The sequence below is a fragment of the Sabethes cyaneus genome, chromosome 3 (assembly GCF_943734655.1).
Source record: "Sabethes cyaneus chromosome 3, idSabCyanKW18_F2, whole genome shotgun sequence".
Taxonomy (NCBI): Eukaryota; Metazoa; Arthropoda; class Insecta; order Diptera; family Culicidae; genus Sabethes; species Sabethes cyaneus.
Genome location: NC_071355.1, coordinates 42,182,413 through 42,244,587, shown reverse-complemented (window position 1 = coordinate 42,244,587; position 62,175 = coordinate 42,182,413). Strand labels below are relative to the sequence as shown.

General features: G+C 39.9%; 2 protein-coding genes across 4 annotated transcripts; both read right to left on the bottom strand.

Moving 5' to 3' along the window:
* Positions 1–6,700: 6,700 nt before the first annotated feature.
* Positions 6,701–29,461, bottom strand: LOC128741554 (uncharacterized). 3 transcript variants are annotated; one of them, XM_053837462.1, is made up of 5 exons: positions 29,247–29,461; positions 10,336–10,577; positions 10,120–10,273; positions 8,974–10,060; positions 6,701–7,880 (listed from the first exon to the last, which is right to left on the bottom strand). In XM_053837462.1, the coding sequence occupies exons 2-5, from the start codon at positions 10,455–10,457 to the stop codon at positions 7,324–7,326; spliced, it is 1,920 nt and encodes a 639-aa protein (XP_053693437.1). In that variant the 5' UTR covers positions 10,458–10,577; positions 29,247–29,461; the 3' UTR covers positions 6,701–7,323. The 3 variants fall into 3 exon arrangements, with proteins under 3 accessions (XP_053693437.1, XP_053693438.1, XP_053693436.1); XM_053837463.1 differs by lacking the exon at positions 29,247–29,461 and adding an exon at positions 20,939–21,020; XM_053837461.1 differs by lacking the exon at positions 29,247–29,461 and adding an exon at positions 20,716–20,927.
* A 12,103-nt stretch (positions 29,462–41,564) lies between these two features.
* LOC128740949 (protein RRP5 homolog) lies at positions 41,565–59,432 on the bottom strand. The gene is made up of 5 exons (XM_053836526.1): positions 59,223–59,432; positions 56,852–59,151; positions 56,095–56,789; positions 42,016–43,191; positions 41,565–41,953 (listed from the first exon to the last, which is right to left on the bottom strand). The coding sequence occupies exons 1-5, from the start codon at positions 59,310–59,312 to the stop codon at positions 41,604–41,606; spliced, it is 4,611 nt and encodes a 1,536-aa protein (XP_053692501.1). The 5' UTR covers positions 59,313–59,432; the 3' UTR covers positions 41,565–41,603.
* Between the last annotated feature and the right edge of the window lie 2,743 nt (positions 59,433–62,175).

Below are 62,175 nucleotides of genomic sequence, written 5' to 3'. Positions count from 1 at the left end.
TTTTCATAATTTACACTGCAGAAATTTGATCAAGAAATACGTGTTGTGCAGGATGAGATCATGCATCTATTCTCAACTGTAGGAATGAAAACGACGAAAAAAAAAGTACTTACCTCACATGTACTTACTCGCATCTATAATAGGACTGGAAATAAATCCAAAGAAGTCTAACTAAAGTCCTACGCAGAGATCCTTATGCTAACAATAATGAAATCTCAGAAACCACACGAAAGTTCGGATCCGATCGGTAGTCAATAGCTTCAGGTGGAATGTTTATCATGAGCGTCGATCTTTTTCGGCTCTCTTGGTTGCGAACAATGTGGCGCGGTGGACGTGCCTTGATGTACGGAAATGCGAAAATTGACGGTTGGTCGCGCTACAGTTTATGCGAATTTCGTGAGATACGTTCGCTTCGTTTGCTTCGTTTGTTTGCTCGTTTGCTAGAGCGCCATTTGTCCGTGACATGGCTGAAAGAAAGATTTAATGTTCGGAAGAACAAGAAGATCCCAGTGTTTTATGGTGCCCGTGTGAAAGGTTCGCCGCACAAATTATCACTGTGCCGGCGGTACGTTTAACGGCCGTCATAAGTTGGTGGTGGTGAAAGTGACTGCAAAATCGATTTGTAACACGAAAAGACCCAGCCAAGTTGGCATGTGTAAAGTGATCAGGCCGAAAGGCGTACTTAGCGAACGAGAAAAAGACGTTACTTCGTTAGTGCGCGGCATTCTCGACAAAAACCGGTTTCGTCTAGCGGCAACTTTTGGATCGGTCGTTAGAGGGGCGCGACGGATAGCGTCAGTTTCTACATTCCCAGGAGCGGCAACGATCGGCTATGTCGAATTCCCATCCGAAATACCAGCGATGACTTATCGACTGAGTAGCGAGTAGTGTTCGTGATTATTTCGGACCGCATCACACAACGGGAGTAATTGATCCTGTTTTTGTCCATCAGCACGCGACGGTCCCCGACAATGGCGCAGTTAGACAACCATAGATTCCAGCTGCAGAATTAAAATGCACTTCGTCTGAGAATAAGGTTAGTCATAAAAATTTAGCTTTCATTGGGGCTTTCTCCCGATTAACAACAGCAGCTAAAGTACAAATAACCAATAATTTTAAATAGAAGTGATGGGGACATAACGACCATATTATGGGGTGAGATAGGCCGTTCATTTGAACATGTTATACAATCAATGCACTTATTGATTAAGTGTTTTAAAATTTATTGAAAGTTTTCTTACAAAATACCTACGTGAACCGTATTAGGGCAGCTTGTGCGCGGCCATCGAAGCTATGCAGTGCGGCCTCTGTTTATGGTATCCCTCGAGAGTCGAGAAACGTTCGGGTTGTGTTTCAGCGTGTTTTAGGAGACGCAAGAAAATGAGTTGGCTAGTTATATCCTTTCTATTCTATATTCTATATATATTCTATTCTATATAGTAATTCAATGGACAAAGTAGTCTAAGTCCCTTCTAACAAAAAAAATCCTTTCTATGGAGGAAAGGTTCTATGGTATTAGGGAAGGGAAATCCGGAAGCTAGCGTTCGATCTAGTAAAAAGGAATGGTATCGCTCAACCGTTCAGCAGGCCTAAGCAATTTCGTTGTCGCTTCCGTCATCAGAACCTCAGCTGCACGAGCACAAGGGTTAAAGTGCGTGGCTGTTGACAAACTTTAACGATGTTTATGAAGAAATCCTGTAAAAAATAACATTCTGCCAGGTAAAATATACACACTTAAAAAAAGTGCCGAAGTCAGCAAAATTTTGCCGAGATTTGGACAGCCGAGCGTTCGGTAAATTTTTTTATGATGCCAAACGTTAGTAAAGATCAGTAAACGTCGATTTGCAAAACTGAATTTTTTACCGAACGCTCGGCTGTCCAAATCTCGGCAAATTTTGCTGAGTTTTTTAAGTGTGTATATCGCCCATATTCTCTAGTTACATTTAAAAACGTGAATAATGTTCTCTTGTTCAACAAGTGCAAGCTAAAAAGTCCAGAGTTCTCCAAAGGTCGCCTTTGTTTCTGCTGAGCACTTGCTACAGTACATTTTACCTCCCTTTTTATAATCTTTCCGAGGATCAGGCTGACTGAAAAATTAAAAGGATTCCATTTGGAACATCATTTTCATGAAATCCTAGCGGTTGGATGACAACAGTGGAGTTCTGTCAATAATTCGAGCACGTGAATCCAACAGCAAGTTAATCCGGTGCTTCTAATTCTTGGTGGCCATTGTAGCCAGCATATAAAAAATCTAGAATGGCGAGGAAAAAATAACGTGATTTTGTTGCCGCTCGATGCAAGTTTAATGGCACTATTCAAAACTCACTTTTCACTCCCGGAAGTGGTTACAAATTCTTTTGGGAAAGGCTTGTCTCCATGCTACAACGATGTCAGTAGTGATTAACGGTTTCCGTAAAACTGCAATCGCTTTCAACCGGTTCATCTTTAGCGATGAAGTATTATCGCCTGTAGATGTAACAGATATAGCGCATTGTTGATATATAGCGTTGAGATATAACGCAGGTTGAGGATTCAGCTATCCAGAATCAGAAGATGGGGGCCCATCTTAAACCTTTAGATATCGTCGCCTAAAAATCTCTGCCCCGGATGCCATACCGTACAATCGACCTTTTACAGGCAGAAGCAGCATTAAAGTCCTGTAGTACAACGGACAATTCACAGCCACTACCAAAAATAGCACCAATTCCGCCGGCAACAAATGGTAGCTTCGACGGGTCATCGCTAATTATCTTCTCGTAGAAAAAAAAGAACAATTTAAAAAAAAAGAACTCGAACTAAAAAGGAGGAAAACTTTGTTGCTTTTATTGGGTTCAATTTAGTTTATTCACAGATGGAGATGAATGGAATCAATGTAGGGTTTATTTCTAATTCCCGTCGTAGTAAGGAAAGCCACTCTAATTTTCATCATTTCTTAGGTGGATTTATTGAATTCTTCGAAGCTCTGCTGCTGATTTGACTCAAACACACTTACCTTCCAATCCGTGCCCTTTGAATTCACTAAAAAGCGATTAATAAAGCATTTGATTGAAATTACGCAACTGACTTTATATCTTAAATTCGTCGTATCGTTTTAAAATCCGTCCATCAAAATTTTTCATCGTCAGAACTAAAAATGACAATAATGTTTACGAAGCGCGCATGTATTTATTTGTGTAGGACGGCATGACAAATGTTATTCTGCAAAATTTCTGAAAGTTATGCGAGTTTTCCCCGCTGCAGAAAAACAACAATGCGTTGCGTGAGTTATTTTCATTTTATGAATGACGGAAATTGAAACGATTAGTCGACATTTTCTTCTTCGTCGCGCGAAAAAACGTAGGAAATTTGGCTGCTAGGAATGCTTTAATGAAAAAAAGCATTTAAATAGATTTCAGTTCACTTTGATTGATCGCGTATGAGAGGCAACAAACTAAAATATTAGGGAATAACTAATTTTGCATTGTGTGTCATAAAAATCGCTGATATTTTTAATGATTTGTGTTGGATAGGACGGGAATAGCCAATTACGACGAAGCAGAAACATGCCCTAGTTACAAATCGAATCCGTGTATTTTTTTTAAATTATTTTTCAGTCGGAACACTTTCTAAGAATAAAACAAAAGCCATCACCTTGTATTTCGTGAAAAAACTAAAACAAATCATTCCACGCTATTTTGAAGAATTACTTTTAGCCAGCGACTTACGCCGCTGCGCTTCTGGTCGTCTTGTTCCTGCCGGCTTCGAGGCAAACACCATCTTTGCAGGATAGTTATCTGGTAATTCACTGGCTTTAACGATATTCAACAAGTTCAGAAGGTCATAGCTTTTAGAAAACTATGAAACGAACAACCAAAACGAGGATTTAAGCTCATATGGGTATGTAGAAACACATTTGAGTTATTTGATCAATTAAAAACAGTTGCAAAATGGGATTTCTGTCAACTTTTTTGATTTTCGGACCACTGTGCGTCGGTCGGCCTAAGTTCCGCTGGCCAACAGCTACTTTGTTTTAGACGTATTTACCTTTAACTCGATCTTTTCTGCTCCGCGCTTTAGTCAGGTGTACAGTTCAGCCACCGCCACAAATGTTCTGCCGATAATATCCATATCGTCGGCAAAGTAAACGAATTTACTAGATTTGTTGAGGATCGTGCCTCGCGTGTTGATATCCGCTCGGTTCATAACACCTTTTAACGCTATGTTGAACAGCAGGCATGAAAGGGCCATCACAATGACGAAGTCCTCTGTGTGTTTCAAATGAACTTGACAATCACCCGAACGAGCACAGCACTGTGTACCATTCATCGTGGAATGAATCTGTTTGTTGAGCTTCCTGTAAAAGCTGTTCTCGTCCATGATTTTCCCTAGCTTCTTCCGGTCGATAGTATCATATGCGGCTTTGAAGTCAACGAACAAATGTTGCGTGGAAACTCTATTTACGACCCTTTTGGAGGATCTGCCGCAGTGTAAATATTTGATCCGTTGTAGGCCGACCTTCTACAAAGCCGGATTGATAAGTTCCCACATATCTGTTCGCAATTGGTGATAGTCGGCGGAAAATGATTTGGGACAGCATTTTATAGGTGGTTTTGAGAACAGTGATCGCACGATAGTTCTCAGAATCCAACTTGTCGCCCTTTTTGTAGATCAGGCAGATGACCCCATCTTTTCACTCCTCCGGTAGCTGTTCCGTATCCCAAATTCTACAAAGGCCAGCAGTTCTGGACCCATTTTGATAAGCTCCGCTCCGATGTCACCTTTCCCAGCTGATTTATTGTTCTCTAGCTACATAATGGCCTCCTTAACTTCGCCTATCTTTGGGACTGGCACATCCTCCCCGTTTTCAGCACTGTCGAAATCGCTTTTCTCGCTGCCATGGTTCTCCGCCTGGGCACCATTCAGTTGTTCATCGATGTGCTGCTTCCACCTATCGATCACCTGACGATCGTCCGTCAGAATATTACCATTTTTATCCTGGCACAATTCGGCTCGTGGCACAAACCCTTTGCGAGGTCCGTTCAGTTTCTGGTAGAATTTTCGCGTTTCCTTAGAACGATGCAGCCTCTCCAACTCTGCATATTCTTGCTCTTCCAGGTAGCGCTTTTTCTCCTGGAAGATTTGGCTTCGCTGCATCTTCGTCTGCTTGTGTCTTTCCACGTTCTGACATGTGGCACTGTGCATCTTGGCTCTCGCGCAGCAGTCTCCTCATCCATTATTCCTCCTATATTCATCGTCAAACCAATCGTTCCGCTGATTATGTGCCAGCTCGCCCTCTTCCGGTAGCGCAACTTCGAATGAGTGTGCGTAGTTTGCAGCGACATCTGGCTGCTTCAGCCACGCGAGATCTAACGGAGAGTTTTGGGTGCATCTTAACCATCACTGGGTAGTGGTCCGAGTCAACGTTAGCGCTTCGAAAGGATCGGACGTCGCTAATGTCTGAGAACTATGGTAGATAGTATGCCCATCTCTGAACGTTCCGTTGAGCTTTTCCAGCACACCTCCCGCAGTGCTACGACGTCGAACTTGCGGATCTTCAATACGTCGGAGAGCTCTCGAGTGCTCCCTTGAAAATTGAGAGATCAGCAGTTTCAAGTCCCGAGTTTCCAATCCATCATCCTTTTTCGTCGCGTGGGTCTATTCCGATTGTTTTAGTTTAGTTTAGTTTAGTTTTCTTGTTCTTCGTTCAGTATTTTTCGTGGTGGCGGTTTGCACAGCCTGCAACACCGACCTTCTGTTTCGACGGAGAATCAACGAACCACCTTACCTGTCAGCATACGACCTTACTTTCCACCGGGATTGGTTACCTGATCTCCACCCAGGTTTCTCATAGGTTGGTACAACGAGGAGGTAGGGAAAGGAGTTCCTGAATAAAAGGCTGTAAACCACTGATAGAGTTTATTTTATGCCTACAAGTGCGCAAGGCACCGACGTTACACAATATTCCCTAGCCCATCTTCCACTTTATTATTTGCAAATATTTCTCTTCTGGACGGAGCTGGGTACAATTTGGCTGATTCAGCTCTTTTGGGACCAACTGGACTTCATTGCCGTTGTACCATTGTAGCACGTCCTTGCTGTTATGGCAGCTGGCTAGATATGGCCAAAACGTACATGGACCATCGTGGGCCTTACTTACTTTCTTCTACTAGTACTCTGTACTCGGTCCTGAGCTACTCGTCACCAATTCATCGACCGTCTCGACATACAAAAGACGGCTTCAACCTGGTCGAGCCATCTAGCACGTTGGGTTCGTCTATTTCTGGTGCCGGCGGGGTTCTTGAAGAGAACGGATTTCATTATACAGTCGTCCGGCATCCTTGCAACGTGACCAGCCCACCGTAATCTCCCAACATTTGTGAGGTGTACGATGGAAATCTCTTCAAGTAGTGCCTGCAACACGTGGATGTCGTGAGGCTTGATAAAAGATAAAAGCCCTGCTGTTTTTCTTACCACAGGAACAAATCCTTTGCCAAATAATGAACTTATCCGCGGGAATAAGTTGAAACTTTGCCGCGAGCAGGGTACCTTGTAGAATTTGACTTCCGGGATTTCGTTGAAATCGGCTTCCTAAAGTTACAAACGTTGTAATGATATAGGAGACAGTGTATTGCAGGTGCAGCGAGAGAGATCCACACCACTAACGTGAAATCTTGGCAGTTTTCTTTCTTTTCGAGTTTTGTAAGCGTGTGTAATAGGCATTTCAAAGATTCATCAGATCTATATTTACCGTTTTTGTTAACCATTACAAGATTCTGCAATGTGTTGGAAACATATAAGTTTACGAAAACAAAAATCATGGTATTACTCTTATACATTTAGGTAATTATCTTGTGACAACCGTTTTGAAACAGATGTATCTGAGAGTTCTAATACAATGTTACAACTACGGGTTCGATTCAACATTATCGAATAACCGACTGAGAGGGATTTGGTTTACGTTAACGATCGGTAACATGATTGGTTTGCTGTGTACATATTTGGTATTGACTGTTCAACAGTAAGGTATGTATCACTAGGCTTTCTTCTCTGTTTATCGTCTCTCACTGTTGGTGTCATCTCTACATCACTTCTCGGTATTTGTTGTAGATAGTACAAATCGTCTAATTGACATACACATATAAAAACCTTCTTTTTCGTTTTGGTTTCTTAAAGTTGATTTTATCATAATAACCTAACATAAATATCCTTTGTGCTTAAAGTCACATTGAGATTCACAGGTTTCGACTGAAACTAATAAGGAATTCTGACATTAAAAACTAAAACTGACTCGAAAAGTTGCGCTTATAAGACTATAGTACCAAAGCCTCCTAACATTTATCGCTTTTATTCCTTGCAATAGCAATATTTTCTCACTTCCGGGTCCTTGTCATATATACAGTTGGCTTGCGATCCGTATTTGTTGATACGCGATATGTCGCTCAGCTTCACCCGGTACTGGTTCTTGGCGATGTCGTACAACACGCTACCCTCGTAGATCGCCCCACCTGGCCTGGTTGTTAACTTAACCTGATACATATCGTGCGCGATCTTCGAACTTCCGCTGAAATCACCGATGAATCCGTCGGCGTCTTTATTCTGCTTGTACTTGACCAGACCCTGGTGCGGTGTCAGCTTGGCGGCCCACTTTATTTCGTCCAAGCTAAGGGTGGCACAAATACTGCGGTGCTGTTCGGTGTATTTGTTTATGAAGTCCACAACCGCCATCGCCGAGCGGAAGGCCGGTTCCGACGAGGTATCGTTGATCGTTTCCCAATTGAGACAGGCGCACCAGTGCGGTTCAATGTACGCATCGGCACACGATCGGTCAGCAGGGATTTCCTCAAACAACGAGATGGCACGGGTGCGAGCCGGGTGCTGCTTGGATTTGAGCGTTTGAAGATCTGCAATGAATTTATGAAATGTAGGAAAAGATTACATCTAATACATCTAGATCGATTTTCTAAACGATGCGAAAGGAAAGCACTATTGGTAAGCTGCCGAACCGCCCACTGCTTTTAGAAGTTGTTCGACAAAAGACAACTTCAAAAATAATGTTGGAATGTTTATACTTATCAATATCCATCATGATGAAAAACCGGACGACCACCATAAAAACTGCGTTTTGGGATAGGTGCCATAATGCAAGAAACAATACTTTTTTCAGTTGTCCACTGTTCCCCTTGTTGTCAGCTCCCTCCCATCCCAATTGTTCCCTAGCCACTGGTACACCTGATTTATTATTGGAAATCTTTATAATAAAAGAGTAACGAAGCTTTTCTTCATTTGGTCCTCCTCTTTTATCAATGGCCTCCTCCATTTTGTTTCACAGCCACTTGTACATCTGTTCTCTGTCCTTCTCTTTCGGTTATTATCACGGCGACATCAATGCATTTCATTGAGTTCAATGCAATTGTTGTAACGGTAAGCCAGCTGATAATACTGACCTAGGACTACTAACCACCTTCAGTGATTTACATCACTGTTATTAGCGAAAAAAATAAGATACGAAGAGAATCTTACGTTCTTACTTAGCTAGGACCTTTTGAAATGTTACGCGAGAAATCATTTAATCAAATCATTATCGTCATGTCTAAAGTTCTGGAAACAAGTTAAGAAATAATATTTGTGGCAAAATTTCTCGATGATTTACTCGAATGTATCAATATTGGATCCAACTTAGAACCTTGGATTATGATATCATGACTCAATCAATATGTAATTAGCGCTGTGATAATTAAATTATCTCAGAGCTTGTATGCATAAAAATTGATTCCTTTTGATACAATCGTTCGCATGTTCACTTGAATGAAAAACAGCATTCTCGGAAAGTTTTATTGTATCAACAATCTGGTCATTGCTGCCAGTTCCAAACTGCTTACTGCGGATTTGAAAATGGGTTTGATGGTTTAGCCAGATCAATTTAAAACGGGCTTGTTGCAATTCATTGACAGTAACTTTTAACTTGTAAAAAGACATAACGCCGGTGGTACTTACTCAAAATATCCTGCAACGTCTCGTGAATATCGAACGGCGTTACCAGTCGGTTGAGATTCGTCCGGAAATTGCGATACTGCTCGCGGTACTGCTGCTTGAACCATTCCGGAAAGCTGAAACTGAAGAACGGCAACCGTTCCTCCTGTTTGCCCTGCAGAGTGTTCCGTACGCTAGCAAAGCGATTCCCGTGGTCGGACATCATGATTAGCACCGTATTGTTGAGCAAATCGAGCCGCTTCAGGTCCACCAGCCAATTGGTCAGATCGGTGTCGGCCACTCCGATCAGGTTGATCGAATCGTGCGACAGCTCTCCGTGGAAGCTGAACACGAACCGCGGATTCGCGGGGTAACTTAGCATAAATTGTTTGGTATAGTCTAGCATCACTTTATGGCGAGGTTGTGCTCCCACGCAGAGTCTTTTGTAGTACGTTAGCTGATTTTCGATGGCCAAGTAGTAAGTACGTAGGTAATGATCAGTGGGTTGTGCTTGAAATCCGTTCAATCGATAGGAAAATGTTCCAATGTGCGGCACGTCTTCGTTGAATGCGGTTATGTAACCGTACCGTTCGTACTCGTTCCAAAGAAATGGATACACGTTAACAAATTCTGAATGCGGCATGCGCCGCCGAGTTTCGGGCAGTTCGAGCTCGGTGAATCCCGTTAGCAGTGGTATTAATGCTTGCGGTGTTCCGTCACCAATGATATTCAGGCCTTTCAGAACATCTGCCTTCAAATACTTGGTTAAATATTTATACGATTTCGGTAACTTCCGAATAAACGCGTTTCGGCTGAGCGAATCGAATCCCATCATTAATACGTTGAGAGTATTTTGTTTGCTCCAACTTTGACGTATGTTTAGAGCTGGGTCTTTACGAATACCTATCACCACTCCATTCCAGCGAACGTGACTTTCGGTCCAACACTGGGCTCGGGCAAAATCACTGCTTCGCAGTATATATTTATCGGAGGATCGAACGGCTGTTCCGTAATGGTATTTGTAGTCATCAGTACGAAGTATATCAGAAAAATCACAGGTGATTTTACCCATCTGCTTCACCACTGCAGGCTTGATGGTGCACACCGATTTCTGTGGAAGGATGTAAAATAAGACTACAATATCGGACGTTACATACAAAATTTACTCACGTGACACGACACCCAGTCATCGTTGACATTACCGCATTCGATCGGTAGTTCATCTTTCAAGAAACTTAGCATTTCCGGTGAATCGACCGGAAGATTTGGCATCTTGCAAGCACCTTGATTGCCGATCGACTGGATCGACTCTTCGATTAGACTTCTGCATAAGACAAAACCGATCAAATGTAACTTAGTCTGGTGTCAAACGAAATGCCTACTTACATTTTCTCACGATTGTCCACGTAATCCCGATTATTGATCACGTAGACTACCACTGCGTAGGTAATGATCAGTGCCAGCACTATCAGTATATTTCTGCGGGAGCATTTTCTGAACTGATGCATTGCTGTTACATCTGCGGTGCGAGGTTTCGAGGCTTGTGCGATAGGGTAAACTAGATAGTGCGCTTGATTTTGTAAATTCTAGATTCAGGTAACTGAGGTCATTTCATTACATTGAATGTGCTGAAAATAAAACCAGAAAGTTCGAAACAAAATTAGATTGGTTTAATTGCGATGTAGAGTTGTTATCGGCCAAAACTATGTAAACTTCTTCGGTTAGTTGGTTTTTCTCTAACATCACAAACAGACGTTAAGTGTTAAGTGAAAAGTTAAGTGTTTCATTCCTCGGTGATGGTTGAGATGGAAACCTGCAGAAGGAGGCGGAATAGGAGTTCTTAGAATGCCTTAGAATGTAAGATAGTAGAGTCCCTGTATCAGATCCTCAAGAGGTCAAACGAGAAATTGAGCGGTTGTTCTTGAACAGAGCCGCTGGCAAAGACCAACACTAGCAGCAAAGCTCTACAAACACGGTACTAGGATAGGTAATCTGTAAGATTTGTGAAGAAGAAACGCTTTTGGAAGATTGGATGGAGATAGTTGTTTGTCTCATCTACAAAAAGAGTTAACCGTTAACAGCTGCTACAAGTTGTAGCCTACAACTCAACTACAAAGTACTCTCCCTGCCTCCGCTATTTTTCGCTTTTAGTTTGTACTCTGCCAAATATCGTCCGCAATACTTTTTACTGGATTACGGCAAGGGCGCGTATATCCGCCGTGAGCAGCGTAACGGTTTCAAGTACATGAAGACCGGAAGTTGTCTAATAAGTGTTTTGTACATTACCAGCTTGCGAAGAGCGAAGTAGGCCCGATTTCCCGCTTGAATGCGCCGTTGGATTTCCTTACTAGTGTTGTTGAATTATAACGTGAATAACTGAACTTGTAGAGTGTGTTTTTATAACGCTTGTTTATTACCTTGCTTTCTTTCATTCTTTTCCCTTCTGATGAGAAACTTGTTCCAAAATCCAAATATCAATTGAGCGATTCGATGCGACCAAAGTTAAATATAAAGAAATGGTATGGTACAACCTTCAGTAACTAAAATATCCCTCTGTGGTTATAAAATAAATGATTCGGTAGGATCATTGTTGGTAAAGTACTTGGTTCGGAACAACCATAGATGAACCAAATGGTTCGGTACGGTGATTGTTGATAAAGTCTATGGTTCGGTGCGATCATAGATGAATTAAATGATTCGGTACGATCATCGTTGAATGTTGTATATGGTTCGGCACGACCATAGATGAGCTAAATGATTCGGGACGATCATTGTTGAATGTTGTAGGGTAGAGGATCCATATTTCGCCAGGAGCCATAGTTCGCCAGTTTGATGAATCCAAAGCTTTTTTGCATATTTTTGGTCGACTTGAAAGAAATTATTTGACGAATTGGTAAAATTAAGGGCATGTACTACCAAAAATAATTAATTCCTTTGGCTTGTTATTAACTTATCTTGTATTACTTACAATTTGAAAATACCATCTCATACTAAGTGTATATTTTTTTACAAAATCAAAACGAGAGGCGAAAATATTATAGGAGAAAAATGTGCTCAAACTGTTTTATTATTCGACTATTCTTGACTAATATGATCTTATGTACAATATTTCAACTAATTTTAGACCGATTTCACTTAAAACTTTGGATAATTTTGAAAAATTCATCAAAATTAAAGTGGCGAAATATGGTATTCATTTTTAGTCATGGATCCAAATTTCGCCACTTGATTTTTTTTAAACCGTATTTCGATTAATGGTCTCTAATTATGTCATTTCTTTTATAAAATTTCAGGAATTAGAACAAAGTCAATAAAAAAAAAGTTAGTAAACTAAATATTGATCATTTATCTTGAATATTACAGTTTCCTTAACGGTACAAAGTTTTAAAAGTGGATTAAGAGGTTTATTACTCTATCAGTTGGATTTGGATGTTATTGATTCCACGAAATTCCTTGCTAATTGAATAGCCAAAGGGACGACAAGTGAATTATTGTTGTAGAATCTTTGGCAATACAAAACACGTTTTTAAAATTAAACGAAGTGTTTCGCAGAGAAAATCGTGTTTGAATAAAGTGTAATTAAAGTCGGCGAAGTTTATAACAGAAAATTTAATGACGATTTCGTGTGATTTAAAAGGAAGTGCTATTCGAGATTTTGCAGAGTTTGCCGATCCCCGAAATTTGAAGTATAAATGGAAATAACAAAAAGAAGAAGATGTAATTTTGTCTGTATGCCATTCTTAACCAGAATCACTTGACACATATTATGCTTCCCGCAGCATATAAAATAAAAACAAATTAATATTACCATTTAGTTACCATTTTTTTCGAAGGATAATAGAGCTTGCTAAGCTCAGTGCAAAAGGCTACAAAAACTTATCGTGTTTCACGCAAACGTATGTTTTCTACTGGGATATATTGGGAGAAAAAAACACACACGGGTAAAATCAATGTAAAATCTAACAACAGCAACAACAAACCGCACGTCGATGTGTGCGTGCGGCAAACGTCAGCAAGCTCAAATAGGGAAGTCCTGTATGGCCGGACAGGCCTCTGTGCCCGGACCAGGGCTTCGACCGATCCTTTTTTTCTACCGCAGTCACACCAACGCGCATTCAAGTTCACACCGTCCGTTTAGAGGTGGAATACGAACGCTATGCATAACACAACTGGTAGTTTGCTCAGTCAAACGCCGATGGCACGCAGCAGAACGCCCTTGTTCTAGAGCTTTTTGACATTTTCGTTTCGATCAAGTTGCCTTTACCGTTTGGAGCAGCGAATGACTGCAAAACAGTCAAATGACTGGCAATCACCACGCTAACGAAAAGCAACCGCACAATCGTACAAAAAAACAACCACTACATGTGTATGGAAGAAGTCGGTCGGACTCCGTCCAACACAAACGAATATTTTGCTTGCGTCGGACCGACGTCCGGGTGACAAACTATTACTGTGAGCAGCCGATTTGGAGGCAAAAGAGAAACGAAAAATACGTCACCGTATGCTTCCAGTCAGTTTGCAGTTTATATTCTCAAAGCGCAAAGCAAAACGGGAGATCGACTGTTTGCTTTTGCTGAGATGCCGCATGAATTGTAAGACGGCAGCAGCGCAAGCGGCAGATTGACTGGACTGGAAAAAACAGTCAAATGATCGTTCAAAAAGCGGAGTTTGAATGCGGAAAGTTCGCATTCACGGCAGTCACATTCAACTTGCGATCCCTTTTCAAGCCCTGGCCCGGACACTGACAATTTTTCAAAAAAACAAAAAATGATAAAAATATTTGGAAAGAATTAATCAATTAATTGATTCCTTGTTTTTGAGAACTTGTCCGGGCAAAGTAACTGATATGTTCACAGTCGATGATATGGTTACAAACATCAACAGATTTCAAACAAATTTTAAATATTTACTTTATCTAAACTTTATCTAAAAAAAGCCATGTCACGGCACCCAGGGAACTCCGGAATAACGCCGGGGGTCATAAAACATATGGCTATTATCTATAGATATTATGAAAATTGAAAAGATATTCGGGAAATCCCCCAAATTTAGTGAAAAAATATTGAAAGATAAAAAAGTTATGAGCTTTTTAGTGGATTTTGTGATGCTGTAAATGATGTAGACCTTAGGGGGGTTAATACAGAAGAAAATGTTTTGAATTCTTTTTAATTGCTTGAATAAAATGCCGTCGCTTTGCTTAGAGTTTCCTAAGGCCTGTATGATACAATTGCTATTTGACCGGAATTCCGATTCGCATATATTTACCGGAGACAGAGAAAATTAAGTTAATTTATGAGTGAATTTCAATGTGAAAAAATATTTCTCCTATTTTGGTGCTTTTCATTGGTTTATTTGTGGTTTTAATGGTATTTTTATTGGGTTTCAAAAACGTTTCATAAACAATCACTTGAAAATGAAGCAAGATCTATTTAGCAACAGGATTTATTAAGAATATAGAGAATTCATTTATAAATTTAACATTAAAATCTATTTAAATCGAGTTTTTCTAAAGTGGCGAAATTTGGGTCCAGAGGCTGGCGAAATTTGGTCCCAGAATACACATTTAAATAATCAATACAACGAGAAAAATACACAATTTAGTATGAATATGATGATTGAATCAGTAAAAGATATGTCCGAAGTATAATATTTTCATGTTATCAAATATCTGAACTTATAGAACCTTGATCTGTTTCGTTTCATGTAAATTTTTTGGATAAAGGTGGCGAAATATGGATCCGTCACCCTATATGGTTCGGAATGAACAAAACTAAATGAAAAGATATGGATCGGTAAGTCTATAGTCGAATGAAATTACTTGCAATACGACCATTGATAGAAATTAAATGGTGGATTTATTTGAGTTTTCGGTGGATGAAATGGCTGATCCTATTTAAATAAATTTTTAAACTTGCATAAAGGTTGAAGAGACGTTGATGAAAAGCATGGCAAAACTATTTCAGATTCTAAAAATAGAATTGACAGCATTATACATCACCGGTGATTTAAAAGCGCGGAAAAATCGTCTGTTAATAGCATCAGCTTTAAAAGGGTTTGATCAGCCTGAAACTGTTACTTGGGACACGTTGCGACGCACGGAAGTTCATCATGAACGGGAGTTTCGACAAATCAATTTCGCCATTCAGCACTTTTTCCACGAGTAATACCTGTTGTAGCTTCCGATGCCGGTCAAGCGTGTCGCGTTAGAAAAAGTCGGTAACCATTTCCTACTGTATTTGCTGCGTCATTAAAAAAAATGATGTAAAGGAGAGGGTCAAGTGTGCTACGTTGCGGTACACCCGATTTATTTGTAAATGTAGGTGATCCAGGCTTAACTTGTAAAATTCTATCACACAGAAATGATTTTAGCCATGTAACAAATTGCGGTGAAGTTCCTAAACGTATTTTTTGAAGCAGAATGTGATTATCAATTCGGTCGAGTGCAGCTGTCAGGTCTGTATAAATAACATCAACTTGCGTTTTATGTTCAATATTCCAAATGCAGTTTGACGTAAAATTGAGGGGCTTCGGTGTCACGGAACGACCAGGGACAAATTCGTTCTGATCGGAGGATATGTAGCTCCTCGTGCAACTGAACATAATAGTTATTGACTTGCAATTATTTCGGACAACCTTGATGCAGCTGACAAACTGGTAATGCCATGATGTTAACGGAGACTGTTTTATTGAAAAGATAGACTCAGAAGAGTAGTTTGTTAAGTTAATATGTTAAGTAAAATCACTGACGAACTGACATGACACTTAGAAGAAAATCTTTTAAAAACCATCGTCCTGCACATTTTGCTTGCACACTTGCACCCTCTGTTATGCATGTTGCGGAGTAGCTTGCATTTGCAGGGTTTTATGCTGCAGGGTTTTGTACATTTAAATGGTTTTATACTGAAAACTCAAAGCAACACCCGCGCGCCGCGGTGTGGCCATGTTGCGAAACATGCTTTTTTGAAAAATGAGTGGTTTTTGATTGGACGATGGAATTATCGCGTCTGTTTGTCTGTGCTAGCACCCTCTGTTATGTATGTTGCGGAGTAGCTTGCATTTGCAGGGTTTTATGCTGCAGGGTTTTGTACATTTAAATGGTTTTATACTGAAAACTCAAAGCAACACCCGCGCGCCGCGGTGTGGCCATGTTGCGAAACATGCTTTTTTGAAAAATGAGTGGTTTTTGATTGGACGATGGAATTATCGCGTCTGTTTGTCTGTGCTAGCACCCTCTGTTATGTATGTTGCGGAGTAGCTTGCATTTGCAGGGTTTCATGCTGCAGGGTTTTGTACATTTGTGTGGTTTTATACTAAAAACTCGAAGCAACACCCGCGCGCCGCGGTGTGGCCATGTTGCGAAACATGCTTTTTTGAAAAAGGAGTGGTTTTTGATTAGACGATGGAATTATCGCGAGTGTCTCGTCTGTTTGTCTGTGGTAAAATTAACAAGAATGAGACGAACTTCGAGTGGAATATTCAATAGTATCGTCTCGGCAAAGTCCCCATGAAGAGAAAGCTTTCATATTAAGTAGGGTATGTTGCTACATCGTCGTAATTGCCTATTCCCGTCCTATCCAACACAAATTATTAAAAATATCAGCATTTTTGTGACACACAATGCAAAACTAGTTATTCCCCGATATTTTAGTTAGTTATCTATCATACGCGATCAATCAAAGTGAGCTGAGATCTATTTAAATGCTTATTATCATTAAAGAAGTCCTACCAGCCAAATTTCCTACGTTTTTTTGTGCGACGAAGAAGACAATGTCAAATAATAGTTTTAATTTTTGTCATTCATAAATGAAAACAACTCACGCAAGGCATTGTCGTTATTCTACAGCCAGGAAAACTTGCCTGACCTGCAGAAATTTTGTAGAATAACATTTGTCATGCCGTCCTATACAAATACATGCGCGTTAGCTTCGTAAACATTGTTGTGATTTTTAGTTCGGACGATGAAAAATTTTGATGAACGGATTTCCAAACGGTACGACGAATTTTAGAAATAAAGTCAGTTGTGTAATTTCAATAATATGCTTTAATAGTCGCTTTTCAGTGATTTCAAAGTTCACGGATCGGAAGGTAAGTGTGTTTTAGTCAAATCAGCACAAGATCTTTTGGAGTATTCATTAAATCCATCCAACAAATGATGAAAATAAGAATGGCTTTACTTATTACGACGGGAATTAAAAAAACCCTATTATTTTATCATATTTTGTCTTGTGAGAAGAGGAGAAATGTGGGGCTTGAATGCCCTTGGTAGAGCATATCGCTAATCCCAACATCAGAACAGGCCTCACGCAATATACCATCTCGACAACGACACATTATGCTACCGTCGTGTCAAATGGGAAGAGACTCAGAAGATTAGATGCGTGATCATGTCGGCAATCATCGGTATCGTTTAGATTCCGACCGCGTACAAAAGACCTGACTACTGAGCACAGTCAGACGTTTGCAGCTAAATGGTTAAACAAGTAAGACTTGGGCGCCACTTCCTGGCAGTAATTGAGACTTTCCCAAAAGCCGACACCAATACCGCTTAATAATTAATCAGGCGCCCTCTCACAATTCTAAGCCTTGTTTCACGAAAATAAGGGTGAGATGAAAAAATACTACATATTTTGCTAAAGTCTGACTGAAGGTAAATCTGAACCTGTTCCTCGACATGTCTATCTTGGTCTGCAGAGTTTGACGGTGCCCCCCTTACGATGAACCCTTCGATACTGAACCCTGAATAACAATGGCCGTCGCATTGATTTTCCATGAAGTAATTTCTCGCCCATTGTTTTTGACGTTTCAGATTCAATCACGGAAAGATGCGACGTGCCGGGACGTCGATCTGTGGACACCTCTTGTGCGTCTTGTAGTAGGAACTGGAACCATTTGACATAATTTTGTTAACGTGTCTATAAAGAACAACTGGTTTCGTCACAATGTTCCATCACGTTGCGGAGCAACGGAGCGGAGTTGCACGAATGGAGCTAGAACGACGTAAATAAAAATTTAGTATTATTAGTATTATTGATACATTTTGATTTAGTCGCATCTTCAACTGACTGTGCAGGGTATGATGCAGTTCTGTTAGGAAAAACCCGATTTAATCCACCTAGTGGTGAAAGAACCTTTGTTATACGGTCTTCATCTACGTTAACGTTGCGTAGTGCGTTTGTTTACATAATTTTTTTGAAAAATGAAAAAGTTTACAAAATTTGAAAAAAATAGGAGCACTTATAAATTTTGATAGATCCTTTTTTCATGAAATTGCTGAGAAAGTATAAGTAAGTTGTTACTAATTTGAGTAAGTGCAAGTAAAAGTAAGTTGTAAGAGGAAATATTATTATTTAACATATACATTGCGTGGTAAAGGTCTAGTTTAAAGGTTTTGAATTATGCATAATTTACTGTAATGCCATTCTATTTGATTCAATAAAGTTTTCATCAATTTTTATTAACCTTCGGTTACTCACGCTGTTGTATTTTGTACAACACGTGTAGGTTTTAGAATGCCATATTGTTATAAAGTTACAAATTAATGTTTAACTAACGTATATTTTTCAATAAACTTGTTATGAGCAAAATACCATAATTATTCGATGCATTAATACTTTAAACTGTTGGCAAAATAGATCAGCAAAAACTGACATCACAGAAACGAAGCAATCAGTATGTGAGGTGTACCACAATAGGCCCCAGCGGGAACTTTCTCTCGTTTCTCCATATGGAAAAATGGTGTCTGTATGCAACAAAACTATCAGCAAAAGTAAAATGTTTTAAATGTATCCGTCTGTCGATAGTCGAGTAATTCGGGGTCAAAATTAGGATATTTTTATAATCAAAGTTCTACAGTTCCTAAACAAGCAGTCATAGAGGTATACTATATTCAGCAAAGGTGTATATTTTTACTATTTGTACAACATGAAAAAGTCATACAACAATTACAAAACGAGCTAAAATGGAAAAACTGATTTTACAAATTCATACAAAATAAATAAGATTTTTCTCTCTTCGCTGAAGAGATAGAAGGATACTGTCTTCAGCAAGGTTTCTTGTAATAATATGCTCTTAAATTTTACAGAACACATCAATGTGTTATATTGAAACTGAAGAAAAATATTTTTTTATTTCACTTTTAGGAGGATTAATCAAAATTTAAATTCTACCAGACGATAGAGCTTGCAATTTCAAGAAACTCTTCCAAAGGTGCGATAAACCTAAAACCAGGTTTTCCTAGTCAAAACTCTAATGCGCACATTTTTTTGGTTTTGGGCTATTGTCTCCCGCGAGCAACCGTGTTACAAAAGTTGGCGCGAGTGTTCAAGGGTTAATATCTTTTGACTGGCAAAACCAATTCTTCTGAAATTTTGCAGATATATTTGCAGTAATAAAACCTCTAATTTGATGCCAAAAAAATTTAAACTAGATAAATTATCTAAGATGAAATAGTCGAAAATAATTGTAAATTTTAATGTGTTGTATACGATTGCTCATAACTTTTGAATTAAACGTCCAATCAAAAAACAAATCAATAGTGATCTATTAGGCTATATTACCTTTCAAATGAAAATAATAGCGCATAAATCGGTTCAGCCAACTCTGAGAAACAGGCGATCATTTGTACCTAGTCAAAACAGGTTTTTTAAGGCTAACTTTTAAACTGCTTGTCCGTTTTCAATAAAACTTGGTAAAAAGTTTAGTAATAGCAAGAGCTTTCGTTTGGTACTAAGATCGTTCAAATTGGTTGCGTAGTTCCGGAGAAACGCGTGTCACGTAGTTTTCACATTTTTGCTTATAAGTTTTAAACGAAACGTCGGACAGTAATGCAATTCAATAGTGATATACTAGGCAATAATACCTTTCAAACAAAAGTAAAAGCGGTCAAATCGGTTCAGCCACCTTCGAGAAATAGGCGATAGAAAATGAGCTGCACACACACACATACACACATACACACACACAGACATTGCTCAGTTCGTCGAGCTCTATCGATTGGTATATGTGATTCGGCCCTCCGGGCCTCGGATCAATTTCGTGTTTTTCGACCAATTTCTAAACCTTTGTTATATAGTATAACAAAGGTAAAAAGTTCGTGATTTTATCAGAAGCAGCGAAATACAGTGCAATTCAGTCAGTTATGAGTTTTTTTGCGACACTCCATTTCAGGATGTTCTATGCGTCCAGATTATTTTTTAACCAGGCTATATACAGCAGTATAACTGGTTTATTATTATGGTAACAGTAAATTAATCATGACCAAAATATTTAAGAAATCTCGATATTAGCGATATACGAGTAGCTGCTCCATTTTATTGCGTTGAGTCGATAAAAAAAGATGCAGCGGAAAATATCACTATCATTTAGAATAGATTTTGATTCCGACGGTATAGCTACACCACCTAAGACTGCATTTTACTAAGTAAAACCATAACGGAGAATTGAATTGTTGAATGATATGTTGCTGTCTCTCCGTTTTACACTGGACATCTCCAAATTTTGTGTGCTATATTCTTGAGTTGAGATCAATGAACCAGTCAAACAATGAATAATTAAGAGAATAAATTTGTTGTTTTGTTTGCACATAATCCTCTAAAATATAACATTGCAATCGGTCACAATAAATGATTGTACAAAACCGAAAAACGAAAATTTTCCACCTTATTATGATTTAGAAAAGGTATATATCTCATAAGTACAAGAACGAAGCGTTGAAAGATAAATCTGTTCTACAAAAACAAATAAAAGAATAGGTTGTGGTTTGCTTACATTTACATTACACCTGCTAGACGTAAAAGGCAAATATATTCCACTTGTACGTAATCGTGCACTTGATGGATGCTCACAATTGACTATTAACTTCACGCCTTTTAACTGCTGATGTAAAATCCCAGTTGTAAACCATAATAAATAGGCACATTTGCATCAATTGTTCGGAAATACTGGAAGCACTTTTGTGTAAACAATGGTAGAAGCGATCACGACTACTTACTATACTAGTTAACTGTTAACTACACCGCAACGAAATCCAACGTTCGACTAAATTCAATTTTATTTGCACAATGCGCAAAGTGGACTCGGACCCGGCAAAATTAATATGCAAAACTTACCGGTTCCGTTTTGCTATTCGCTCTGTTACCTGCTACAACAGCTATACTCGCTACTGGCCAGCTTAGCTGGCCTACACAGAATACTCTAGTCCAAATAAATACAGCTGTATTCACTATGTACCGTTCAACCCTTATACGATATAACGCACGAGCACGACCAGCAGCGTGTTATGTGTATAGTATGACCGGCTAAACCGGCATTTCTCCGAGCGTTTATATAAATATAAGCCGGTATATTTACCGAATTCAGGTGAGCAGCCGCAAACGAAGATTATGCGTTGCGCGTAATTGGTAATCAGTTTAGAGTCGGTACATTAACCGGCGGTTGGAAAGCATAGCAAAACGAAATCATAAGAAATAAAAAATAGATTGGACGCGTCCGCATCATAGCTGTCTAATCAATTAGCTTTAATTAATGTGTGTTGAACTTGAAACGAAAAGTGATGTAAGTTCTAAGGTTAATTACATACTGGAAATGTGCAGCATGGGCATCGCTACTGATTACCTACTAGCGATCGCTGCTCATCGTTCACTATCACTCGAACGATATTCCGTGATTTATTAATTACACTTTTAATGAATCTTGTGTTTATTGGTCTTAAGTAAGGGGGCTCAATTATTTTCGAAGAAAAACCTGTGAAATTCAGTCTACAACTAAAAAGAGTGAAAACGAATTTTGAGCTCTGCTAATCATGTTGTTCTAAAAAGCACCAAAATGTTTAAAAATAAATCTCTTATTGTTCCAAAATTAATTAGGACCCTAATCTTTCCTACGGACTGTAATTAGAAGCACAGTGTTTAGCTTGTGAGTACACGTGATGTTTATAACTTGCTAAACGATCGAAATGATCAACTCGGTAATCAAATTGCTCCGACGGACGTGCGCGCAGTAATCAGTATTTACTGATTACTAATCTATGACAAAGGGTGATCTTGTAAGGGATACGTTTATCATTTTGCATTCCAAAAAGTGTATGAAATTTGCATTTAAACTGAAAAATTGGCATCTGCCACTTTCTTTTAAGATAATTCAATGAAAATGCTGCCCCTGACTACGCCTTTGAGAAAGGTTCAATTTTGCTTTTGTACCACTTTTTCAAATATTTCGTCTCAATAGCGGGACTATGGGCATAAGGAGCACACGGGGCGAAATGGATACCGCTCTTTTCTACGCAAGTACGCAATTTGTAATATAAATATGATATGCGATAAACAACTGTAGGTACAGGTACTACACTCTAGTATTTTTTAAAGTGATATCTCCTTTTAAAACGAGGAGATATATTAAAACACTTAACTTAACTTAACACTAACCCGTTTTTACTGTAACTACCGTGAACGTACCATATGCTGCGCAGTTAAGACAGTAGTTTGATGATGCTTCCGCTATTCTAAGTATTCTAGATATAAATTAACAACGTGGATAGCCTCAACGTGTAGTGCTACGGTCTATAATATCTTGTAAAAAATATGGGAATTATAAGTCGACCAACAATTGAGTATATTTATCGTTTTGTAAACTTATCCACGGTGCCTAATTCTGCGCACTTTCTTGCCCATGCTCCTAATTCTGCGCACCCAAAAAGTGAAAATAAATACTCCTGCCATGCTGTTTATGTCTTTATACGCTGAAAACACACCAAAAAATCCGGCATTAGCCATTACCATAATTAAATCCATGATCCGGCCTTCTTGTGCCGTCCGGGTGGCAAAGGAATATTGTTATCATTTTGATTGCCTCATTTTAAATATCTTATTCTCGATAACGTGAAGGGCGAATTGATTCGGGTTTTCTGCATACTGAACATTATACTGTAAACTAATACTTAAAATTGTTTTTTCATGTAGAAATCACTTCCCCACTCTCTGACAGCCCCATTTGGTTGGACATTAAAAAAAAATAGAAGACATGGTGAATTGGCGCTCGTAGGTTCGGACCCCGAGACACAGCACAGGATGCCATTCAATGCAAGTTAAAGATTCTACTTGAATTTTCATGCCTCAGCCATTTGGGTGAGGTTGCGTATTCTTTCGCGATTTCCTCGTAGGATAGATTACTGCGCAGAATTTGGAACATGAATAAAAAATCTGTGCCTAAATCTGCGCATTATTGCATCGCATTTTTCTAAGGAAAGCAATGCATGCAATCACTCTTTTTGTCTAAAACATAACTAAAACTAATTATTCTTTCTAATTATGCTAGGTAATTTGATCATTGCAAAGAATTTAGATCATAAATTTGTTAATTTTCTATCAATCGAACAATCTTAGCGTTGGTGCTAACGACGATGATTTCTGTCATATAAAATACTTTCAGTTTCACGTTAAATTATTTCGCTCTCAAATATTATGGCCCGGTTGTGGATAATGGCGTAATATTCAACAGACATTTATAAAAAATATAACGCAATGATCATAGTTATGTACAATGTTAAAAAATACTTATACAAAGAAAAATGCGCAGAATTAGGAGCGATCACGGTAATTGACTAGGGGCGATGAGCAATTCTATGAGGAGGGAGAATATGGAGCACACTATACCGAATAACCTAATTTCAAATTCATCTCAATGGGTTTGTCAATTTTCTTGTTTATCTCGTCAGTGCTTGTTTATAGTGATAGTGCGTACATATAAAAGGACTTCCGGGAGACAGAATTGGTGAAAAACGGTCATGACCAATGTAAGGCGAGACGAAACGTTTACGAAATAAGCCGCCAAGTACCACGGGATTCCACGGGAGACGCTAGCTCGGCCTGTGAAAAGATAAGAAGCGGTAAAAGAGGTGTTCCAAATCGGTTCTTTTAGGACCGTTTTCACTCCAGCTGAAGGACAAGTGCTGGTGAACCATATTTTGGAAATGGAGGTTCGATGCTACGGTATTACTAGACTACCCGTGAAATCAGAAGCTTCGCATATCAGTCGGCAGAGAGAAATGGAAAAGCTCAGGTCTTCAACACCAAAATAGACCTGAAATTAAATTAAAAACTACAAGGTATACACCCCTAAGGGTTGTACGAAAGGGTGACGTAGGACTATAGCAGATCATTAGATCAAAGACTAATATAATTTGCATTTCTGGCATATGATGTATGTGCCAATTAGTGTGTTCATCATAAAGGTTCAAATAATAATGAATGACCACACCACAGATTATTGTATTTATGATTGCGTAGCTTCTAGCTTAGCATGTTTCAATAATCTTACTTAAACTCGCTTGTGGCATTTAAAAGGGCCATTGGTTACAAATAACAGTGGTTCATAGCCTCTTATTTAGCAACTCCTATTCCTACCTCCTCGTGGTACCAGCCGGGATACGAGCAACTTTGTTGGAGATCGGGTAACCAACCCCGGTGGAAGCTAAGGTCGTATGCTGACAGGAAAGGAGGGCTCTTTCGAGCTTCGCTGGCCCTCCGGCGAAACAGGGGGTTGGTGTAGTAGGCTTTGCAAACTGTCACCACGAAAAATACTAAAGCACGGAACGAAGAACAAATAAATTATTACTGGAAGAATCGGAATAGACCCACGCGACGAAAAAGGACTATGGATTGGAAACTCGGGACGTGGAACTGCCGATCTCTCAACTTCCAAGGGAGCACTCGAGTGCTCTCCGACGTATTGAAGAGCCGCAAGTTCGACGTCGTAGCGCTGCAGGAGGTGTGCTGGAAGAGCTCAACGGTACGTACGTTCAGTGATGGACGTACCATCTACCAGAGCTGAGTACAGCTTTCATAGTGATGGGCGAGATGCGGAAACGGGTAGTTGGGTGGTGGCCAATCAATCCTCGAATGTGCAGGTCGAGAATCAAGGGCCGATTCTTCAATATAAGCATCATCAACGTGCACAGCCCTCACCCCAGAAGTACCGATAACGACAAGGATGAATTCTACGCGCAGTTGGAGAGTGAATACGACCGCTGCCCAAAACATGATATCAAGATCGTCATCGGGGATTTCAATGCTCAGGTCGGCCAGGAGAAGGAATACAAGCCGGTGATTGGAAGGTTCAGTGCACACCAGCGGACCAATGAAATGGGCATAAGACTTATCGACTTTGCCGCCTCCAAGAATATGGCCGTACGTAGTACCTTTTTTCAGCACAGAATCCATCACAAGTACACCTGGAGGTCACTAAATCAGACAGAACCACAGATCGATCACGTTTTGATCGACAATCGGCACTTCTCAAACATTCTCGACGTCAGATCCAGCGAAGCGCTAACGTTGACTCGGAGCACTACCTAGTGATGGTTAAGATGCGCCCAAAACTCTCCGTTGTGAACAACATTCGGTACCGACGCCAGCCTCGGTTAGATCTCGCGTGGCTGAAGCAGCCAGACGTCGCCGCAAACTAAGCGCATTCATTCGAAGCTGCGCTGCCGGAAGAGGACGAGCTGGACGAAGCCCCTCTCGAGGACTGTTGGAACACTATCAAAGCAGTGTAGCGAAGAGCTCCATCGGACATGTGGCCCGGAATCAGCGGAACGGTTTGATGATGAATATAGGAGGGTGATGGATGAGGAGAACGCTGCACGGATGGCCAAGATGCGCAGTGCCACACGTCAGAACGTGGAAAGACACAAACAGAAGAAGATGCAGCGAAACCAAAGCTTTCGGGAGAAAAAGCGCTACCTGGAAGAGCAGGAATATGCAGAGTTGGAGCGGCTGCCTTCTCAGCGAACGCGAAAGTTCTACCAGAAACTGAACGGATCCCGCAAAGGCTTTGTGCCACGAGTCGAAATGTGTCGGGATAAGACTGGCAGTATTCTGACGGATTATCGTGAGGTGACCGATAGGTGGAAGCAGCACTTCGACGAACACCTAAATGGCGCCCAGGCGGAGAACCATGGCGGCAGGGAAAGCGATTTCGACGGTGTAACAAACGGGTAAGAGGTGCCAGCCCCAACGATAGGCGAAGTTAAGGAGGCCATCATGCAGCTAAAGAACAACAAGTCAGCTGGAAAAGATGGCATCGGAGCGGAGTTTATTAAAATGGGACCAGAAAAGCTGGTTTGTCTACACCAACTAATTGTTAGAATTTGGGATACGGAACAGCTCTGCCCGATCTATAAAAAGGGCGACAAGTTGGACTGTGAGAACTATCGAGCGATCACCGTTCTCAATGCCGCCTATAAAGTGCTGTCCCAAATCATTTTCCGCCGTCTATCACCAATTGCGAATAGATTTGTGGGAACTTATAAAACCGGCGCCGTCGATTTATTCGTTGACTTCAAAGCCGCATATGATTCCATCGACCGGAAAGAGCTATGGAAAGGCATGGACGTGAACAGCTTCCCCAGGAAGCTAATCAAACTGATTCAATCTACGATGGATGGTACACAGTGCTGTGTTCGGATTTCGGGTGGATTGTCAAGTTCATTCGAATTAAACAGAGGGGCTTCGTCAAGGTGATGGGTTTTCATGCCTGCTGTTCAACATAGCGCTACAAGGTGTTATGAACCGAGCGGATATCAACACGAGGGGCACAATATTCAACAAATCTAGTCAATTCGTCTGCTTTGCCGATGACATGGATATTATCGGCAGAACATCTGTGGCGGTGGCTGAACAGTACACCAGACTAAAGCGCGAAGCAGAAAAGATTGGGTTAAAGGTAAATAGGGCAAGGGCAGTAGTATATTGATCGACGGCGATGAGTTTGATGTAGTCGATGAATTTGTCTACCTTGGCTCACTGGTAACGGCGGACAATGATACCAGCCGTGAGATTCGGAGGCGTATTATCAGCGGAAGTCGTGCTTACTATGGGCTTTACGGGCATGAAACATGGACAATCCTCGAAGAGGACCTGCGAGTGCTCGGAGTTTTCGAACGACGAGTGCTAAGAACGATCTTTGCGGCGTACAGGAGAACGGAGTATGGAGGCTGAGGATGAACCATGAGCTCGCGCAGCTCTATGGCTAACTCAGTATCCAGAAGGTTGCTAAAGCTGGACGGATACGAGGAGCAGGGTATGTTGCAAGAATGCTGGACAACTATCCTGCAAAGATGGTGTTCGCCTCAAATCCGGCAGTAACAAGACGACCGAGAGCGCAGTGGGCAAGATGGTTAGACCAGGTAGAGCGAGATCTTGCGGAGAGTACTCGGTGTCCGAGGAATTGGAGTGCGGTAGCCCTTAACCGAGATACACGGAGAAACTTTGTTCAACAGGCTTTGTCTTAGAACGACAAGCCAGAAGCCACCTAAGTAAACAAGTTATAAGTTATATATAAAAATTCAGCCATTTTGGATGCTTAAATCAACCATCAAATTAAGGTCTTTCAAATGCAATGCAAATTTAAGGTGCAAGCACGAATCATTAATATTTGGATTTTCATAAAACAGTTTTTATGTTTGCAAAAATGTATTCATTGTGTTTTGATAGGTGGAAAAATGCAGTGAAAACAATTTCATGAACATTACTATTATTTTGAGCATAAAAACTACCTTGGAAATCTCCGAAATCAATGATTCGTCCTTGCTCCTTTATCGTTGCTGGTTTATCCGGGTACAGGACAGATTTTACCCCACAAAAAGTTGTCTAGAGTTGTGTGAAATCACACTAGGTTAGATCTCTGGTTAGACGGTCAATTAACAGATTTAAAACGATAGATTGATTGAGCTGCAAACTCACCTCTCAATCGCTCCATCACAACGCTTACGAAAGGTCTCATAGCCGCCAAAATTATCGAAATAAAAATTTGACGTCTTAGCATACAGCCATTTTTAGCGGTTGTGGTAATCGACGTGCGATATTTGATTTTATTCTTTTTCTATGTGTCACAAGTACGTCGCAGACGCAATACTTGCGACACACAGAACAAGAAGAATAAAAATGAGTTTTCGCGATAACAGAGCTGCAAAAATTCAACTTCTTTTTGATACGTTCATGTAACCAAATCATTCTGAAAGCGATTTAAATAAAGTAAGACATATTGTAGTGTTCAGTAAGAAAATTCTTAAACTCACCTGTTCGACGATCGTTCATGTTTATTAAAATAATTTGAGTTATATGAATTCTAAGACAGAAATATTCGAAGTTGGAATACAAGCCGAATTGTAACATTTTAGTATTTTTCAATATAAAACATAATTTTTAACATTTTTCGCAAAAATAAATCTTTTCGTGTTATCAACTCAGAGAAAACATACAAACATTTTCGAGCTTTTTCCTTTGAGCAAAGATGAAATACAATCGAAGTGTTCGAAGTTTAAATCAGAAAAGCATAAATTAAAACTGTAAAAATGTTAGCCTTAACAAACTATGTTCGTTTGCCAAATAAACCTCATTGTTCGCGGTTCATATAACTACTTAAAATTAATTGGCGTTAAAAAACAAACAACCCAAAGAAACACGGAGGAAAACATTTTCACAAAATGGAACGTTTTTGTTACTTACTTGTAAATTTATTGAAACGAATGTTAAAAGAATCAAGGAAAAATGAAATTTCAGAGAAAATTAACGATTGATTTAATCGATTCCCTATATTCGTTCCGTTTTTGAAATCGAATCGATTGAAATATGTAAGATAAAATTCCAAGAATTAAGAAGGCAAATAATAATAGTTCCTCAGTCAGAAAGATAAAACGATACCCAAACCTAATAAGAATCAAACACGTATCACCGAATGACACATGTCCTATATTTGCTGTGTATTGCGGACACAAAACTTTCACCGAGTCATATTGAAGCACACATGTTTTTCAGTCTTTGTTTAAACTAAAACAATTCGTTCGATTTTGTTCGAATCAGCACGATCTGTGAAACACTCAAAATGTCAAAACACAATTTATTGACTGCTTTTCGATTGAATTTTTCGGTGCCTGATTAAATAGCCTGAGCTATTATAGTGACTAGTTCAAGGAGTAAGGTGTAACGAGCTATGTATCTCATACATGAGCAAAGTATAGTGAGACACTTATGTCGCGGCTACTGTTGAACATTTTTTACATACGACGCATGAATTATTCCGCGTAAAATGTAGACATCCGCAATCGAAACACCTTTCCAATACCTTAGACTGTGCGTGGAATTAATTCAAATCCATATATCACGAACACAAGCATCACAGTGAAACACATTTTTGTCGTCCTCACCCTATCCTGGTTAAATCACAGTTCCTTAAAAAAGTCATTTCGGTAAGGAGAAAAATCGATGATAGAAGGAAAACGGTTTTCCTTCGTGCAAACACACCTTCTTTCCTTCTCGGTGTCGGCTCAGCTGCTCTGCTCGTCCGTCGTTCGTAGATCTATTTCTAATGCGAAGCTTCGTTCAACTTGTGCTGAAGGTCGCAGATTTGCAAAAAATATTCGATTTACACAACGCAGAACGCAAATTTGCAACTCCTGTTTGCCACATTCAATGGAAATTCAGCACTATGTATTACACTACACTCTACAATATCACGACTTGTAAGAAAAGTGATACGATAGAACAGATTTGCAGTTAGCTCTCATCACCAATTCGCATCATTACCCACTTCCGCCGCGGACTAAACGTGTGCTCTGTGCCGTTCGCAAACCTGACTGACGGACGGCGGGGATCGCTTACCACATCGCACTTCATTGGATACCCAACCAACAGCGCGTTTTCTAGTGCGCTCATAGAAAAATTCTGCGAGCTCTCTCCCATCCGGAGAGAAACTATCGCGCTTTGATGATGGTGGTGTACTGGTGTGGTGATGAGAAAATATGAAAATGTTTGAAACTCGCCCGCCATTCATCGAAAGGATGACGACCTCTCACTTGTTTCTAGGTTCTAACTTCTAACACACGAACAGTAAACAAAGAGAGGATTGTCTCCCCATGCCCATAAGCACCACGTATCTAAAGCCGTAGCGGACAGCGGTATGTTTCAATTACCATGTGCTTATAGTTTATGGCCGGCTTTTAATAATAATTGGTGGTCTCGCTTCGGACTGCTTGTTTAGAGCCTTCGGTGATGGACTGCTTTTTAAAGAACGATATTATCGGTTTTGTTTGCACGCACCAATTTGTCGCTTTTTATCGCTTGAATAAATAAAATGTTCGGCTGACGTTTTCCAATTAAGAGAAATGATGAGCTTGTACATTGATTTAATTGATATGTGTGCACTACGTATCGATTTCAATTGGGGGTAACATTGGAAACAAAACGGTTGAAAATCGTGTAGATATACGTTACATCGCTTTCGGTTAAGGGGTTCGCAGTTAGAAGGCCAAAAAATTTTCTAGAATTTTTTTAGAGGAGGCCCTCACCTTAACTGATTAAAGCAAAATTGACACACATGTTATAGTAACTTTTAACTTTCTGCCTGTAACTGTACAAAAAAAACTTACGTTGTCTGTACCTTGGGCAGGGCTTGTTCGTTCACTTTGACTCAATGTTGATTCATTTGACAATACCGTCTCAGCCGAGCAAAATTTGACAAAGTTGTGTATGGAACATTTGTAGAACTCGTTATCATCTTCAATTTTGCTGAATAAAGTTTTGCTGTATCTGTACTAGTTACGATGCTATATTGCTAGTACGTCATTAGTAACTAAATGAGCATTCATTTAGTCACTAATAAGGTACTAACATTGTATCACCGTAATTACAAAAGATACAGTAAAACTTTATTCAGCAAAATTGTAGATAATGACTGGTTCTACAAATGTCCCATATATAACTTTGTCAAATTTTACTCGACTGAGACGGTACTGTCAAATGAATCAACATTGAGACAAAGTGAACGAACAAGCCCTGACCTTGGGATCAATTTGACCTAAAAATTCAAATTGTCTAATCTGAAGAAAATCGAGCAATCGAGAAACATGGGAAATCTATTAAAACTTATCGAAAAATACCGGCTGATTGTGTTGAATACTTCGGTCCTTCGAATGCAATTGGATTTAGAATCAAGGTTAAAATTAGGCTTGTAACTGAACTAGAAATTCGATTTGTATTTGGACTTGAATTTGGACTGGACTAGACGTTTTACTTGAGATAGACATGAAATTGGACTTAAAAGAAAAGTTGAAGTTTTCATTTGAAATTGGAATTGAATTACTCTCGAGATTAGACTTGAAATTTAACTTGATTGTGGATGTTAAATTAGACTTAAACTTGGACATGGACGCGAAATTAGACACGAAGTTTTGCTTATAATTAGGATTGACATTTTTCGTTTTACTTTCTCACATGTTTTACCTCGTTTTTTTTCTTTTTTTCCTTTTCCAGTTCGTTTTCCCACTGTTTTTCTGCTTTTTTGTACCGTTTTCTTGGATTTTGCTCTCACTTATCTTCTTTTTCCTTCCAGTTTCGTCTTTTTCTCTTTTCATTTTTCGTTTTCCTTTTTTCTGCACCGTGTTTTGTTTCTTCGTTTACTGTCCCATATTTTCTTAGTTGCAGTCTTGCGTTTATTCTTTTTTTTCATTCATTTTTTGTGATTTCGTCCTTTTATAACTCATTTTATCACTTTTCTTCTCGTTTTTTGTATTCGTCTGTTCTGTTTTTCCTCTTTTAGATGCCCTCTTTATTCTTCTTTTCTGTCACGTTTATTCTCTTTTTAGCTTCCTTTTTTCTGTTTGTTATGCGGTTTTCCTCTTTTATCTCCTGTATTTTTCTCTTTCGTTTTACCTTATTCTTTGGTTCGTTTTTCTTGTTTTTCTTTTTCTGTGCATTTTTCCCATTCCACTTGCATTTTGTTCTATCTTTCTTTTTTATGTCTCGTTTTACTTCTCTTTCCCGGTTATCTCGTTTCCTTGATTAATTGTCCTTTCTCTCTCTGTCTCTCTCTCGATATTCTTACTTTCCCTTTTGGTTTTGTTGTTTTCTCTACCGTTTTCCTTTTCTTGATTCGTTTTCCCTCCTTTTCTGTCTCGTTTTTCTTTTATACTGTTTTTTTTCTTCTTCATTTTCGGGTTTTTTCTCTTTTCGGTTAACTCTTTTTTTTTGGTTTTATGTTTTTGTCTGTTCGTTCTTTCCCCTTACTAAGTTCTACTTTTTCTCCTTTTCTGTCACATTCTGATTTTTCCTTTTCAGTTTTATCCCGTTGTTCATCTTCCCGAAATAAAAATTACAATTATGGTTGTAGCAGAAACAATACTTCTACAACAGTTTTTATTGTGGAAATACGACATATGGTAACAATGAACCGATCCAGGCCATGTGCCGCCCTTTCAACCGTGTGTACCATCTCTTCGATTTCACGCTTTCATGTGATCAATTCAAGCAGAGAATTTCTAACTGTGATATTTTAGGTTAAGCTGTGAAATTGCAACTCTGTAACTATATTGTGTAATCATGTTGGATGACTTCTATTTCTGTAAACCCTATTTATGTAAAATGATGATGGGTTTTATGCCAATTTGAGAATGGTTTTAATGTGACCAACTCAAATTGGCTTTTCCCATTCGCCTCAATAAGATACCATGTCAGTTGAGGATTAATAAGTAAACAAATAAATAAATAAATAAAACAAAACAGTTTTGTTTGTGGAAATTGAAACTTATGGTAAATTTATTGTAAAAGTTCTCAAATTCAATTTTTTTCGAATTTTTGTTTCTTAGCAATGGAATTGGACATATTTCATCACAAATTTACTGTCTTTTCTAGTTATATTTCATTTTTTTCGCTCCAAAAATTACCATAAAGGGACGATAACTTTTACTGTAAATGAAAATGTTTGCTCGCGAAAAAAAGATTTTTTTATTGTTACCTGATTTGATACTTTGATTTGATACTTACCAACCCGTCATTTTTATGGCAGAATTTCTCAAAACCATGGACTACAATAAGTTTGATGGTTTGGTTATCTTTTCTGTCGATAGGTTTTATTGTTTTTACAGTATTTTGTATCCTACTGTTATAATTTTTTTTAGCTTCGTGCTATGGTTATTTTTATTCGAGTTCCGGCGTTTTCATTTTCGTCTCTTTATTTTCCATCTGTTTTCATTTCTCAATTTTCCTGCTCTCGTATTCTTTTCCTCCTATCCCGTTTTTTCGTTGTTTTTCTCTGTCCAGTTTGTCCTGATTTTTTTCTCTTTTTCTTAGTTTTCTTTATCGTTTTTTCATTGTTTTCTACTATTTTTCTTTTTTTCTCTTTCATATTCCCCTTTTTCTGTTCAGTTTCCTCTTTTTTGTCTCGTTTTCTCTTTTGTTTCTCGCATTTTCTGGGGTTTCTCATTTTGTTCTTGTTGTTGTTGTTGTTGTTAGGTGGCTTGCCGTCCTAAGACAAAGCTTGTTGAACAAAGTTTCTCCATGTAACTCGGTTGAGAGCTATCGCTCTCCAATTCCTCGAACACCGAGTACTCTTCGCCAGATCTCGCTCCACTTGGTCTAACCATCTTGCTCGCTGCGCTCCTGGTCGTCTTGTTCCTACCGGATTTGAGGCGAACACCATCTTTGTAGGGTAATTGTCCGGCATTCTTGCAACATGCCCTGCCCATCGCCATAGAGCTGTGAGAGTTCATGGTTTATCCTCCGCCACCATACTCCGTTCCCCTGTACGCCACCGAAGATCGTACTTAGCACTCGTCGTTCCAAAACTCCGAGCACTCGCAGGTCCTCCTCGATTGCATTGTCCATGTTTCATGCCCGTAGAGAACAACCGGTCTAATAAGCGTCTTGTACAGGGTACACTTTGTGCGGGGACTTATTCTGCTCAACCGCAATTGCTTGTGAAGCCCATAGTAAGCACGACTTCCGCTGATAATACGCCCCCGAATCTCACGGCTGGTATCATTGTACGCCGTTACCAGTGAGCCAAGGTAGACATATTCATCGACTACCTCAAACTCATCGCCGTCGATCAATATACTACTGCCCAAGCGGTGTCGTTCAGCCTCGGTTCCGCAGTTTGATGAGCAGTTTGATCAGTTTGATGAGCTTCATGGGGAAGCTGTTCTCGTTCATGATTTTCCATAGCTCTTTCCGATCGATGGTATCATATGCGACTTTGAAGTCAACGAACAAATGATGCGTGGGAACTCTGTATTCACGGCCCTTTTGGAGGATTTGCCGCAGTGTAAATATTTGATCCGTTGTAGACCGACCTTCGACGAAGCCGGCTTGATAAGTTCCCACAAATTTGTTCGCAATTGGTGATAGTCGGCGGAAAATAATTTGGGACAACACTTTATAGGCGGCATTGAGAACGGTGATCGCTCGATAGTTCACACAGCCTAATTTGTCGCCCTTTTTATAGATCGGGCAGATAACCCCATCTTTCCACTCCTCCGGTAGCTGTTCCGTATCCCAAATTCTAACAACTAGTCGGAGTATACAAACGGCCAGCTTTTCTGGTCCCTTTTTAATAAGCTCCGCTCCGATGCCATCTTTTCCAGCTGACTTGTTGTTCTTTACCTGCATGATGGCCTCCTTAACCTTGACCTATCAGTCACCTCAAGATCGTCCGTCAGAATACTGCCAGTCTTATCCCGACATATTTCGGCACGCGGCACAAAGCCTTTGCGGGATCCGTTCAGTTTCTGGTAGAACTTTCGCGTTTCCTGAGAACGATGCAGCCGCTCCAACTCTGCATATTCCTGCTCTTCCCGCTTTTTCTCCCGAAAGATTTGGTTTCGCTGCATCTTCATTTTGTTCTTTTTACGTTTCGTTTTCTCTCTCATTCTGTCACGATTTTTATTTTTTTTAAAGAGTTTTTCTTATTTTTCTCTTGCGGTTTTCTTTTTATTCTATCGCATTTATCCAGTTTTTTCACGTTTTCCTCCGCTGCTCTTTTTCGTTTTGTTCTCCAGGAGCAACAGAGGACGGATCTAACGGTAATCCAACTGAGAAGAAGAAAATTTACATACATTTTCATAAGAAACTGTTTGCTGTTACGAACCAAACAGTAGGTTCATGAAATATCAACATTTGAATTAGGTAAATATTCAGGGAAACCGACTTTTTTTCGCTTTGGCGGCAGATATTTATTTATTTTATTTATTTTCTTTATTTAACTTCAACAGACAGAGTCTTCTTGAAGTGCCAAAACTCAGGAACAACGTATAATATTATAACGAAAATTTGATTTTGTCTACCAACGTTATTATTTGCTGGAGCAGCATAGGAAAATGAACTCTCACTCACTGTTTGACGTTTGGTTTATTCGCCCTTTTCTAATGTCGGTTCACATATGTACCACACTTCCCACTAAATTGGACTCGATAGTTTGAAATTAAAGAAAAGAAGAAAACTTTCCAAATTAAATTCTACTATTTATATTTATACCTGTCTAGTGTTCGACTTCGGAACGAAAATTGAAGTCCGGGTTCCGGCTAAAAGGCAGCACGAACTTTGTTATTCCGACTATAAATTCTAATAATCCGGTACGATTTGGCTCTGTTTAGGTTCCGGAACTGGAACAGAGCCAAATCGGACCGGAATAAAGTCGGAATAGGAAAATGCCGATTTGTGCCGATTTTTACCGGACCGCAACTCGGACCTCAATTTTCGTTCCGATGTCGAACACTATTCCTGACAGATACGTATTACGACTTGCAGGTCTCATCAGTGTCTGTTTTCGAACTGATGAACTGATGAAGGTTTCGTATTCTACTAAAACGCTCCAAAAAATTCAGTCACTTCGTAGTTTGAAAGAGCGACTGCACAAAACTGCAACATACTGAAATCACTGAGTAAAAAAAAGAAAGAGTAACAACGGCAATGTTGCCGGTTTGTTCCATTGGCATTAGGGAATATAATTCAGATTTAGCTGCCAGGAACAATATTTCAAAAAAAATTTCATGTGACAGAACATAATTTTCCGATTGTTCTCTCTTATTGTTTCACCATCACTTAACATAAAATTGGAAATGAATGTAAACTGGGTTTATATTGAACTTGAAACTGGATTCGAAATAGAACATGAAGTTGAATTAAACGATTTAAAATTGGACTTGAAATTAGACTTGGCAATGTACACGAAATTAGACTTGAAATTGTATTTGGAATTGGACTGGAAACTAGACTTACAATTGGACTGAAATCAGTGTTGAAATTGGGCACGAAATTAGAATTAAATTGTTGAACTGAATTAGTCCTGAAACTAAACTAAAAATCTAATTTATGACTAGACTCAAAATCGAATCTGAAAAATACCTGAAGTAGGAAAATCATTTGAACATTTCACTTCTTGAATAATGGTTTTTAATTTGATAGAGAATTTACTCCTAACTTCGACATTATTGACAAGAAATGAATTACTATTATAAGTAATAGTAAGAAGAATTTGAAGGAAAAAAGAAAGACATTACTTTTATTCAACTTAAAATTAAAAGGAAATGATCAATTTATTTGGGAAAAAATTAATTTTAATAGGAGCTTTCCAATCGAACATCTACTACAGTTAACAGCTAAAAGCCAAGCGTTCAAGAGATCCGAATCTGTAGTCTGCATCAAGCCGATTATCCAATCCACGATACGGTAGCCGCGATGGTTAACAACCTTGCAGAACGAACAAATCTGCTTTGTTGGCGCTGGGAGTGGCAAGCTGTGCACGCCATAAATACACCTTATAACCCTTTCCGAAGTGTTTTTCACCCTTATCTACGTAGAGCCACTCGCCTGACCACGCGTTCCGAATACGAAATTTATTTAGATCCTTACGATCCGGCACAAACTGAAAGAAGCCCGCACTGGGAATGACATTTTTCTCCTTTTGATGTGTCAATAAAGGTCGGCGTTCGTGATCTCGTGCATAGAAGTTGTCTCCCGCCATCATCCACTCAGATAGTCCTTTGTTTATCAGAGCATACGTCTTGTTGTAAGAGTCCTTATATTGTAACTTCCATTTGGCATCCAAACCTGTATCACTTTGCGTGTTGTACACGTACCGGTATGTGTTCGGGACGAGTACTTGATCCCGATCAGCTGTCAGAAATCCGTGATCGTAAAGACTCCTAATTTTTACACATTCCTTCATTCGCTGCTCTACGAGAGTACGCCTATCGCATTCGCATGAACACATGTCTTGACATTGTGAACAAATTACGAATAGTAACAAAGCTAGTATTGAATGTAAGTAAATCATCTTAACCTCTATCGGTTTGTTCGATGCTGTTCATGATTTATAAAGGTTATGGAAAAATTTGCTAGAGCGAATCTAAGGAAAACGTCAATTATGCATAACCGATCAATTATTTTCCCTTCTGTTTCGTATCATATGATAAGCCATTTTTGTCGGTTATGGCAACTTCTGTCCTACGGATACTATGAAGGTCACAGTTACTCATGAAACGTGAGAAGACCAAAAAAAAATGAGTGGAATGTGAAATATGGCGTTGGTTTTATGCTTGCTTAAAAATCAAGGGGAAATCGGTCAGCTACAACCCGATTGATGCGTGCGCATTGACGAATGTCGTAAACATGATGTCGTGAAAGAGTTCTATAAACTCGAAAAGACGCATGGAGAGTGTCCAAGACGTAACGTGGAGTTCGTCATCACCTAAAGCGCAGGTGTGTCGGGAAAAGTTCGAACCAGAGCTCACATATCAGCTGCAATAGGTCGGATAACATCCCGACCTTACTTACTTACTTATTCAGCCGAGAGCCGGGGTGGCTCAAGCCGTATCAAAAATTCCTCTCCATTGTACTCGGTCCTGGGCTACTCGTCGCCAATTCGTTGCACGTCTCGACACACGCAAGTCAGCTTCAACCTGGTCGAGCCATCGTGCACGTTGAGCCCCTCTATTCCTGGTGCCGGTGGGGTTCTTGAAGAGAACGGATTTCACTACACAGTCGTCCGGCATCCTTGCGACATGGCCGGCCCACCGTAGTCTCCCAACTTTCGCCAGGTGTACGATGGGAGTCTCTCCAAGTTGTGCCTATAGCTCGTGATTCATACGTCTCTGCCAGTTTCCGCATTCCGTTTGTATTCCACCAGAAATTGTCGGCAACACCTTCAACCGTTCTAATATGGCTAGTGCACGTATGTCTTCCGTAATCAAAGTTACTGTTTCAAGTCCGTAGAGGACTACCGGTTTTATTAGCGTTTTGTACATCGTCAGCTTTGTGCGACGGCGTATGCTCCTAGATCGATACGTCTTGCGGAGGTAAAAGTAGGCTCGGTTTCCAGCTTGAATGCGTCGTTGGATCTCCTTACTCGTATTATTGTCGGCGCTGACCAGAGATCCCAAATATACGATCTCATCAACCACTTCCAGTTCATCGCCGTCAATAATCACTGTCCGTGTGAGGCAAAGTGGGCCCCCATTCCCTACGAAATCTCTTGCTATTGGGGATAGACGACGCACCTTGTAGGCGGCGTTGACCAGCGTAATGCCGCGGTAGTTACAGCAGTCTAGCCGGTCGCCCTTTCTGTAGATGGAACAGACTACGCCTTCCATCCACTCCTCCGGTAGATCTTTTCTTCCCAAATCCTTGAAATCAGTCAGTAAAGTGCCGTTGCTAGCGGTTCTTGGCCATTTTTGTAGAGTTCTGCCGGGAGTCGGTCCTTTCCGGCGGCTCTATTATTCTTCAGCAGACCGGTTTTTCGCCGGATCTCTTCGAGATCGGGAGCCGGTACGCTGTTGTCGTTTGTAGGTACTCCGAGGTTAACTTCCATTGCGTCTCCTGCTGCTATATCGCCGTTGAGGTGCTCATCGAAGAACTGCTTCCACCTGTCGACCACCTCGCGCTCGTTTGTGATTAGATCCCCTCCCTCGTCGCTACACATGTCAGGTTTTGGTGTGTGGGCCATGCAAAATTGGTTCACCTTCTCGTAAAACATGCGGGTGTCATTAGCCCGGAATAGTTGTTCTAGCTCCTCACGATCTCGGTCCTCCTTCTGGCGCTTTTTCCTCCTCAGGATTCTTCGCAGCAGTAGGGGAAAGCTATTATCTTTTCTAGGACTTGCCAGTGTATGCAGGTAGAATTATACCAGTAGATCCAAATTTGATCATCAAATGAATTTCACACTAATGCTGGTACAGAAGGGCCAAAAGGGATTGGGCGGACCTACAAGCAGAGGCACTTGTGCGCATTCCAGGGTTATAAGAGCCGCCTTCCAGCATTAGGATCCTTCCATGTAATAATCAATTTCGCTGTACCAACCTTAACCCACGTGATGATTTGTTTGTGAGAATTGAGAACTGCCATATTTGCTTCAGACCTTAAGGATTCAGGTTGGCAATCCACTCCATCATTCAGCCTTCCACATATATGATATCAATAATAATGCTATTGATAATGTGATATTAAGATGAAATGTGGTATATATGGGCATAAATAGAACAATCTCACCAGCAGTCCTTCGAATGTAATAGAGTTGCGTCCTTTGAGGTTCCATAAGTGTTTCTAATAATTAATTTAATTTTTTCGTCTGATATCCATGTGCCGTATTAAAACTCGTTTTGGCCAGAGTTTTTATTATATAGCAGGAAATGCTTCATAAGCTAAAACGAAAAGAAATAATTAAAATATCTTATATTGGGCTTACCTATTAGCAAGGCCGTATGGCTCCGCCGTCTGTCCAAAACTGCGGTTTTGAGATCATTGGCTACTCGATAGAGCATTACCAGGTATGGCCACGTAGAGGTGCTAGGTAGGTAGGGGCTTGGGATGGCAAGAGACTCGTCATTTGCCTTTCCCATTTCATACCCGTAAAGGAGAAAAAACGGAAAAGCGCAGTAAGGAAAACGTGACCAAAACTGGACAAACAGGACTGGTACGAAATAAAGAAAAATGAAAGAAAAAACATGACAGAATAAGAGGAAAAACAAAACATAAAAAGAGTTATATGGAAAGGAAGAAATCGGAGAGAAAAAGAAGAAAAACTAATAAAAAAAACGAGAAGACTGTCGGAAAAAGAAAGAGAAAAGAATTATATTGAGAAAAAAGATGGAGAAAACATAAAGAAAATGAGGGTAAACTCAACACAAAAAGAGAAAAAATGGGTAAAAAGAAGGAAAAGAAAAAGAGAACATACGAGAGCAGGAAAATGGACAAACGAGAACAGGAAAAGGAGCAAAAATAGGAGAAATAGGAGAAATAAATAAAAACGGGTCACAAAAGGGATAAAACGGAAAAGCAAAGCAGAACGTATAAAAAGAACCGAACAGAAATGTCAAAAATCGGCCGAAAAAAATGAAAAACGGAGCAGAGGAAAATCCGGATTGAAGGAAAAGGTAAAAAACGGAAAAAAAGAAAAAGAAACATCGGGCGGAAATAGGAAAACAGAGAGAGGGAAAGATGATAAGAATGGGAATACAGAACATAAAATCAGAGAAATCAAGAGGGAATTAAGGCGAGGAAAAACGAAACAGACGAAAAGCAAGCAGAAAAGAAGATAAAGAGTTAGAAAAAAAACGAAAAATAGAGTCCCTTCCTAACAATCGAGTTAGAAAAACTAAAACTGGAAACGAAAAAGAGGAAAAAACGAAGAGAAAAAACAAAACCGGGAAAACAGGAGAGAAAATAAGAAAAAATGAGACAGGAAGCACGGGACAGAAGAGAAACCGGAGCGAAAGTAGAACAAAAACCAAGAGAACTTTACAGAAAAGGAAAGGAGAGAAAATGGAACAAATAGTAGAACACGAGACGAAAATAGAAAAAACGGAACAGAAAATGGGTAAAACCCGCGAGAGAATAAACGAAAAATGTCAATTCAAATGTTTAGTAAAACTTAGTTTCTAAATTTCGTGTCCTTGTTCGGTTTGAAGTAAAGCTTCGAAATCAAATTAATTCAAATACAAATCTAACTTATTTTCAATATCATGTTGAATGGCCAGCATAAAGTAAAGCTTTAAGCCAAAATTAGTCTAAATTCAAGTTTAATTCAATGTCCTATGACAAGTCCGACTTCAAATCTAATTTCTAGTCCAATTTTAAATTTAATTGCATCGAAAGTCTAGAGTTTTCAACTTAATCGACCGGTATTTTTGTGATTCACCATCCTACAAATACTCCGTTTTTCCAGACCAAGTCATTCTTCTGAAAGGTCAGGCGCCCCACCTTTTGTGTATTGCTAGTAAGAACCGAGTCATTTAACACATTCCGTTCGGCACAAACGAGGAGCTGGCAGTTCCTGAGCTAAAGAATCTTGTTTTAAAATGCACTTTAGGATTTCATTGCAGATAGCTGTTAGATGATCCGCAGTTAGTAAATCGTGGATGATAGTCACGTGACGTGATTGCGAGGCTGGAAGCATCCTCCATCTTACTATACGAAATCCCTTTATGGAGCCTTGCCAATTATTTTGCACGATAGGGTGTCGCGGTAACTGGTCAACAAAAAGAAGGGTCAGTTTCCTGGCCTCTTTGTATGTGTATCACTCACTGAAATACAGCTTATATCGCCTATTTTTATATTGGAGATCCGCAACACGGGAGAACTTCGTAGCCCTGTCATCGTCCTGTTCGGTAAAGTCCAGGATCCTCGTCGAGACTGAAGGTCCCCTATTCAGCAAGTCACATCAGAGCCCCGCGTGATGCAGTAAGGGGAAAAATACTAAGGAGGGCGCCATGGTACCTCACACCGTAGTTTAAGAGTTTACAATCAAACTTTATGATATTGTTTAACAAATAATATTGTTATATTTTTCCAAGCAATAATTAAAAATTAAGATAATCATCGAACCACAACCAATTAATCTCTTCGTTCCACACCGTTCGCGCTGAGCTGCTGCTTAACATAGTCAGCCGCCGTCTGTTTGATCCGTTGGACCGACGTACGATCACCGTGCTTTTCCTCGAAGGCAACGTACTTGGTGTAGAGGGTTTTCATGTTACGCATCGGCAACCGCTGCGCAATGGCTCGATCCAGCGTTTGTCGGGCTGCCTCGATGAGACCATCCTTAACTAGCATGTCCACGTACTGTGACCAAATGTCCGTTCGCTTGGGATACGAAGTGAGAATCTGCTCGAACAGAATGTGCGCCTCGTCCCGGTCGCCATGTCGGTTGTGCAGGAAAGCGAACTTCACTATCAATGGGATGTCTGTGGATGGGACATAAAAATCCATGTATTATTGTTACAACCTGTAAAGAGTGACAACTTACGTTCTTTGTTCTCCAACGATTTGAGAGCTTTGCTGAGCAACGGTTTCACCATCATCGTTTGACCTATCTTATAGTAGCAATCAGCAATCAAAATCCACATTTCCGACTGCTTACGGAAGCGCTTCTGCAGAATGTCGATTATTTCGAGAACCTCCTGGGTTTTACCACAATCAATCAAAACCTCAACAACACGCGAATACACCTTGTAGGAATCGTTGTACTGGATAGCTTCGGCTAGGACTTCTTTAAACTTTTCAATCGTTTCGTAGCGAAGCTCAAGATTAAGCAAGGCAATCCAAACGTTCAACCGCTCGCCCTCTTCACGGAAGTTGATAGTTTGCAGAGCTCTGCGTGCCACGGCACGCGCCTTCTCCGTTTCGGCCGATTCCATATGGTGCACCATGTAGCGAATCCAGAGCAGACTGCTGTTCGGCTGCGAAAGAACCAACCGATCGAACTGGTCCGGTGTTTGGGGATCCACCGAAGCATCGGCCAGTTCTTCCTCGATCTGGCGAATACGTTTCTCCTCCTGCTTCATGGCTTCGAACCGTTCCTTACCGGTGAGCCGTTTTTTCGGTTGCTGTTCGACAATGTCATCCTCGTCGTTTGAGTCACTTGAACTTTGGTCGATGTTATTGCGCTTCGCGCTGCCACCCCAAAAGTTTTCCGGTCCCGGAAGACAATCCCGATTGGCTCGGTTTGTTTGTGCTGGAAACGGGCGCTTGGTGGCCTGTGAGTTACGCTTTTTATTGTACTCGGTTGGTGGCGCCTGCGGTTGAAGTTTATCTCTTTTTTCCGATTGTTCCTTGTGGGAATCGGTATTTTTCCGGCCCGACTGATTACTGCTGGTTGGAATTTTGTCAGTTTTAGCAGTCGGGCGTGAGCCAAAAAAAGGCTTCGATTGTTTTTTGTGATCTTTGCCAGACTTAGAAGGTTTGCTTTTCTTACTGAACGTAAACTGATCGTCGGCTCCATCTAGTTGACTGATAACAAACGGAATTTTGGGGCTTAACTTCTTGGCAGCCGATTTTTTTGTTTTCTTGTTTAGTTTGAGAATTTTCCCTGGGGCGGTTTCGACGGTTTTCACTTTGGAAAGTTTTTCCACCTTCGCTTTCTTTTGCTTTTTCGTAGATTTTTTAGCTGGTTTTTCTACCTGTTTTGGTTGGGTTTCACCGTCTGAAAAATATGGATATGAAATAAATATAATTATATTTAGGTATTGGGTTGGGTAGATTGTTTATAAATTTCTGTAAGGGTGGCAATCGACCAAATTCCGATAGCAAATAACAAAAAAATTTAGCTTTTAGATTTGTATTTACTTTAACTCTGAATAAGTATTATGTAATTTTATGCACAATGAATTAGGGATCCACTAACCTTGGGCGAGGTAAAAAAGGAGTCAAGTTAAAACAGTATTCTTTAATTATGCAATACATCGATATCTATCAGGTCTTGATGCGGTTATGGGAATGCTTTAGAAGTGATCAACAAATTCTCAGTCGCTCTAAGAGACAAATTCCTTCAATGGCGCTCTACAACTGGATCATAAAGAGGATCGATCGGCGTGCCCTTGGTGTTTTTGAGCGTAAAATCTTGCGATTAAGTTGAAGCGGTAAAATAAAAGATGGGGCATGGCCCAGGCGAATGCACCATGAATTTTCATCTAGTGTACAAATCTGCGAATCAGGCGAAATACCTCACTACAGTGCCAGTGGGCTGGACATACCAAGTATTAAAAGGGACTGGATGGGGAATTACAACCCAAGACCTGGGGTCATATGCTGTATTGGATAATTGACCTGTTGCCGAAAAAGTAAAGTAACAGATTGCGCAATCGAGCGATTGAAGCAGCTTGATAGTAAAACTTGTCGGTCGTCCTACAAGAAAATGAAAAGGTATTGTCAAACTTGAAAACCGAAAAATCATTCAAAAACGAATGCAACGAAATCCATGCGACGCAATGAGAAAATTAGTAGTGAACAGATATCAAACCAATCAGTGTACCGTATAGTCGCCATCTACCGCTCATTTAAAAACGATTCTAGCTTAGTTTGTCCATTGCAAATCTAAATTGTGGTCCATCGAAACCTAATTTGCGTCATAAGATACATAAAACAATTGTGTTTACAAGAAAAATTTACTTGGTTTCTAAATATTTCATAATAATGCCTTTAAAAAAAAGTAATGCAATTTCATGACCCCTTTTACCGCTCACTTGAAATATGATGATCCATTCACCGCCCATATGGGTGCCATTTACCGCTCATATTTTTTACTGTTGCCAAATAAATAAAACCCGCGTTTTGACCCCGTGTTTTGGGTTTGGCATTTATAGCAGAATAGAACGCTAATATAAATACTGTTGACTTATTTCGTGTTATGTAGAAGAATAGTTTCTAAATAACCAAAGCAACAAGTTCACTTGAGCTAATAATTCATTTAGTCATTTGCACTTGGCCTTAATAAAAACGCGATCAAAATAGCATTTTTCGCTTTTCGCTATAAAGATTATTTATTTTGGAAATGAGTTTTTATGAATATAGTGGACATTTATGTTTAATTCGTATCATTGAAAATACAAAATTATTGTTTGTCAATAGTTTTTAGAATGATGAACCATTTTAAAAAGATATAAGCAGTTTTTGTTTGAAATGAGCGGAAAGTGGAGCTGAGCGGTGAATGGCGACCTTATGGTATCTTAAAATAACTGAGCTTGGATTTAAGGCTTTCAATGTTTTCCGTTGAAGAAGGAATGAAAGTAAACTGATGTGTATCGTCGTTGCATTGTATCAGAGGGAGGACGGGATCAGGACTATCACTTGAACCGACATGCTGAAGTTGCGAAGTTACAGTCATTCAAGAAATACGACGGCATTGAAAAATGAACGCCCCAGCAGCACTCGGCGCCAAAATATGGACCAAAAAGCAACAAGGATGGTGCAAATCTCAAGAAGCAAGCATGGTCACCCTACTCACTGGATGGGGTGGGTCTGTACTGTACGGTGCAAAACTATACAGTCTCCGCAGCAAACTTTGATTTGACTATAATAAATTAACGTCGGAGGAATTTATTGCGAGTAATAGCTCATGTCATAAACAAGGAAATTCGGACTGGAACAATCGGAATAGACCCACGCGACGAAAAAGGATTATGGATTGGAAATTCTGGACGTGCAACTTCCTATCTCTCAACTTGCAAGAGAGCAAAAAAAAAATTAGAGAAAACGGTCTGTAATCGGTTGTTTGGCGAAGCTTTCGTTTGACGTCGAAACAGGAACTTTGTACGGCCGTCAAGTCAACTTTACGAATGTATCTCTTGATTCTACCAATCAACTGTTTGCAATTCATGGCTCTCCAGTTATTTTTGTACATCAAGGAACTCAAAATTCCGAAGAAATCTTCGATTGGGCGCACTGAGACAGAGTTTTCGGGTCGTGGTTTTTGAATAAAAATGGGATCGAATATTCACGATTGTGTTTTTTGGCGTAATGCGATGATGTTCTATCCGGACAAAACACGTATTGTCCATCTGCATGATGTTTTTGTAGAAACGGGATAAAAATTGCCTGGGAAAGATGGCATCGAAGCGGCGATTATTAAAATCAGACTAGAAAAGGTGACCGTTTGCATGCACTGGCTAATTGTTAGAATTTGGAATACGGAACAGCAACAGCACTATCCAGCGCGCACAGTTCTCAATGCTGCCTACAAATTGCCATCTGATTGATTGTGTCAAAGGTAAATAAGTCTAAAACAAAGTGCTTGAATAGTAGTATAGTATAATGAAAATGATCGACGGCGATGAGTTTGAGGTAATTGACGAATTAATTTACCTTGGCTCACTGGTATCGACGGACAATGACACCAGCCGTGAGATTCGGAGGCATATTGTTAGCGGAAGTCGTGCTTACTATGGGCTTCACGAGCAATTGCGGTCGAGCAGACCTGTACAAAGGGTACCCTGTACAAGACGCTCATTAGACCGGTTGTTCTCTATGGGTATGAAACATGTACAATGCTCGAGAAGGACTTACGAGTGCTCGGAGTTTTCGAAAATCGAGTGCTAAGAACGATCTTTGGCGGTGTACAGAACAATGCAGTATGGAGGCGAAGGATGAACCATGAACCCAGTTCTATGGCAAATCCAGTATCCAAAAGGTGGTTAAAACTGAACGGATGGGCAGGGCATGTTCTAAGAAAACTGGATAACTACCTTGCCCTGTTTGCCTCAAATCCGAAAAGAACAAGACGCCCAGGAGCGCAGCGAGCAAGAGGGCCAGACCAGGTGAAGGGAGAAGATCGGAATTGGAGAGCAGTAGCCCCCAACTGAGTAAATTAGAGAAAATTTATTCAACAAGCTTTATACTAGGACGGTAAGCCACCTAACAACAACAACTCTTCATCACCCTTTAGTACTGAATCACTAGAAATTCATCTTCGGAATTATCTCCAGTCCCGAAAGAGTCACTGGCGTCGCAACTGCATTCAAAAACCTCTCAATATTAAAGAAAAAATCAGAGGGATTTTGTACAAGACACGACCGCGGTGAAGGTGACGCAAGACTACGAAGTCTCATTGTAGTGATAGTAGCATGTATTCATGCATGTAATTATTCGAATCTCCAGGTACACATACTTTTTTTTGTTGGGGGATTTGACTACTTTGTCCATTAATTTGAACTTTCGTAGTATATCCCTGTTTACTGTACGTGCCATGCAAGCCAATTGCCATTTTATAACTAGGCATTTGCTCCTGCGCGTTCGTAGCCAGGTATAATATGGTTTATGAAACCGATAATCTTCCCGGGATTAGCAGACCAAATGTCACTAGGAGATAAGCATCTCTTGTCAAGAAATTTAGCTCTGCTCATGCAAAGCGCACTACAACTGCAAAGCAGGTGCTCCGACATTTCGCTTTCAAGATTGCAGAAGCGACAGATATCATTTTCAACCCGACCCATGATGATATCTACTCGGACAGTGCCCTGTTACTAGGCCGGTAAATGTGCACAGAGCTCTCTTGTTAAGCTCTATGAGCTTTTTAGTGGTTTTTACGTTTGGATTAATGAATCTTTTTGTCTGGTTACAACCTCTAACTGGCCGTCATCTTTTGTTCTTCCCAGTTCCATTTTGATTGTGCATTTTGATATACCGCAAAAAGGCTCCGGACCGATGAATTCCGAATTGGAGCCCACTTTTACTAACTCGTCTGCTATTTCATTGCCTTCAATGCCGCAGTGCCCTGAAACCCAGTTTAGATTTGCTGTATTGATTTGGCATAGCTGCCGTAATGAAAGTATGCAATCCCAGACTATTTTCGATATATCTTCTTCTCAAGCAAACATTCACACATTCAATTATTGCAAAGATCTCCGCCTGAAACACAGTTGGCCATAGTCCCATAGCCACAGATATTTTTGTTCCAGGGCCATAGATTCCAGCACCAGTTTTTAAACCAATTTTTGAGCCATCCGTGAAAAATATCGTTGAGCTTTCACGAACCATAGGAAGTCCGCTCTCCCAATCGGAGCGTCAAGTTTCACACACCTTGTAGGGAGTATCATAGTTATCCTGCGGATTCATCCAATCTCCGTTCAATTTTCTACCAACGGGTCGGGCACAACCATAATGCACTGACTGCCTTGCTTATCACGGCGTCGAGATGTGCATTCCAGTTAAGCTTATTAACATCTAGGACCAATCATAGAAATTTGACCTGTTCATTAAATTGGATTTCTCTGTCTTCATGCTTGAGAGGCTGAAGCCTGAAGTTGAGTTTCCTCCTCTTTGTGAATGGGACGATTACGACTTTTGCCGGATTAATGCTAAGGCCCTCCTTTCTACATCAAATTTGGGTATGTTTCAGAGCCTGTTGCATTCTTTCTGAAACCGTAAATTTTCTAGCCACGAGGGGGCTTTGTCACTCTTTTTGGCGTATTTCCCAAGCTAGGACATGAAAATGGTTTAGGTTAAATCGCGGTGTTAAGAAATCTTGTTGAGACGAAGAATCTTCCAACCAATCAAGAAAAGCGAGGATTTCCAGTTGGACATTGCTTCATCATTTTTTTAATTTTTCAATAGTAGGGTTTATTTCTAATTCCCGTCGTAGTAAGTAAAGCCACTCTAATTTTCATCATTTCTTGGATGGATATAATGAATATTCTTCCAAAAGTTCTTGTGTTGATTTGACTCAAAGACACTTACCTTCCGATCCGTGCACTTTGAATTCACTAAAAAGTGATTATTAAAGCATTTTATAGAAATTGCGGAACTGACTTTATTTCTTAAATTCGTGGTACCATTTTAAAATCCGTCCAATAACATTTTTCATCGTCTGAACTAAAAATCACAACGTTTACGAAATTAGCCGGTATGTTTTTGTGTATCTCAAGTAACCAGTAAGCACTAAACACTAGTCCTTTGACAACATTGTATAAGCATACAGAACTATGATCAAAAGCTTATTTTTCCTTATATACTTCTGTAGAACTCATATAATGCTAAAAGGGGGCGACTAGTAAATAGAAAATTACGTCTGATATGGAACTCCATTCTCAAAAAGTTAGTCACACGTGTCGGTTGATTTTCGAAATTGTCGCGATTTTAAACTACATAGTGGCTGTATTTGAGTGCGAACAGAAAAGTGAGAGTCATTGAGTGCATAAAGGGTGTTGAAAGATCAAAGATCTAGTTAAAGTGCTAGTTTATCGAAAAAAAGCGAAAGCAGAAACCTTTTTGGTTGAAAAGTGAGGTTAGAATGGAAGTGGAAGACCCGCCGGATCCTGGCGGAACAAACAACGAAGTCAGCAGGCCGAACAGTCATCAGAGAGAGAAATTCGAATACACAATCCAAGACGAAGCGCCATACCGAGTGTATGTAGAATTGAGAGACACTCAACAAAATGGAAGAATAAACAAATTCTCTTTGGGCTCAAAGCTGCGCGGTTTTCCAGCGTATAAAAACCATATAATCGATATGAGACAAGTCGGCAGGAATAAGATAATGGTAGTACTGAATAGCTACTACAGAGCAAATTCGATTATTGATACTATCAACAATAAAGATGATACGTATATAGCATACATTCCAAAACACGTGGTCTGCATAACGGGAGTAATCTCTGGTATCCCGATTAACATCACAACAGAAGAAATTCGAAACGAACTACAAAGCGAGGTTCCTGTGGTAAGCGTCTACCGTCTAAATCGTTATGTAAACCGGGAAAAACAACCTTCAACCAGAATATCCGTCACCTTTCGAGCAAGCCGTCTCCCCGAGAAAGTGCGACTGTTCTGCTGTCAAAGCAAAGTACAGCCATTCGTGCAAAAGTTACTATTTTGCCAAAAATGTTTACGTTACAATCATAAAACAGAATACTGTAAGAGCCACCGTAGATGTCAAAAGTGCGGCGAACGCCACGAGGACGAGAACTATGAAAACTGTTTGCTTCGCAGCAAATGCCTACACTGTAAAAAATCACATGAGACGGGAAGTATTGATTGCCCAGAGCGCCTGCGTCAAGAACAAATTAAATCCATAATGGCAAAGAAAAATTATACATTCGTCGAAGCTCGAGACATGGTCAGCTTCACATCCAGTAATGTGTTCGAACCTCTCAACTCGTTGCAAGATATGCCAACGCTGGCAGAGACATTACAGAAAAGCAGTAATCTGGCTGCACAATGGCAGCAAACCAATTATCCGAGAACCCCTGTTACACCCGGTGTCAAGCAGTACACAGAAAAATCAAAGACGCAGCAACAGCAGCAGCATAAGCGGAAGAGACCAGAAATAACAGAACTTACAACGAACGAGGAACCAGGAGCATCAGGAGCGCAAACGAACAAGGTATCGAAAGAACAGGAAACAAAAGGAACAGCTTTACACAACCAACACACAGTTCATGAGGCAGAGAAATGGAATAGTATGATGCGGGAAACCAGCCAGAAAATAGAGTTAAATATATCGAACCAATATCAAAATAGAGCGATGTGCTTCTATACAGAGATTATCAGTGACGAAAATATCAACGCTGAAACCAAAGAATTATTGAAGCGAAGCGTGCAAAAACATTTTCAACTAAATCAAACCATAATTTAAAAAAAAAAAAAAAAAAAAATCAAAAAAAAAAAAATTTATATAAAAATCGTTTACAAGTAGCTTAGAAAGTTATCAACAATCGCCTACATTAAAATTCAAACCGTTAAAAGTAATGCAATGTAACATACAAAGCTTAGAGAAACACAAAGCTGAATTAAACAGAGTCCTCATCGAAGGAGGCTACGAAATCGTTATACTATCGGAAACATGGACAAAATATAGTTTCGAACAAAGCTCCAGATACAAACTTCCACGCTACCATCTCATCTCGAATTCGCGAAATGATAGCTATGGAGGAGCAGCTATAATGCTGCAGAACGAGTACAACTACCTGGCAATTCAGTTGCCAGCTACGTCAGAGTGGACTCAAGTATGCGGTATCAATGTATGTCATCTTGATATTGCGGTAGTATCTATATATATTAGCCCCGATATACCGGCAAATGTGTTCGAGGATGACATAAGTAAAATTATTAGCTCTTTAGACCAATATAAAAAGGTACTGCTCGCCGGAGATGTCAACGCGCATCACTACGCGTGGGGCAACGAAAAATGTGACCGAAAGGGGACCATTCTGATAGAAACGATTAACAACAGCAAACTGCTAATAGTAAATGACGGTTCCAACACGTTTATTCCCGCACAGTTAAATAAGAAACCTTCGGCCATCGATATCACGCTATGTACCTCGGAATTATACACCGATATACAATGGATCGTACGAGATTTCAGTATAGGCTCCCATCATATGGTCATCGAAACCACACTAGGATGCAATGAACCGGAAAAAAATAAATATTTTTATAACAAGAAGAAAATCTGTGAGGCAATGGCAAAAATTGATCCTAGAGTAGTTAAAACAGTAAAAGACCTTATTCCAGTGGTAAAAAAAGCTTATAAAACTAATAGGCAAAAGGACACCAAAGTACCTAAACATTGGTGGACAAATGAGGTAGAAGAAGCCTGGGTGAAAAAAACGGAAGCAAGAAGGAACTTCAACAAATTATCAAGTGTAACGAACCTAATTGAATTCAAAAAAAGTTCAGCGATGTTCCAGAGAGCTAAAAGAGAAGAAATCAAAAACAAGCTAATCGAATTCCAAGATGAAATAAATCCTTTCACTAGTTCCAAGGAACTCTGGGAAAAAGTAGGCAAACTAACAGGAAAACGAGTTCGAAAAAAAGAAAACAACGTGATGTACGACGATAAGAAGGCTGCAGAAGAGTTCCTCGATGCACATTTCGGACCACATGATCCCCAGCAGGGTCTGAGAGCAATGCCGTGGTTTACAGGCGATTTAATAGATAAAGATAAATGGAATAGAATACTTGCTAGTAAATCAAAACCATCAGCGCCAGGAGACGACCGGATTACTTATGAAATGCTGAGGAAGCTAAATCCAATAGTAGTCGACAATATCTTAAGAAACGTAAACGAAATGTGGATAAGAGGTTACCCGGACGACGATTTAAAATCGATACGGATTGTGGCTATCCCGAAACCTGGAAGGGATCAGACTACACCGTCAGGAAAGCGACCAATTAGCTTAGTGCCCACGATAACCAAAGTAATCAACACAGCTGTTCTAGAGAGACTCCAAAAGTGCATTGAAGAAAAAAACCTCCTACCAGCAACATCATTCGGATTCAGGAAAGGACTGTCAACCAACACGTGTCTTCAATTCGTAGTCAACACTATTAAAAAACATAAACGGCTTAATATGAAGGTGGCATTAATTTGTGTTGACTTGAGCAACGCTTTCAATGCAGTAAAAACGGATATATTAATTGACACGCTCACTGATATGCGTGTGCCTGGAGAAATAAATACATGGATAGCAAATTTCCTACAAAACAGACGGTTGAACCTGCAAATCCGCGGTGCGACTATCTCAAGGACAGTGAACAACGGGCTACCTCAAGGGGATATCCTGTCACCAACACTTTTCAATCTCTACACCCTCGCTTTGCATAAAATTGACAACGATGACGTCGTACTAGTACAATACGCTGATGACTTTGGCATCCTGGTAAAAGGTAAAACATTCGAAGGTCTGAATGACACAGCGCAAAATTATATGAACATTTTTGTGGAGACAGCAACAGCGTTAAACTTCACCATAAATGCAGAAAAAACGAAAGGAATTATATTCCAGAAAGGGAACAATCAGCTAACCGTTCGGATAAATGGAATCCAACTGGAAACCGTGAGAGCACACCGTCATCTGGGTGTGTATATAGACAGTTTCTTATGCTTTGGGGCAAACACCAGAGAGGTCGCGAAAAAAGTAAATGAAAGACTCAACATGCTGAAGATAATTAGTGGAATTAAAAATGGCTCACACCCGCAAACAATGACCAACATCTACAAAGCCTTAGTGAGGAGTATACTAGAATATGGATGTACAATACAGAACAATGCCAGTAAAACAAATCGGAAAAAGCTGGAAGTTGTAAACAACCAGTGCTTGCGAAAAGTAACTGGCTGCACTAAAACAACTCCTCTCAACGCCCTAACGGTCTTAGCCGGGCAACATCCTTTGCATCTCAGACAAGACTATGTAGCCAACAAAGAAATCGCCAGATCTTTCAGCCGAAACGATATTATTGCCGTTCAACTCAGAGAACTAAGAAACCAGGACACTTCGGACCTAGAAAAATACAGTTACCTGGAAAAGATGTACCTGAAAAATAAAGACATTTTCAACGACATCATGCAAACCATAAAGCTCCAAACGATTGCAGTGGATATATATCCTTCCCTAGATGGGCTAACGACAGCCAAAAATGAAACAAACCCTTTCAAATTGAAACAACTAGTACTCTTTACCATGAACAACAAATTCCGAGAAAGAAAGCGCATTTTTACCGATGCATCGAAGGAGGGCGAAAAATGTGCTATAGGTATTTACCTTGAGTGCTGTAAAGGAAGATACTGCTACAGGCTGGAACAGGAGAGCAGCATTACAGCTGCGGAAATAACAGCGATCAGAAAGGCGTTATCCTTTGTTCAGGCGATAAATTTACAAAATTGCGTGGTGTACACGGATTCGAAATCGGCTTGTATTATGCTGAAAGACGCGAAAGAAGAACAAGTGGGTCCGGAAATAGTGATAGAAATTTTACAAATTGCTGACCAATTCGGGGTTGCTATCCAATGGATTCCAAGCCACGTAGGAGTCGAAGGTAATGACATCGCGGATCGACTGGCTAAATCTGGACTTTCCAACGAAGCACCAACCTACGGTAACAGAATATTTTTTAAAGATGCACTGTATCGTTTTAAAACACTAACCGAAGAAAGTTCCAACAATTGGTATCAAGAATACTCGGCCGAAAAAGGTAAACGTTTCCACAAAGTGTGCCCAGAGTTTTCGACAGAGCCGTGGTATTACCGAAAACAAATGGCTGGACGAGACATTCGACTAACAAATCGATTAATGACTGGCCACGACTTTTCCAATTTTTGGCTAGCGAAAATGAAAATCATCGACGAGGAAAACTGCGAATCCTGCGGTGTCCCTGATACCTCTGAACACGTAATTTTTCACTGCAAGAAGCACTGTCTACTCAGAAACAAAACACACTTCGGGAAAAAGTTTTCCAATCTTACGGACCTGTACAATTCAAAGAATATAGAACTATATCAAGAAGTAGCTGAATTCGTGAAGCAAATCAATGTTATGATGTGATCAAAACGAAATTCGAAAGGATGAACGACTAGTCGTCACTCAAACGTTGGGAAAAATATTGCTGGCCATATAGTCGGAGATACTGGGCCAACACCGGAGCAGACAGCAGTCAGCTCTAACCAGAGAGAAGAAGAAGAAGAATGCTAAAAGGGCGAAATAGCGGGTTATTAAAATGCTACGCCACAAGCATTTAATAAGCATTATTCGTGTTTGTTTGAGGCTTAATCGAAACGTCATTTAGTCTATATTATCGACGTATCGAAAAAGTATTGACGGCATATTGTTTGCTAGTTATGGAAAATAAAAATAGATTCGACCGGGGTTTCAAAAACTAAAAAAGTATTTTCTCACGTTCATTTTTTAAGCAAGCGATTTTTTTGGCAGCATCTCAAGAGGAGCAGAATAAACAGAACCATTTTTTGAAATGCTGAATAATGTTACCTCCTAAACAGGGCTCGAGAACTGGGGAGTTAGTCATGCAACCTCATTCGTTCTCTTGCCCCTTTGCTATCTAAACCATAGCGGACGTGATTGAGTGAGTTGAAATTAGTCGTATTTAAATCTTGATGACATTCCCTCTCATATCATGGCTACTTGTCCTGCATTACCAATAGGGTAAAAAAAGCAGCATCCGGTAGGTGGAAGAGGGCACGAATAGTGGCCGTAGAATAGCAAAATAAGAAGTCAAGTACAGGCTGTTTATCAACACTTACAGCTCGTTTTAATACAATTGACTAAATGCTTTCTTTAATGCTGATTTACGTTAATGCTTCTATGCATCAACAATGTTAATATACGTTTTATAAGCATTAAGATTGCTGATATACAAAAGTTTGGCCCTAGGGATGCAGAATTATTTCCAATATACGGTTTTGGGTTAATGCTTATGGTTACTTGGGTAGGACGGCATGGCCAATATTATTCTGCAAAAATTTCTGCTGGTCATGCAAGTTTCCCGGCTGCAGAATAACGACAATGCGTTGCGTGAGTTATTTTCATTTTATGAATGACGGAAATTGAAACAATTAGCCGACATTTTCTTCTTCGTCGCACGAAAAAACGTAGGAAAGTAATGGTTTAATGAAATAAAAGCATTTAAATAGATTTCAGCTCACTTTGATTGACCACGCATGATAGTCAACACACTAATTTTGCGTTGTGTGACATAAAAAACGCTGATATTTTTAATAATTTGTGTTGGATAGTACTTTGAAATGAATAGGTTTCATTACCGGTGTGGATGCGTAGAAGATTTTCCGATCGATTGGCGTAGAAATATTTAAAATTGATCTGGAAACCGCTAAGCTTTTAGCGCTCAAAACCTTTCATTTTTCGTGATGCTCGCACCTCGCACTTTTCGATTTTTTGGAATGACACCCTATTCTAAACCTTCCCGTAAGACGTAGTCCTACGTCAAAATTGTAGCGGCTTCAACCATGGTAGCTAAAGACATGGTGAAAAAAATACGACAAACAGTAGGCGAAGTATAGTAAAAGCTTTTGCTGTGCAGGGCAGGAGATGACATGGTGCTCTGTGACGTAGAAAGTTTGCAGCTTCTTCTCGTAGCGTTGGTTTTATGAACAGCAACCAAAGCAACGAAGCTTTGTTAGTGATTGTTTGTTATCTACTACAACAAATCACTTGACTGTGATCGATGGTAAAATCGTGGTTTCAACAGGGTTTTTCGCATTTGCACTTTTTTGCACATATGGGCAGTAAAGGTAGTGCAGAGAAACCCAAAACAATAGCTATAAATAACCAACTTTAGTTCTGGTACAAAACACAAAGCTATGTTTGTTCAGTTCAAGCTGTATGGTCGATGTTAAGTCAGAGTAAACCAAGTAGAGAAAAACAAATTCAAAGTTTGCTGCTCTGTATTGTTTGCTATTAATCGTTGGAAATCATCTCATAGCTTTGGCTATTTGCAACATTAATGAAATCTGATTAGAGTAAAATGTAGCTTAGAAAATTGTTGATCGTTTACAACTGTCATCAACTCATTTCTTTAAACTTGGTGACTTGGTCCGGTCTGACTTATGTACCCCTGAAAATTTATTACGATAAACGATTTAAATATACATGTAACAAGTTCAGTGCTTCAAAAGGATTTTAGTACGATATCGCTTGTATTGTATGTACTTCGCTCAGTTAATAGCTTGTAAGCGTCTCGAATCACAACGAACACGAATTTGATACGCGTATTAAATCACAATTTTAAACCATATGCAAGCGACAACAAATCGGTACCGTACTAGAATCAACTAAATCGAAAGGCTACTACAACATACCTTTATCGATGCCAGAATCGCTATTGCTATCAGCTTTGGCTCCGTCTGTTTTGTCCTTTTCGTCGTCACTTTCCTCCAGAATTGGTTCCTCATAGTCATCTGGCAACCAGCAGTCTTTGGTTGACTCTGGACGAACGCGCGCCTCTGGCGATGCCTTCAAATCCTTATACTTTTGGAAAGATTCATCGATCAAACCATACACAAAATCCTTCGAGGTTTCCAATAGCACTGCTTGTGTCTTTTTCGTCACTCGAATCGGCTCAAAGTCGTTATAGTGGCATTTCACCGGAACGATCACTAGCGGACAATCCACTTTACGCAAGCAGCCCACCGTTACGTAGTTGTTGCTAAATAGACTGATGAATTCTCTCGGGTTGTCAGCATTCAGGAACCCGTCAGTTGGTTCCCACGATTCCATGTCCTCCACGTGTTTGAGATATTTCTTCGTCACACAAACGTGAACAAGCTGTCGCTCAACGTCCACCCAAACAACGCGACCCTTCAGTTGATCACCTACGCTGCAGTCCGTACCATCCACGTTAGCAATTCCCTTAACAGCGCTGAGAGCATCATCGTTCTCACCCAGTCGTACGATTATTGATTTACTATCGGAATCCTCAACGAAACTCTCCACTACGCAAGTCACAATCTGACCAATGCTGTATCTGCTGAATGGCTTATCTTGTGACTTGAATCTGAAATGAAATAAATCATATTTAGATAAAGGCATAGAGCTTGAGGACAATTGAAAACTCACCTATCCAACAGCCCTTGGACCTCCGACAGATACAACCGCATAAACCGTAACACCTCATCCACACCCTGTAAGCAGACATCCTGCAGTTTGGCCGAAACATACAGCAACACTCCGTCGTCTTTCGGAATTCGCTTGACCACTTTCACCAACACGACCTGCCCATGTTCAATCAGCACCCCTTCAGGATCGCTAGAAAATTCCTTCCTACGCAGCCTGACCTGGCGCGGGTAATCCTTCAATGCCAGCTGAAACGATACTTTCCTTTCCTGAGCGTTGGATCCCAGACAGTAAGCTCTTAGTACCTGACCAAGCTTCACCTGCTTAACCTGTGTTGGTTTGTGCCGGAAGTAATGTACGTCTCGACAGCTGTAAACGTTTTCCTTGATGTTGACCACTGTCAATTTATCACCCTCGCGCAATACGCTCTGGAAGATGGCATTGTGTTCGGGAAAATCCGAGTACGTCTCCGGTGGAATCACACCAGTTTCGTTTTCCTTCACAAGATAAACGTCCGCTCCGGTAGCGTAAACACCAGTTACGGTTGCAAGTGCAGTGTGACCTAGTTTTTCCTTGCCAGCCGTGAGCGGAATCGAGAGTGTAATTTTTTGACCATTCTCCGTCACTTCGTGCACATTAAACAACGCAGAAGATCCCAGTTTGAGGCGATCAATTTGCTCCACGTCTTGCGCTATTTCACGACAAAATTTGAACATAATTCCGGTTATCCTGTTGCAAAACGAGACTACAAAGTATTTCTCCTGTTCTTTAATGACGGTTCCCAAATAGGATCGGCCCACAACGATGTTCTCCCTATCCGTTAGCAACTTGGCGGATTTCTTCATGTAATCTGAACGATTCGAAAAATGAGCCAACCTTCGGTCCTCTTCCAGGGAAATCAAACGAAGTTTGACGGTTCGATTTACTGCCAGCGTTGTGCGAGGTTCAAAATTGAACGACGTTAGCAATCCTTTCACGTTGCCCGCCGAGACAGTGAAACCTCGATTGTTGTCCAACTCCTTGACGATTCGACAATCGTAAATTTCGCCGACCGTCAGATCGCCGACGGTAAAATACTTCATGTCCAAGGACTTTTCATCATCAGTTACAATAATGGTACGATCGAGAGCTTCATAACGAATAACACGCACCTTATGAAGGGAATTGACCTGATACTTGGCCATTACTGTACTCTCGTCGTAATTTTGCTGATACTTGCTTCTTATGATATGCCTCGGAAGCAAACCTTTATATTTCTTGGCAATCTGAAACCAAACTCCCTTGGGACTTTTGCTAATTATTTTAGCATCAGCAATAACAGTTCCGGGTTCCACCGGATTTCTCACCAGGGCTTTGTTTCCATCATAATTTGCCAATGTAAGAAAAATATGCTTACTCAGTGGCATCACGTACAGAACGCGTGCCTGAACCTGACGGAAGAGCGTGTAGTTGGTCAGCTTTGACAGTGGCTTTTCTAGCATATTTTCATTGACGAAAGCTGGAACAGTATCGTCGAATAACGTTCCCTGTAATCCGTTGGGAAGGATCGTTTCCACCGTAAATGTCACCACGGATCCAGGTACAAGCGCATCGATATTGGTACTTTCAACTTTTAACTTACGTGGCTCATTTGGTTTAAAAGCTTTCAAAATTACCGTAGATGAGCTCTTTGTTTGTCCTATTAGTTTTTCCACCTTACAATAAAGATTCGTACCAATTTCCATCTTATTCTTGCACACATTAGCCGTAGGAATAAATGCCCGAACGTTCTTAATGCCAACATTCATCAGATAACCGTGATCTTCCTCCTCTTCAATAGTGGCACTCAAAATCGATCCTTCGACCAGATGTTCACGGTGAAACTCGCTATGGAGATCCTTTGGGTTTAGCGTCAACTCAAGTCGTTTGTCCATCTCGTGTTTCGCCTTAATTTTTACGTACACCAAATCACCGGGTTGATACAGTTCGTTCAAGCTCGGGCAGCGAACCTCCTCTTCGGTGCTGTTGGCCTTCTCAATGAAGCAACGCAAACGGTCGTTGTATATCTCGGATATTCCCACCAGGGGAACCGTTCCGCACAATCGACCCGGCAGTGAAATGGTCAGTTCCATTTTTTGAACTTTAAAAACACAGCCCATTACCAGCATACCAACCTGGACTGTTTCAAAGCTCAAAGCAGGTGCGGTGACACTGTGCTCCAGCTCTTCTTTGTCCTGTTCGATTTGCTCCAGGCGCTGCTGTAAGCGTTCCTTCTGACGAGGTTTTTGCGGTTTTTCTTCGTTGGTAGTAGATGCTCCATATTCCTGTAGAAATAAAATACAATACAATTATTTATATTTTAGATCGTTCAGTTAAATTTTGTTTAGAAACTAACGATATTCTTTTTAAATTTCTTTCGCGGCTGCTTGTCCTCGTCAGTTTCGGCTTTTCGGCCGCGTGGAAATGATGGTTCAACATAAACCATGGTTTCACAGTTCAACGGTAAATAAGTCTACCACAATTATAATATTAACACTGAGCTTTTGTTTGTTATAGTTAAACAATACACTTTCTGTGTTTTAATTTGCCAGTATTTAAAACAAAATTCAAAACGTGTTTCCCTTATAAAGCGCCCACAGAACTATGCACAGCACATGTGAGTTTTGTTTACCAACGTTGACCGATGCACGCATTTTGACATTTTTTATGGCAAGGGTGACGTTTTTAACATTTTTATGGAAATTCTAAAGTGAACCAACAGAAAGACGTAACCCCATGTTTGTTTCTCCTTGTTCTCAACTGAGAACTGTTCCCGGGCATAAAATTGGACATAAAGCCTAGTATCCAGCTGAAAAGAAAATAGCTCAAGAAAAAATCCTGGTATTTACCGAAGAAATTTTGACAACTGCAAGGCAAGCAATTATCTGTCATTTTTTCTTGTGGTAATAATTGCGCCGGATATTATTCCGTACGGAAAAGTGACGTTTCAATTCACTGGCATGTAAAACTGCGCCATCTGAGAGTAAAACAATATTTCTTGTGAGGTGCATACTGGTAGAGAAATCGCAAACGGAAAATCTTTTCTTCAGCATTTCTTGGCCTATCTTTTTGCCCATTTCTTTTCAGGTCGATACTAGGCTTAAACGACCAAAATTTTTGCAAAAATCCCTTTTTTTAATTTCAGATTTTGATTTTATATCCAGCTTTTTACGAGCCATAATGGCACAGAGAACAGACATTTATGTTCATATAAAATATCTTTCAAATGGTGTGTAAGCTTTTGAACAAAACACTAGCGACATCTCTCTCAGGGTGCACCAGTTGTGCTATACGTCCATGTTGCCAAATTCAATTTATATTCTTACTACGCTCTACACTTTCGAATTACTGGCAACTCTAATATCAGCTACTTAGCAACGGCGAGGTGTTTGTTGAATATTTTTAATAAACATGAGAGACAATAAGAAACACATTTGAAGAATTATTCGGTGCCTGGAAATTGCATGCCAAAGACGGATAACTGCCCAGGTAACCAATAATCATTTCCAATGCAATTTAAATGCAAGCCAATAAGCATTTAAGTTGCCTAAAATGCTACTTAAATGCTATTTTGGCAAAATATGCGGCTACTTTACTGCTAGTCCTCTTATAGTGCTGACAATGCTTATTTGCAGCTAGTGCGCAGTGCAGTCAAAAAGCTGATAAACAACAACCTGCAGTATAAAACGCCAGGGATGCTAATAAACGACTGATTTACTGCTTATTTTAATGCTTATTGGTTACCTGGGTAGATACTATATTTTCCTATCCAGCTTTTTACGAGCCATAATGGCGGACGTGTTCGTAATATTTGAACAGCATTTTTGACATTTCCCTAATACATCGCACGTTTTCTTTCCGTGCGTTCCTTTAGTTTTACCGTGAACGCGCGAAAAGAAAACGTGCGATGTATTAGGGAAATGTCAAAAATGCTGTTCAAATATTACGAACACGTCCGCCATTATGGCTCGTAAAAAGCTGGATATAGCATCGTTTGACGGAAGCATAGCGGTTCAAAGTACGGGAGCATTGTAATCTTCATTCACAATTTTAAAAATGCAAATAATCGTGATTAGATTTATTCCATTTTTGGTCGTTCTCGTAGTCATCCTATTTTTTCAATTATTACCACCTGACCCTACCACGACTGCACCGGTAGCTTGGGCCCAGATAACACAAAATCGTTATAGAAAGTTCACATTAAATCGTTTTCATGTCAATTTCAAATTGGAATTGTATAATGATTAGAGTATGTCAAATCGAAGTGAACAATAAGTTGTTTTGCAGTCGTGCGTGTCTTCATATACAATTCATGATCGTGAATTATAAAGCAGTATAGACGACTGCAATATTGGATTATATTTTAATCATATATTCAGGAGTATTTAGTTGCGTGTTATAAAAACTACGCAAAATAGAATTACAAATAACTGTCAAAATTTTCGCACGTATATCGCCTCCACTTTGGTACATATATGTTCTTATATGGCGTGAAATATAACTTTTTCGTTCAGATATGATTTCATATATCTGAGTTGCAATCGAGATATACAAACCAAATGGTTTACTGGGGGGTGCCTTCTGGAAAACCTCCGGTCAGAGTCTTGAGTCAGGTATAAAACGATACAGCGAAACAATGGGTTTAAATATCTTCGATAAAAAAAACCCGTTGTTTAGATACGTCAGCCTTTTGGAACCTAAATCAGCCTTTCGTGCCCGCGAGCTAAAACGGAAAACAGCAATTTGTTACGCTTGTCGGAGACATTTTTTATTTTGAGATAAAGTTTACAGAAATGGTTTAAAAAGAATAATTCAGTAATTACCGTTTGTGAAATGTTTTATTTACTTTCGTTTTAGATTTGCTTAATTAGGTAAACAACATGCTAGTTACCCAGTAAACCATTTGGTTTGTATATCTCGATTGCAACTGAGATATACGAAATCATATCTGAACGAAAAAGTTATATTTCACGCCATATAAGAACATATATGTACCAAAGTGGAGGCGATATACGTGCGAAAATTTTGACAATTGGGTATTTTAATTTCCCCAAAAAAGTGGATTTTTTCACCTTATTTGATAGCTCGTCGTTTTCTGCATCTAACAGTTCTTTTTTATTTCAACTAGGTCAATATTTAATAAAAAAAATTAATAAAAATCAAAAATAGAATGATTTGCTGTTTGACAGATATCAACCAAGCTGATTGATTGAAATGATGTCAGAAGTTCTCTCCCTCTCTTCTATCTTTCTGATAGAGCTCTTCATTTTGACCGAGCTTTTGACAGCTCCCGTGTGAAACCTGTATCG

Bases quoted from the DNA above. Each gene is read 5' to 3' on its own strand.
- LOC128741554 (XM_053837462.1), bottom strand. From the start codon at position 10,457: ATGCATCAGTTCAGAAAATGCTCCCGCAGAAATATACTGATAGTGCTG. The intron at 10,274-10,335 runs GTAAGTAGGCAT...TGTCTTATGCAG, and splicing joins GTGGACAATCGTGAGAAAAT to AAGTCTAATCGAAGAGTCGA. The intron at 10,061-10,119 runs GTGAGTAAATTT...ATCCTTCCACAG, and splicing joins ATGACTGGGTGTCGTGTCAC to AAATCGGTGTGCACCATCAA.
- LOC128740949 (XM_053836526.1), bottom strand. From the start codon at position 59,312: ATGGTTTATGTTGAACCATCATTTCCACGCGGCCGAAAAGCCGAAACT. The intron at 56,790-56,851 runs GTGAGTTTTCAA...ATTTCATTTCAG, and splicing joins GTCCAAGGGCTGTTGGATAG to ATTCAAGTCACAAGATAAGC. The intron at 41,954-42,015 runs GTAAGTTGTCAC...TCCCATCCACAG, and splicing joins ATCGTTGGAGAACAAAGAAC to ACATCCCATTGATAGTGAAG.